The sequence below is a fragment of the Lissotriton vulgaris genome, chromosome 2_1 (genome assembly GCF_964263255.1).
Source record: "Lissotriton vulgaris chromosome 2_1, aLisVul1.2, whole genome shotgun sequence".
Lineage (NCBI taxonomy): Eukaryota > Metazoa > Chordata > Amphibia > Caudata > Salamandridae > Lissotriton > Lissotriton vulgaris.
In genome coordinates this window covers 660,914,025-660,986,113 of record NC_141687.1, presented here as the reverse complement: position 1 = coordinate 660,986,113, position 72,089 = coordinate 660,914,025, and positions in this window count along the sequence as shown.

Genomic DNA, 72,089 nt, shown 5'->3' with positions numbered 1-72,089 from the left:
AACCCGATAAAACATTGAATGTCCCTTACGGACTTGGGTATGGGCCAGTTCTTTACCGCTAGGACCTTTCTTTCAGACATTTCCTGACCATGAGGAGTGAGCACCACCCCTAGAAACTCCACCGATGTAGAATTAAATTCACACTTGCTGAGTTTGCAGTAGAGTTGGTGTTCCAGTAATGTTTTCAATACAGTCTTTATATGTTCCACATGTTGTTCTGTGCTGTTGGAATAAATCAGGATGTCGTCAATGTAAACAACAACGAAACGATCTAAATATCTTTTGAGTACATCATCTAGGAAAAATTGGAAGGCGGCTGGCGCATTACAGAGCCCGAAGGGCATCACCATGTACTCGTAAAGTCCAAAACGGGTCTTGATGGCTGTCTTCCATTCATCACCTGAACGCATCCGAACCAGGTGATATGCCCCCTTGAGATCCAGTCTCGTGAAAACAACGGCATCTTTAACTTGTTCTAATAACACATTGATGAGCGGAAGGGGATATTTATTCTTGACAGTAATGGCATTTAGAGCCCTATAGTCTGCACAAGCGCGGAGTTCTCAATTAGCTTTCGGGATGAAGAACAACGGGGAGGCTGCTGGGGATTTGGATTCTCGGATAAAACCGATCTTCAGGAGCTTGTCTAAGTAGTCACGGAGATGTAGGGTTTCCGGCTCAGTAAGTGCATACACTCGCCCCGCTGGGATCTTAGCACCTGGAATCAGATCTATTTGACAGTCGTACGACCGGTGTGGTGGTAATGTTTCCGCCTTCTTTTCGCTGAATACCTCCGCCAATTCGCAATACTCAAACGGTAGTTCTACATCTTGTTCAGCCGCGGTAGCGATGTGATGTATACCAGCTAGACCAGACGCAGGTCCTGATTTCACAGGGTAACAGTTTTGCTGACAGTACTCCGACGTGAAGTGTATGGTTTGGTTTTCCCAATCTATGGTGGGGTTGTGTCTACGCAACCATGGAAGACCCAAAATCATTCCATACTGAGGTGCATGAATGATATTAAAATACAATCTTTCCTGATGTTCAGCAACCATTGTCATACCAAGCTCCCGGGTTTGCAGTCGAATAGGACCTGAATCCAACTTTCTGCCATCCACTGCGTATACTGCTTCGGGAATCTCTTTTTCTACGAGAGCTAGACCTAACCCGATGGCCTTGGCATGATCCATGAAGCACCCGGTGGCTCCCGAATCCAACATTGCTTTTATCGTTAGTATTTTCTGTTGTACTTCCAGCCTCACATCCACGAAAAATTGCATACCTTCTTGTCTCTCAACTCCGTCCAATGAAGGGATAATGAATGTACTTGAAGGACTCCCTTCCTCCACCTTCAAGCTTTCTCGTTTCCCGACTCCTTTTCAGCTGCCACCACCGACACCTTTTTGTAAACTGTTCTTGTTTTGTTTCTATTAGGGCATTCCCGAATGAAGTGTCCCTTCCTACCGCAATACAGACATAAGCCTTTCTTCCTTCTATATTCCCTTTCTTCCGTAGTTAATGGAGACCTCACGGCTCCTATCTCCATGGGTTCAGGTGTAGATTGGCTTGCTCCCTCCGACCCCCTGGGATTCTCGTATCTTGGGGGTAACCGATCCTTTCTACGATTGTCACCCTTACGATCACTCGGACGATGATCTAATCTCAGGACTAGGCTGATCATGTCTTCAAAGGTACTGGGCTGAGGATCAATCTGGGCAAGTACATCCTTCATTTCCTCGGTGAGGCCATTATAGAAAATGGCATGTCTTTTTTCTTCCGGCCAATCCGTTTCCGCGATAAGCCTTCTAAAATCGTTGAGATAGGTTATCAAATCTCTATTACCCTGTTTCAGTCCTAGCAACTCCCTGTCTGCTGTTAATGTAGCTGACCTGCGATTGAAAGTTTTTTCAAAATCAGCCCTAAAAGCCTCCCAGTCCCTTAACAAAGGATCATCCCTTTTCACTAATGGTACTGCCCATTGTGCAGCATCCCCTGCTAAATACGAGATGAGATAAGCTACTCTGGCGTGATTGGTATTGAATACCTTGGGTTTGCAGGAAAAATGCAATAACACCTGTGTAAGAAACACCTGCACTTTGCCGCTGTCCCCATGGAAACGTTCTGGAGGGGCTAGGGGGATCGGGGTGGGAACTTCCACTACGACAGAGGAGGCCTGCTGAGTACCAGCACTGAAAGGGTTACGACTCAACCTATCCACTTGAGCCTGCAGTGCAGCAGTCTCTGTCCTAGATGCTTGCAACTCTGTTTGGACCAGCGCCAGGGCTGCTAAAATATCATCCATTGTGGACATTGTATCGTGAAATCGGGAGGACTGAAAGTCTTGGGCCGTTGATTCTGTCAGGTCCAATGGTCCTCAGGATCTCACGATGCTCTATAGGGTCCACCTCTCGACAGCCCCTGGGTCTGAATGAGAACAGACGCACAGGAATGATCGAGCGAGGGATAATCAGGAAGGTAAGGGAGGGAACAGCGGGGAAGGGAAGCTGAAACGAGAACAAGGCACCATGAGACTGGAGTTCTGGACTTTTTGGTTCCGTCCAGAGGTGTCAGGGAACAACACCCAAAGACCCCGGAGTTCCACCTGCCTTGGTGCACAAATGAACAGAAACACGGGCTTCTCGATGGTGGCGTCAAAGACCAAAGGTTTATTACTGCAGGGACACAGAAGTCACAGATACTACACACGGGCAGTAACTAGGAGCCTGTTCGATTTGTACAAAAAGGGTTGCTCCTTATATACTGAATTTTAAGCTGGGGGCAAATTCTTTACATGTAATACATTCCCAGAACCTTTGTGTCTAAAACAATAAATATTTGGCGTTACACAGGAACCGTCGATAATATCTGAGGCCAAACATTGCGAAAAGAGGGGTTCCCACTAGTTTGTCACAATTCTCTGTCAATATTGCATTCAGGACCCGGACCGCCTCATCGTAAAGTTCGTTACCTCCCCCTAATAAAGATTCAGAAAGAAAGAAACAGAGCCAGGTGTGGAAGATAGAAAAGTGGGATAAGGGATGTTTGTGGGTTGTAAATGGGCAAGGCTACCGGCTTCGGCCGCCTAATCATGATCAGGACAATGGACACGAAGACCAGTTTGGCAGGACTGGCCTCGGGCAGAGGAGGCAGCCTTTGTCGAGTCATGCAGCTACAGCGTGATCTGGTTTAAGGTGCACGTGTCATGAAAGAGGTGAATCTCCGGCTACGGTTACGTGTCCTTAATCGAAATAAAGTGATCAGAGGTTATTGCGTATGTGAGGGCAAGAAAACACAAAATGGTGGCCATGATCTAAGATGGATGCCGTGGGTAGATCAGAAATGTGTTTATAAAAGGAGTGCTCTTGCTCGTAGCGTAGCGAAAACACCAGGATATACTAAATGGATCATTTGCGGTTCGCTGATACCAATATTATGTATTTCCGACGATCTTGAAAACACGGGTTCAAATCGTCACGGAACCGTCACGGAACCTCAGACCCTCCTTTTGCCCTTACATAGGCAATTACTCAGTCTATGTCAGAATCTAGTTCTATGTTCATCAGGTCAGTGACATGCTGTTGTATCATCATCCTTTCTCGTGCCTTTTCTCCAAACGCAGGTGGTTTTCTGAGACAAGTTGCAGCACAAAGACTACACAGAGCAGGACCACACTGGATAATCAGACAACATGAGAAAAGGAATACTAAGATGACACCAATGACCATCAGAACCTTCCATCCCCACGCTGATATCAGAGTCCAAAACCACTCCATGAAGGACCAGTTTCCCTTGTCTACATGTATGGAGTCGGAAATCTTGTGTAGCTTAGAGATCGCCTCATAGACTGTTGGAGCATTATTAGGAATAAAGACACAGCAGCTCGATTGGATCATTCTGCATACCCCACCTCGATCTGCAAGTATAACGTCTAGAACCATACGGTTCTGCAACGTCATGAGCCTATCCGCCTGAAGCTCAGCTGTCAAGTTGCTAAGGGCACCAGCAGTTTCGGTAATAGTAGATTCAACTACCCGTGTTAGCTGACGTATGTTTCTACTATTGGCCATAGGCCCCCAGAACGGAAGGAAGCCTTTGAAGAAGTCTCCAGCTTCCTGACCAGCGGTATCTTCCTTGCTGAAGACACCTCTCGCTACTCTGGTTCTGTGGTAATCAGATGAAGCAGTGTATGTCGGAGGCAACAATCGAGCAATATAACATGATCCTGAAAAGTCGGCAGGCAACCATGTATAAGCTCTGTCTCGACAAATGAAGTAGGTGCCCCTAGCAGTGAGAAAGGCAGGGGAAGAGTTAGCCGGAAACACATAAGTCTCTACGCACTCACTCCTCCCTAGCTGAGCTCTCGGATTTCTCCCATTACCTTGCAAACAGACCTGACCTCGGTGAGGTACGACCCAGATTGGAGTTGAGCTTTTACGCTTGCTTTCTCCTAAACTAAGGCGATACTCTGAAGTATTCCAACTTAAATATACTCGCAATTCGTCTCTAGGGTAAGATGGAGTATTATTGACGTCCTTGACCATGTCAATAATTCCCTGGACTAAGGCTTTGTTGGCAGAGTTATATTTAGTGGAACGCGGTGGGCGTGGAGGATAGGTTTCAAGGGCATAAGCAAAGATGGTTTGGAGGGCCTGAAATGATCCATTGTAGCTGTAAGGCAAAACCAGATAAGGAATACCTTTATCCATAGTGTGGGGTATCAAGCCACACACCCAGCAGTCTGTAGTGTTAACTACCAGTTGGTGTTGGTGCAAGAGCTGTACAAAAGTGTTGTTGGTGAATTCTGAGCGTCGGGCTTGCTCATGTTCCGGAAACGAGTGAAAAGAGTGTATAGAAGAAACAGTAGAAATGGCAGGATCAAGGGGAGGTACTGTAGTAACTGGCACAAAAATCAAATTTATACTAAAGACGATTCCACCCACCAATGTTGCTAAAATAATCAAGAATGTAATGGCACATTGCATCAAAAAGCATTTGCTATGAAGAATTCTATTAAGTCTGTTTCTGCGAACATAAATCACGTTTTCTCGTTGCAGCGCAGGAAGCTCCATCTTCTACAATCCGCTCGCGACCACTGATGATGTGTACGTAGATGAAAATGCCTCTATCAGCCCTGGGAGTTCCCAGAACCAACAGAAAGATCGACCTTGTGTCAGACCCCTGCAGATTCAAACTAGGCACACAGCCACGACCCTACGGCTACCCAGACGGCAAGGCAATTTTAAAAACAATAAACAATAGCAAACTTCCTGGCTGAAGGCAAAAGTTCAATATATCAAAATCACAATATGCAGTTGCCTGCTTTATTTGTCCATTTTACGGCTTCTTAAGTTATATCTCTGTTTCGCTGGTACTGTCTGATCGGCAAATAGTGTATCACTAGCAGCTGTTGCAGTGTTTAAGTTCGCAGATGGCAAAGTTTCTTCTGATGCTGGAGACAAATGTTCAGTGTTCAAAGGAGTCTTTTCAGGAGGAGAGTCAGGTTTTGAAGCGTCAGTAATCAATTCGGCATCGCTGAAAGAGATGAACTTCGGTGTGCTTTCAGATTCGGAGGCACCAATTCCCTTCTTCACCCAGTCGTCGTAAGGGAGCGGCAAAGGGACACGCTTAACATGTGATGCGTGTACCCAGTGCTTGCGGCCAGCTACACGAACTGCTGTCCTCGTTGCCAGTAGGATTTGGTAGGGCCCCACAAATCTCGGCTGAAGGTTCTTCGTCCTCGCGAAGTTCTTGATGACAACGAAGTCTCCCGGTTTCAGCTGATGTCCTGGACTCTCCGGAGGTTTTGGCAAAGCATCGAAAACTTGTTGATGAATAAGACTCAATTTAGCAGTCAAGTCGTAAAGGTAGTCTATCAACATAGGGTATTCTATGGAGCAAAATTCTTTAGGCCTTGGCACACCCCAGATATTTGCCGGGCGACCAAAGACTATTTCATACGGACTAAGCCCTATTCTAGAATGTACCGTTGCTCTCGTTGATAACAAGGCCAAAGGAAGTGCGTCTGGCCAGGCTAAACCTGTGGATGCTTGTATTTTAGCTATTTTCAGCTTGAGGGTGCCATTGTAACCCTCCACTAAACCAGCAGACTGGGGATGGTTTGCACTGTGAAATTTCTGTTTCAGCCCTAGGCCGGCACACACACTCTGCATAACTTTCCCTATAAACTCACTTCCGTTATCTGACCATACAATCCGTGGCATTCCAAATCTAGGGAAATATTCTTTGAGAAGAATTTTGGCAGTCGATAGGGCAGTGTTGTCCTTTAGTGGATATGCTTCGATCCACCTGGAAAAAGCACAAACTACCACCAGGACATACTTCAAATTATTGCAGCGCTCCATGTGAATGAAGTCTAACTGAATCACTTCAAAGGGGCAGGAAGGAGGAGCGAAATGACCAGCTGGAGTTGGAGTTCCCTTGCCAGGATTATGCATCAAGCACACCATACAATTTTTCACCACTCTCTCTGCACACTTACTGATTCCCTCATTCCTCCAGACCGGAGCTAACATCTTACATATCCCTTTAGAACTTATATGCGCTACTCCATGCGCCATCGTCACTACTGCAAGCACATACGCATCGGGCAACATCCAACGCTGCTGTTCTGTCAAATCAATCCAACATCCATTCGAGTCCAACTTGCCCGTACTTTCTCTCCATACACGTTTCTCTTCCTCAGTTGCTTCTTTCTGAATCTCTTTCACACTTTCCATAGTATCCTCGCACATTCCAGACTCAGCAATCCATCTTGCAGACGTAGCAACATACATTCTGCTCATCGTATCTCTAGCTGTCTGTTTAGCAATTTCATCAGCAAAAGCATTCCCATGACCAACATCATCCGTGATTGCTTTATGAGCACTGCACTTCACAATCGCAACTTCAGTCAGCAAGGTTAGAGATTCCAACAAGTCATTAACTAGCTGACCATGTTGGATCTTAGTCCCATGGGACGTAATGAAACCTCTTTCTCTCCACAACCGGCCAAAACTATGGGCCACGCCAAATGCGTACTGACTATCTGTAAACACATTCACTCTCTTTCCCTCAGCTAAAGCACACGCTCTCGTTAGAGCTATTAATTCTGCAGCTTGGGCAGAATTCTGACTCACTCTTGCAGTCTCCACAATCGTCTTCAAAGTCGTTACTGCGTAAGCAGCAGTCACATCACCATTCTCCAATTTAAAACATGATCCGTCCACATACAGCGTACCATCCGGATCGGATAACGGAGTATCTTTCAAGTCAATGCGTCCTTTTGTCTCTTCCTCCGTTTTAAAACAGCAATCATGTGGCTCGGAATCACTCGACTCTTGATCAGTCGGCAACAGTGTTGCTGGATTCAATACATTACATCTTTTGATCTGAATATGACTCGCTAGTAATGTCAGCTCGTAACCAGATAATCTCGCACTAGTAAGGTGTTGTGTCTTCGTTCGGTTCATGAGCGTATCCACTGCATGAGGAACCATGACCACTAGCATGTTGTTCATCACCAAACCAGCAGATTGTCGAATGGAAGCTGCAGCTGCCGCTGTAGCTCTCAAACAACTAGGCAACGCTCTGGCTACCGGATCTAATGTTGATGAGAAATACGCACAAGGGCGTTGTTTATCACCAAATTTCTGTGTCAGAACACTCAACGCGCATCCTTCTCTCTCGTGAACGTAGAGCGTGAATGGTTTGCTGTAATCAGGTGTACCCAATACAGGAGCTGAACACAAAGCTTTTCGTAATTCAGTAAAACTCTCTTGACATTCATTAGACCATGGCACTGGACTCGGAACATTTTTCCCAGTCAAAGCTACCAATGGTTTCGCTAAAAGAGAAAAATTTGGGATCCACTGCCTACAGTAAGAGGTAATACCTAGAAAGGCACGTACTTCTCTCTGTGTGCGTGGAACACTCATCTGTGTAATTGCTTTTATTCTTTCTGGGGTCAACTTCCTTCCCTCCTTTGACAAGAGATGACCTAGGTAGGTCACTTCTTGGCAGCAGTATTGCATTTTGGAAGGAGACACCTTGTGATTCAAATTAGACAAATGATGCAATAGGGAAATTGTAGCTGCTTTGCAAGTTTCCTTGTCATCGGCAGCCACTAGAAGATCGTCTACATACTGTACTAGGGCAGAACCTGGAGGAAGGACAAAGGAATCTAACTGGCTTTTTAATGCTTGACTATAAATGGATGGGCTCTCACAATATCCTTGTGGAGCGCGTTTAAATCTGAAACTGCGACCTCCTAGACAGAAGCCGAAAATATCCCTGCTTTCTTCGGCAATCGGAATGCTGAAAAAGGCATTCTTTAAGTCAATAACTGAGAACCATGTGGCTGTAGCAGGAATCAATGTTAACAAGGCAGTAATATCTGGCACTACAGGAAACTGCGGGACTACAATCTTATTAACTTCTCTAAGGTCTATGACAAACCTATAAACTGGAGGTTTTGTAGGATCAGTTCGTTTCAGAATCGGCAATACAGGACTGTTACAGACATTTCCTCTAGTTTCTTCAACCACACCTTTCTTAATCAAATCTTGCACAATCAATAAAAGTGCACGCTCTCCTTCACTAGATATTTTATATTGGGGAATTCTTGGAAATTTCACATTTGCTTTCAAAGTTACCACATACGGTGGAATTTCTAAGAGACCTACATCATTAGGACCAGTCGCCCAAAGAGAATCAGGGAGTGAACGCAGCTCTGGCGGGAGTGCATCCATTGACAAGTACATCGGAGAAGTGATATTTTTACCCAATGTAAGCTGTACTCCTTCCGGAGAACAGTACAATGTCGCATATAGTCGTTTTAACAAATCTAAACCAAGCAGATTTTCATTACAACCTGTCGTCAAAATCAGGGGTGCTTTCAAGTGACATGGTCCAACAGAAATAGACAAAGGACCAGATATCGGGTTGTAAACAGGGGCGCCTGAAAAACCTACGGAAACATTTGTTGAGCCGGACAAAGGTGCGCCAGGGAGTTTCGCATGAATGATAGAACTTTTTGCGGCACCAGTATCCAACAGAAATGGTTCGACTACACCTGATGTTGCTACTGCGACATAAGGCCCACTCTGATCCACTGGAACTGATACTACTCCCTCTCTCTGTCCATGGCTGTCCTAGTACCCATTTTGTTGAAATCCCTCATCTATTTCATTATAGTCTTCAACAAGATATTGTTGAGATCTATTCTGCTGAGTAGATTGTCCATTTCGTTGATCAAAGTGGTTGGTGGGACGATCATTCGTTTGTGGAGACATAGCACCTCGTCCTCGACCTCTAGAATTCTGCACAAAACCACCGCGACCTCTCTGAGCTGCTGCCGCATTATTTTGCGCTAAGATCGGACATTCATTTTTATAGTGACCCTCTTTCTTACAGTACGCACACTGGTTCCACTGGTATTGAGGTCTTGATGAGTTATAATCTGTCCTTTGGTACGAACCTTGTTGCGTATTAGATTGATTCGTGCGAGGCGGATACGCCTGCTGCAAAAGAACTTTAGTTTTTAAATCTTTCGTTTTCTTTTCTGATTTTTCCTTTTCCTCTTTATCCCTATTTTCGTAGTACTGTGCAGTCGCAAGTATTTGCGCTGTTGTAGATACAGCCCACGCACTTTCTGAATCTTTTAATTTATTGCATAATTCAGGTAACAAATTATGCACAAATTTATCGACAAACAGTCTTTGTCCTCCTTCTGTACTCATGTCCTGACCACTATGATCTACAAAAGTCTCTTCAAACCTCGTGAAGAAGTCGGAGACACTTTCGTCTTTCTTCTGCCTGCATGCTGACAGCTTGTCCCAATTTACACGCAATGCTGGCATCAGAGTCTTCATTAGATCAATTATTCTACCTGGAAGATTAGCAATTAAGGGTTCAGGTTTTGCACCACCTATTTGCTGACCATCTGCTGCAGTGATAGCTGCCCAATCACCACCTAAGGCAGCTTGATGATCCTCACTACGAATTTTAGCCCACACTGGTTGCGGAACTACGTTACCAAACAACATATCGATGTCCGCTAAGTTCATTATACAAGCCTCAACTGTCTGTGTTAATTCCTTGTAATATCCAGCAGGATTCTTGCGTGGATCTGGCAAGGCCTGTTTCACCGCTAGCACTTCAGCTCGCTTCCATGGAATGTGTATCCACACTCGTTGGAACTGTGCTGGAGCAGCTGCAATACCAGCATTATCATCACGTTGTATTGCTTCGCGCCAGATTGGAGGAACCTCCCTCATAGGATATTGGCGACTTAGCTTCATTTTACCTTTTTCTAAATCTCTCGGCGAACGAAGAGATGGATCATTCCTAAAACTTAAAATAAGTTCCATCGCTTCTTTTATATTCTCACCCACTATCATTCCAGCAGCAAACTCTTTCTGAATTTTAATTAAATCTTCCAAATCTGATTCAACATCATCTTCTTCTATTTCTTCACGTAACAACGAGCACATCTCATCAAAGACATACCGTTGTGTTGGTTCCGCCCACTGCATAAATGTGTCTAGCACATCTCTCGTACTATATCTTCTACTCTTCGAAATCCATCTGAGAGCCGTGGAATCTAAAATTCCCCGTTCTTCAGTACTTGGAAGCTGACTACGTCTCTGAACTGAATCAGGAGTAGGAGTCTTAATTAAAGTTTTATATAAAGGAGACAGTATATTAGTAACAGAATCAGTGATTCTTCGACGAACAGAAAGTGGAGTTAGCACACTCGCAGACGTGGAGAATGCAGTAGAGGTAGGAATAGATAACGGAACAGTAGGAGTATCGAGAAAAATAGTTTGCGGAACAGTAGGTACAGAGGTAGGTATAGAAGCTGGCAGTGCAGGAAGAGGAGGAGCTGTAGGAACATTCACATTCATCACAGGAGGTACGGGAACTTGATTCTGAGGGACAGGAGCAGGAACACCAGGTTGTCCAGCAACCGGCAATTGAACATTCGGGACAAGTGGAGCCGTAGCACCTTGTGCGTACGGTGGAGGTGACCGTAACAGATAAGATAACAGAGGATCGTTTTCGGAATCCTCCAGTATCTTAACCATTTTCGATGGCAAGGCAGGATAACACTTGTCAATCGCTAAGTTATGCTCTCTAATGGCTACATCTATGGCCTTCTCACACTCGTTAGCCTGCAACTGTTTAGCTGCTTGCTCTAGAGTCAACTCTTCTTGTTCTTTCTGTTCTTTCTTCAACCTTTTCATTTCTCTCTGTTTGGATTCTTTTCGCCAGTAACGGAAAGAATCAAACATTGCCGGCCGGGCTTTCTTCCTAAACAATTTCGCTTCTAAGTTGTCGAGAATCTCGGGTTCAAAACTACCATGCAGTGGCTAAGGACACCATCCTTCTTACAGTAACGGACCCATACCTCATTATAAGATATAGGACCCACACCAAACTTACAATATAAATCATATAAGGGAGTCCCAATCGGAGGAACCAGACATGAGTCCTCCAATCGTGAGTCACTGTTGCAACCAAAACAAGACAACATTTTCCGACTTACCATTTTTCAGTCCGGAACACAAAACAAACAAAACACGAAACAAATATGTGCACTCGAACCAAGAACTTAGGCCTACCAAAACGAACTGTTGTATCGATACCCAAACTAAACCAAATAGATTATCTTAACCAGAACAACCAGTGATAATCTTACAAAACCAAACCAAACCAAGAACCGATCAAGGATTTTAACAATCCTCACAAAGTAACCAGCTAGCTATCACTAAATACTTAACTGAGTCACTGAAGACGTCACCAAGGAGAAACCCGTCACGTTTCGCCGTACTAAGGACTGCACCTCGGGTCCAAGACAGGGCGACGGTCAAGGCAACGGCCCACTGCAGCCGTCCTGAACGGGAAACCCTCGTGGAAGAGAACTTCGGGCCACTTTTGCGATATGCCGGGATCGATGAAGTGGGGCGCCTCCCTCAGGAATCTTCACACGAAGCTTCTCGAACTCTTCAGGCTTTTGGACCGGTACCGGATGACGTCGCCCCACGTTGGGCGCCAATTGGAGTTCTGGACTTTTTGGTTCCGTCCAGAGGTGTCAGGGAACAACACCCAAAGACCCCGGAGTTCCACCTGCCTTGGTGCACAAATGAACAGAAACACGGGCTTCTCGATGGTGGCGTCAAAGACCAAAGGTTTATTACTGCAGGGACACAGAAGTCACAGATACTACACACGGGCAGTAACTAGGAGCCTGTTCGATTTGTACAAAAAGGGTTGCTCCTTATATACTGAATTTTAAGCTGGGGGCAAATTCTTTACATGTAATACATTCCCAAAACCTTTGTGTCTAAAACAATAAATATTTGGCGTTACACAGGAACCGTCGATAATATCTGAGGCCAAACATTGCGAAAAGAGGGGTTCCCACTAGTTTGTCACAATTCTCTGTCAATATTGCATTCAGGACCCGGACCGCCTCATCGTAAAGTTCGTTACCTCCCCCTAATAAAGATTCAGAAAGAAAGAAACAGAGCCCGGTGTGGAAGATAGAAAAGTGGGATAAGGGATGTTTGTGGGTTGTAAATGGGCAAGGCTACCGGCTTCGGCCGCCTAATCATGATCAGGACAATGGACACGAAGACCAGTTTGGCAGGACTGGCCTCGGGCAGAGGAGGCAGCCTTTGTCGAGTCATGCAGCTACAGCGTGATCTGGTTTAAGGTGCACGTGTCATGAAAGAGGTGAATCTCCGGCTACGGTTACGTGTCCTTAATCGAAATAAAGTGATCAGAGGTTATTGCGTATGTGAGGGCAAGAAAACACAAAATGGTGGCCATGATCTAAGATGGATGCCGTGGGTAGATCAGAAATGTGTTTATAAAAGGAGTGCTCTTGCTCGTAGCGTAGCGAAAACACCAGGATATACTAAATGGATCATTTGCGGTTCGCTGATACCAATATTATGTATTTCCGACGATCTTGAAAACACGGGTTCAAATCGTCACGGAACCGTCACGGAACCTCAAGACAAGCACAGACTATATATGCAATGCACTTAGTAGAAACCTGTAGCCCCACCCTCGTGTGAAATGAATGAGTTATACCTGGTAGGAATAAGTGGAAGGCTTTGCCTGGCAATCAAAAAGGTTGAACTGGATGATAATTCTAGAATACAAGAACCCTATGGTCAGTTTCTTCAATAAGCAAGGTTCCTAGTACATTACACACAACCATATAACTACATACCAACGTAAATGTAAAATGGGCTTCAACAGGGGTCAGTATGGAAGTTAGCCTGCCAGGCGAAGCTCATAAGCCCCTGTTGTCAGAAATGAAGAAAAGGAGACAACAGTTATTGTCTTAACTCCCGAATTTGCATTGTCCGGTTACTTCACCTGACAACACACAATGCTGTACACAATGAGTACCATAAAAGTCCTGGATCCTGAAGCGATAGAGACACAGAAGCCAAGCAAAACAAACAATGTCTTCCGTTTGTCTGTTGAAACCACAGATAATTGGCACCTTTGGGAATACAAGGTCTCTATGCAGGTAAGTCCGTTATTCCCCCAATGAACAAGGCATATGCACGGAGGATGGAAGAAAGAACAATAGCCCTGGACGTCTGGAAGCTGGTTGACCCCAGAGCAAGAATGGCAGTTCACTGAAACAGTGTTAACTCGAATCCACACAACAACAAACACTGTACAAGCTGCCAGGAAACCGGCGTCTCACTTGCTAGTGAAACGCTAGAGCCTCAGCCGAGAACTCCACAGATATGGGAAGCGCCAGCCGACGCCACCCCTAGACAGAAGCGGAACGCTTCTAATGCACTCACCAGCCGGCTCAGAGTACACTCTCAAAAAGGATACGCTGGAAACTCTCGATCTTACCGCAATCAGCATCGGAACCAGAATCAACGGCGGGCGCTTCTGTTTCCATGCCGGTAATGTTCTCTGCGCGTGTGACGTCATCACACGGGCGTCGCGCGCGCAGACCCTGGAAACATGGGAAATGTAGTTTTTTAGATTAGATCGCGTCTCAAGGCAGGGTTCGCGCCTAGCCTCCGCCGTGAGATTTAACACCGGCAGTGTCCTCTTCGCTAATTACGCCTCTCACAACTCTAGTCTTATGATAGTCTGCGTCTACAGTGAACGTCGGAGGCAACAGGTTTGCGATAAAACATGAGCCCACAAAGTCGGAGGGCAACCATGCATACGCACGATCATGGCAGACGAAGTATGTACCCTTGGCAGCCAGAAACACAGGGGACGAGACCATCGGCAGAATGTAATTCTCGGTGCAAGCACTCTCTCCAAGTCGAGCTTTCGATCTTCGGCCACGACCCATTAGACAAAAATTACCAATGTGGGGTACGACCCATATCGGAGGCAAGCTTTTAAGCTGTTTTTCACTCGTGAGCGCACTATACTCAACCTTACTCAGGACCCTATAGGCTTGTACCTCTTCCTCTGGGATGAGCGACGGCTCATAGATATCTCTATCTAAATCTTCTATCGCTATAGACAAAGGCTTATGGTACGAGCCAGGGCCAAAGTAGGGAGAACGTGGCTCTCGACTGGGGTAAGAATCTAGTGCGCTTCGAAACATTGTTTGAAATGCTCGAGCTGAACCCTGGGAACTATACGGTAAGACCAAATATGGGATTCCCTTATCCGTGGTATGTGGCATCAGCCCACATACCCAACAATTAGTAGTATTAACCACTAACTGGTGCTGATGAAGGAGCTGAATAAAGGAATTATTTCGGAATTCTGCACGTCTAGCCTGCTCGTGTTCGGGTAGGATATGGAAAGAATGAGGGGATGCAGTGGAGGTAAGTTTAGGGTCAGAAGTAGGAGTAGGTATGGCAGAAGGTAAGAAGTACGACATCATGTAATACAAACCACCCGCCAATAGTGCAGAAACAGTCAAAGACAATACGAACATTCGAAACATAAAACATTTGGTACGAATAAGTTGTTGCAGTTTGAATCTTTGCGCCTGAGCTTCTTCCAAGTCCATCAGCTTTGAAAACGCCATCCCCTATGACCGTCCGCAACGTTTCTTGACGCACTTCGTTCTGTGTAGCAGTGGTCAATCCCTAGGAGTTCCCAGGAACCGACGGTCTTTAACCTAGCGTCAAGACCTACTAACCAGAAGGAAGTACATGCGCGGCCCTACGGCCTTTATTCACAATGTATATGCAAAATGTCTCTCAGCTGTGGAAGCAAAAATACATATGGAACGAAACTCAATATATACAAAAATAATTACAATGATACGGGTGTTCAGACTGATCGTGGAAAACGGGAAATGCAATTGTCAAGGGGCAAAACGAAATCTTTTTATTTGTCCTTAGCGCTAGATCGCAAAAAGTATCGAGTTTTCCCAGGACGTGCATGTTCATCAAACAAAGGATCCGATGAGGGAACAGAGTCCTGCTGATCAGTCGAATGTTCCGGTCTTGAGTCTTTTGGTGGCAAATGTTCAACAATGTCTTTCTGCTGCACTGAGGATTCTCCGACAGGTTGTGCGTCGCTAAAAGGTACAAAAGCCGGCAATCCTTCGGATTCAGCTGAAGCAATGCCCCTCCTCACCCACGAGTCTGCCGGTAAAGGTATAGGAACTTTCTTCGTATGGGTGGCATGCACCCAATTTTTTCGGCCCTCTAAACGGACAGCAGTTCTCGTGGCAAGGAGGATCTGGTAGGGTCCAGTGAAGCGGGGTTCCAAATTCTTCTTACGGGCAAAGTTGCGGGTTACCACCCAGTCTCCGGGCTGGAGCTGGTGGCCTGGACCCTCCGTCTGCGTCGGCAATGCTTCGTAAACCTGTTGGTGAATTAACCTCAGTTTAGCAGGCAGATCATGAAGATAGTCAATCAACATTGGATACTCAAGACTAGAGAACACACCCGGTCTAGGGCACCCCAGACATTCGCAGGACGACCGAACACTATTTCATAGGGACTAAGCCCTACTCAGGAGTGTACGGTTGCCCTAGTTGACAGTAGAGCTAAGGGTAAAGCGTCAGGCCACGAAAGACCAGTCGTAGCCTGAATCTTTGCTAGCTTTAGTTTAAGGGTGCCGTTATACCCTTCAACCAAACCAGCTGACTGGGGATGATTGGCGCTATGGAATTTTTGATTAATTCCAAGGCCCTTACACACACTCTTCATCACACTCCCCACAAACTCACTTCCGTTATCAGACCATACAATCCGAGGCATTCCATACCGAGGAAAGTATTCCTTCAGTAGGATTTTCGCAGTCGACAGGGCAGTATTGTCTTTAAGAGGGTAGGCTTCAATCCATCGGGAGAACGCGCAAACCACAACTAAAACATATTTCAGGTTGTTGCATCTCTCCATATGGATGAAGTCTAATTGAATCACCTCAAAAGGACATGAAGGGGGAGCAAAATGGCCGGGAGGTGTTGGGGTTCCCTTACCAGGATTGTACAACATACATACCATACAATTCTTAACCAATCGTTCAGCACATTTCTTGATACCATCATTCTTCCACACATGGGACAGCAACTTACAAATACCTTTCACACTAATATGTGCTAACCCATGTGCCATTGTCACAACAGCGAGCACATACGCATCCGGCAACATCCATCTCTTATGTTCCGACAAATCAACCCAACAACCATTCGCATCCAACTTTCCCGTACTTTCTTTCCACTTCGTCTTTTCAGTCTCGGTGGCCTCATCTTGAATCGCTTTCACACTCTCGATAGTGTCCTCACACATACTAGTCTCTGTAGGCCACCTAACCGAACTCGTCACATACATTCTAGTGCTAAGGTTCCGGGCAGTCTCCTTAGCAATCTCATCCACAAATGCATTACCACGACCAACATCATCCGTCACCTTACGATGTGCACTACATTTAACAATCGCTACCTGCTTAGGCAACGTAAGTGCATCCAAAAGATCATTCACAAGTTGTCCATGCTGAATCTTCGTACCATGCGACGTCATAAAAACTCTCTCTCTCTCCACAACCGTCCAAAGCTATGGGCGACGCCAAATGCATATTGGCTGTCGGTAAACACGTTCACACGTTTCCCTTTCGCTAACACACACGCTCTAGTGAGAGCAATCAGTTCTGCAGCCTGGGCAGAGTTCTGATTCAATCTTGCAGCTTCCACAACAGTATTCAAAGTTACAACAGCATACGCAGTAGTCACATCACCATTCGGCAATTTAAAACACGAACCATCCACATACAAGGTCCCATCGGGATCTTCCAAAGGGGTGTTTTTAAGGTCCACTCGACCTTTTGTTTCCTCTTCAGTCCTCAAATAGCAGTCATGGGCTGCTACTTCATCTGACTCTGTACTAATTGGTAACAAAGTCGCCGGATTCAGAACATTGCAACGTTTTATCTGAATATGACTTGCCAACAGCGTCAACTCGTACCCAGACAACCTCGCACTCGTCAAGTGCTGAGTTTTCGTACGATTCAAAAGAGTGTCGACCGCATGCGGAACCATCACCGTAAGCATATTATCCATGACCAATCCTGCTGATTGTCGGATGGACACCGCAGCTGCCGCTGTTGCTCTCAAGCAACTCGGCAATGCTCTAGCTACCGGGTCCAAGGTCGAGGAAAAATATGCACATGGACGTTGCTTACCACCAAAAGGTTGCACTCAAAGCACAACCTTCCCTCTCGTGAACATATAATGTAAACGGCTTACTGTAGTCAGGGGTACCTAACACAGGAGCCGAACACAATGAGTCACGCAATTCAGAAAAACTCTTCTGACATTCTTCCGTCCATGGTAAAGGAGTTGAAACATCCTTGCACGTAAGAGCCACCAATGGTTTCACTAGCAATGAAAAATTTGGAATCCATTGCCTGCAATCCGACGTAATACCTAGAAAGGCACGCACATTTCTTTGGGTTGTTGGCACAGTCATTCGCGCAATTGCCGCAATTCTCTCTGGGGTCAAACGCCTTCCATCCTTTGACAATAAGTGACCTAGATAGGTTACTTCTTGACAACAATATTGGAGTTTAGAAGGTGACACCTTGTGATGTAAGTCACAGAGATGTTGCAGCAACGACACCGTAGCAATTTTGCAAATGTCCTGAGTATCTGCAGCCACCAATAAGTCATCGACATATTGGATTAAGGCCGCACCAGCCGGCAACGAAAACGCATCCAGTTGACCCTTCAAGGCTTGACTGTAAATCGATGGACTCTCACAGTAGCCCTGTGGAGCACGTTTAAACCGGAAGCTGCGACCACCAAGAGAGAAACCGAAAAGGTCTCTGCTTTCTTCGGCAATCGGAATGCTAAAGAAAGCATTCTTCAGATCGATCACCGAAAACCAAGATGCAGAAGCTGGAATCAGAGTCAGTAGCGCCGTGATGTCAGGCACAACAGGAAACTGAGGAATCACAATTTTATTTACCTCCCGTAAATCAATAACAAAACGATAAACAGGCGGTTTTGAAGGATCAGTACGTTTTAGAATGGGCAGTACAGGGCTGTTGCACACGTTTCCCCGCGTTTCTTCAATAACATCTTTCTCGATCAGATCATAAATGATCGCTAACAGTGCTCGTTCACCATCAAGAGAGATTCGATACTGGGGAATACGTGGCAACCGTACATTAGATTTCAGCTGAACAATATAAGGGGAGATGTCAAGCAGGCCCACATCATTGGGACCTGTAGCCCACAAAGATGCAGGAAGAGAACTCAATTCCGGTGGAAGCTTATCGAGAGACAAGTACATAGGAGAGACAACCCTCTCTCCTAACGTAAGCTTTACACCCGCAGGAGAACAATACAAAGTTGCATACAAACGTTTTAGCAAATCCAGGCCCAAAAGATTTTCACCACAACCAGTAGTTAAAATCAACGGAGCTTGAAGCTCACGAGGCCCAATGGTAAGGGGCAAAGGGCACAAAACTGGATTGCTAACGGGGGCGCCAGAGAATCCAACGGAAACATTTGTTAAGCCAGACAAAGGTGCGCCAGGGAGTTTCGAATGCATTATGGAACTTTTCGCTGCACCAGTGTCCATCAGAAAAGGCTCAACGACGCCCGATGTAGCAACTGCGGCGTAAGGCCCTCTCTGATCAACTGGAACTGATACCACTCCCTCTCCTTGTCTATGGCTGTCCTAGTAATTACTGTTGTCAGTTCCCTGATCTACGTAATAATCATCCACATTGTACTGCGCAGATCGTCCTTGCGATGATCCACGTTGGTCAAAACAATTATCGGAATGTGATGAGTTATCTGAACGATCATTTTGTACACCACGACTCCTACCACGTGAAGTCTGCTGAGAACCACCACGACCTCCTCTAGATGAGTTACCACTATTACGATCGTTTAGAACAGGACAGTTGAATTTTAAATGACCCTCCTGTCTACAATAGGCACACTGATTGTACCCTAACGAAGATCTTTGGGAAGAGGAGTCATTTCGAGGTTGCGACCTATTCGATTGCGACTGTGATCTATTTTGTTGAGGAGCATTCTGATTTGAACGCGGAGGATAGGCCTGCTGCAACAACACTTTGGTTTTAAGTTCTTTCGTCTTTTTATCGGCGCGGTCGTTCTCTTCTTTTTCTCTGTTTTCGTAATACTGTGCCGTAGCCAATATTTGAGCAGATGTAGAGACGGCCCACGCACTCTCAGAATTAATTTATTGCTCAAGTCGGGCGATAAGTTAGAGACAAATTTATCCACAAACAACTGTTGACCACCCTCAGTGCCCATATCCTGACCGCTATGGTCGATGAATGCCTCCTCAAATCTCGTAAAGAAATCAGAAACACTCTCGTCCTTCTTCTGTTTACAGGCTGACAATTTGTCCCAGTTCACCCTCATGGCTGGCATAAGTGTTTTCATTAATGTAATGATTCTTTGAGGGAGAGCAGTAATGAGCTGTTCAGGCTTAGCCCCGCCAACTTGTCGTGTATCGGCCGCAGTAAGAGCAGCCCAATCGCCACCTAATTCGTTTGCATGATCTTCGTGCCGAATCTTAGCCCATACCAGTTGAGGTACGACATTGCCGAACAGCATGTCGATATCGGCAAGATTCATTATCGTAGCATCTACAAGCTGCGACAATTCTTTATAATACCCTGCAGGATTTTTGCGAGGATCGGGCAAAGATTGCTTCACCTGTAAAACTTCAGAGCGTTTCCATGGGAGATGTATCCATACTCTTTGAAAATGTGGCAGGATCGGCGGATTAACATTTGCGTCACCTGGCATCCAAACTGGTGGAACTTCACGCATGGGAAACTGACCAGACGGATCTAACTGTCTCTCAACATCCTCAACAAACAATGCTTGAGGTATCGGAGAGGGACGAAAAGATAACAACCGCTCAACAGCACGTCGAACGTTGGTATCCACTATCATTCCGCTCGAGAACTGAAGCTGCAGATCAGACAAAGCGGTCAACACATCGTCAGGTGCATCGGCCGATATCTGGTCGCGCAGAACCTTGCACATTTCTTCGAACACGTACCTCTGTGTCGGTACATTAAATTGACAGAACGTTTCAAGTACAGCACGTGGAGGATTTCTAAGAGGGTACGTCATCCAACCCATCGCCATGTTATATAATGCAGCACGTTCCCTGTTACCGGGAAGCTGACTACGTCTTTGAGGACCGTCCGAACCAGCGGACCCAAGAACAGGGCCAAGAGAACTGAAGAAGCTAGCCGCAACCGGAGGGGTACGGCATCGAGTAGAGGGAGAAGTATAACATAAGGGATTAACAAGAGAAGAGGTAGAAGCAGAAGAAGCAACAGGAGTAAGTAAAACAGGAGCAGTAGCGGGAGAAGGAGTATGTGGAAGTACAGGCGGAGGAGCAGTAGGAACAACAGTAGGCAAGGGAGCAGGAACAATCGGAAGAACGGGTACGGGAACAGGTTGAGGAACAGGTACAGGGGGAACCACAGGAGGCGCGGTACCCTGTACATACGGAGGTGGCGACTTCATAAGATAGGACATTAAAGGATCCTCAACTAATTCTTCCTTATTATCCGACTCCGTTGGCAAAGCAGGATAGCATTTATCTATGGACATACGCTGTAGCCTATCAAAAACTTCCTTTTCCTTATCCTCCTTATCACGCTGAAACTGCTCTGCTTTCTTTACAATAGTAGCAACACCATCTCTCTGATTGCGTTTAGTCTGTCTGATCTCTTTCTGTCGGGCTTCCTTACGCCACAACCGAAAGGCATCAAACATGGCCGGCCTTGACTTTTTCTCGAACAATTTAGCCTCAAGATTATCTAAGATCGTGGTCTCAAAACTACCATGAGGTGGCCAACTAAGGGCACCATCTTTTTTAGTATAACGAATCCAGTATTCATTAAAAGTAATCGGGCCTAGCCCGTGCTTACTGTAGAGCTCATAAGTTGGAGTTCCAACCGGAGGTATCGGACAAGAGTACTCCAGTCGGGAATCCGTACCACAACGTCTGAAACAACTAAACAAAGTACTACGACCAGGCATCTTGCACACTAGCCGAGTTTCACAAGGGTTACGGGATTTACCAAGTCCCTGCAAAGAGCAAAAACCCTCGGTTTTTGGCCACTGCAGACGTCAAACAACACAACAAAGTACCAAGAACCACAAAAGCAATGGAACCATGCAACAACTAAGCAACCACAACCAAGGACTCTGGGAGCGACCCACAAATACTTAACTCAAAGATCGGTGGCGTCACCAGGAAGGCCCGTCAGTCGTCTCGCTATACCAAGGTCTACGCCAGGCGCCAAAACAGGTCTACAGTCAGGGCAGCAGTCCGTCGCAGCCGTCAGGAGGCGGGAATCTTCGCGGGAAAAGTCTTCGGGCCACTTATTTCGACAACAGGATCGATGAAGCGGAGTGCACCTTCCCTCGGAGATTTCACACGAAGTTCCTCACGATCGTCGGGCTTGGACCGGTACTACTGATGCAGCCCCACGTTGGGCGCCAACTGAAGGACTGGGTTATTTAAGACCCAGCGGTGCCACGGGACAACACCTGAAAACTTCGTGGGTAACCTGCTCCGGCGTACGAATGACAGAGACACGGGACACTTCCTTCGGCGTCAAAGATTCGAGGTTTATTTACTGCAGGGAACACAGAAGTCACAGGAAGTACAACGAGTGTAAGTTCGAGGAGACTGCTTCAAATTGTTACTGTGGATCGCTCCTTTTATACAGATTTCTCCCATAGGGTTACATGGTACACAAAGGTTTACAACTTGGTTCCCATAATTATCCCCGAGAGGGGTCACTTTGGTCACTTTGATACATTCAAGATCCGGGGCATAAGTGCGGAAACATTTGGCGGTTCCCAACTGTAAAAACCCATCTTCCCACCATTAGTACATTCCAATCAGCAGTAAAACAGATCGAAGAAGGAACAAGGACAGGTGCAGAGGAAGATGGAAACAGTGGGGAGATCGAAAAGGGTGTAAAAGGGGAGGTATCGGGAAACACGAGCTACAGGCATCAAAGGAACGTGCCTAATGAGATGCACGGCTGAGACAATAGACCGGCACGGCAAGATGAGCCTCGAGCGGGGCCATCTGCCTTACAGTATCATCCCCCTCGTCATAAAGACACTTTCAAGGGACATGTGTCTTCCGCGGATGTCTTGGGAATCCCAGGGTCGCAAAACGGACAACGTCCGTTCGCTGGCTACTTGAGGGCAAGAAACAAAATGGATGCCGTATCTAAAATGGAACCCGTGGGTACAGATGAAAAACCCACGTAACAAACGAACGGTTTAGGTTAGCACAGCGAAACTGCGCACACCCACTAAACTCGCCATTTGCGGTTCATAGATACCAGACTCGACCATATTCGTGCGAGTCGAAAACACCACTTACAATTGTCACGGAACCTCAATCTGAAGAATGCCTTCTTTAGTATTCCTATTGCTGAAGAAAGTAGAGATATTTTTGGCTTCTCTCTTGGAGGCCGAAGTTTCCGGTTCAAGCGTGCGCCTCAAGGTTATTGTGAAAGTGCCTCTATCTACAGTCAGGCTTTAAAATGTCAGCTTGACGCGTTCATTTTGCCTCCAGGTGCTACTTTGATCCAATATGTTGACAATTTGCTGATTGCTGCTGATTCGAAGGATGTTTGTAAAGATGTGATGGTTTCTTTGTTGGGTCATTTGTCTGATCTACATCATAAAGTGTCCCCTTCTAAGTTGCATTATTGCCGCCAAGAAGTTACCTATTTAGGTCATCTCTTGTCGAAGGAGGGAAGACGATTGACCCCAGAACGAATTCAAGCGATTGCACAAATGTCTGAGCCAACTACACAGAGAGAGGTATGTGCCTTTTTGGGCATTACCTCATATTGTAGACAATGGATTCTGAATTTTTCTCTGTTAGCTAAGCCTTTGCTGGCGCTTACGTTGAAAGATACGCCTCAACCTCTCTCTTGGACCGATGAATGCCAAATGAGTTTTTCTGATTTACGTAACGCTTTGTGTTCTGCACCTGTGTTAGGCACTCCAGATTACAGTAAGCCTTTTACACTCTATGTGCATGAAAGAGAAGGTTGTGCATTGTCAGTTTTAACACAACAATTTGGAGACAAACAACGGCCATGTGCCTATTTTTCGGCTACGTTGGATCCAGTAGCCAAGGCTTTGCCTAGTTGTCTCAGAGCTACAGCAGCAGCAGCAATTTCTATTCGTCAGTATGCTGGATTGGTATTGGACAACATCCTTGTTGTTATGGTACCACATACAGTAGATACTCTTTTGAATAGGACTAAGACACAGCACCTCACGAGTGCTTGCTTGTCTGGATATGAGCTAACGCTTTTGGCTAGCCATATACATATCAAGCGGTGTAATACTCTGAACCCAGCAACATTGTTGCCTATACTGAATGAGAAAGGCATTCAGGAACAGCATGATTGTTTTCTTCGAACAGAGGAGGAAACGAAAGGCAGAATAGATATAAAAGATACACCACTTGTGGATCCGGACGGGATCCTATGGGTACATGGATCTTGTTTTAAGCTTCCTAATGGAGAGACAACTGCAGCTTATGCTGTTACTACCTTGCATACTGTAGTTGAAGGACTGGGTTCTTTAAGACCCAGCGGTGCCAGGGCACAACACCTGAAACCTTCGTGGGTAACCTGCTCCGGCGTACGAATGACAGAGACACGGGACACTTCCTTCGGCGTCAAAGATTCAAGGTTTATTTGCTGCAGGGAACACAGATATCACGACAAGTACAACTCGTGCAACTTGGGGAGACTGCTTCAAATTGGTTCTGTGGATCGCTCCTTTTATACAGTTTTTACCCATAGGACAACATGGTACACAAAGGTTTACAACCCGGTTCCCACCATTATCCCCCAGAGGGGTCGCTTTGGTCACTTTGATACACATAAGGTCCGGAACATAAGTGCGGAAACATTTGGCGGTTCCCAACTGTAAAAACCCATCTTCCCAACATTAGTGCATTCCAATCGGCAGTAAAACAGATCGAAATAGGAACAAAGACAGGTGCAGAGGAAGACGGAGACAGTGGGGAGATCGGAAAGGGTGTAAAAGGGGAGGTATCGGGAAACACGAGATACAGGCATCAAAGGGACGTGCCTAATGAGATGCACGGCTGAGACAATAAACCGGCACGGCGAGATGAGCCTCGAGCGGGGCCATCTGCCTTACAGTATCATCCCCCTCGTCATAAAGACACTTACAAAGGACATGTGTCTTCCGCAAATATCTTGGGAGTCCCAGGGTCGCGAAGCGGACAGCGTCCGTTTGCTGGCTACTTGAGGGCAAGAGACAAAATGGATGCCGTATCTAAGATGGAACCCGTGGGTACAGATGAAAAACCCACATAACAAACGAACGGTTTAAGTTAGCACAGCGAAACTGCGCACACTTACTAAACTCGTCATTTGCGGTTCATAGATACCAGGCTCGACCATATTCGTGCGAGTCGAAAACACCACTTACAATTGTCACGGAACCTCAGACGCTCCTTTTGCCCTCATGTAGGCAAGCACTAGTCGGAATCATATTCAATATTCATCAGACCATCGAGATGCTGCTGTAGCATAGCTCTGTCCAACCGAGTCCCCTTGGTAACAGGTGGCTGTCTCATACACGTTGTAGCACAGAGGCCACATAAGGCAGGACCACACTGCACACAAAGGCAACACGTGAACAGGAACACTACAACGACTCCGATGATCATCAGAATCTTCCAACCCCAAGTCGACATCAGGCCCCAAAACCATCCAAGTAGCGTCCAATCCCCTACATCCACGTGTATGGATTCGGAGATCTTATGCAACCTCGAGATGGCTTGATAGACAGTTGGAGCGTTATCTGGAATGAAAATGCAGCAGCTCGAATGGATCACCTTACATACCCCACCTCGATCTGCTAAGATGACATCTAAAACCATACGGTTTTGTAACGTCATAAGTCTATCCGCCTGAAGTTCAGTGGTGATATTACCAAGGGCACTGGCAGTAATATTAGCTGTCGATTCTACCACTCGAGTCAACTGTCTCAGGTTCCTACTATTAACCATAGGTCCCCAAAACGGGAGGAAACCCTTGAAAAAGTCTCCTGCCTCTTGACCGGCAGTATCCTCTTCGCTGATTACGCCTCGCTCAACTCTAATCTTATGATAATCGGCATCTGCAGTGAACGTCGGAGGCAACAAATTTGCAATGAAGCATGAGCCCATGAAGTCAGCGGGCAACCATGCGTATGCACGATCATGACAGATAAAGTATGTACCCTTGGCAGCCAGAAACACAGGGGACGAGAACATCGGCAGGATGTAATTTTCAGTGCAAGCACTTGCTCCAAGTCGGGCTTGCGATCTTCGACCACGACCCATGAGACAAAAATTACCAATGTGGGGTACGACCCATATCGGAGGCGAGCTTTTAAGCTGCTTTTCACTGGTGAACACACTATATTCGCCTCTACTTAGGACCCTATAGGCTTGTACCTCTTCTTCAGGAATAAGCGAGGGATCATAGATATCGCTATCTAAATCCTCTATTGCTATTGACAAAGGTTTTTGATACGAGGTAGGACCAGAGTAGGGAGAACGTGGTTCTCGAATGGGGTGGAAACCCAGTGCGCTTCGAAACATTGTCTGAAATGCTCGAGCAGACCCTTGGGAACTATACGGTAACACCAGATATGGAATTCCCTTATCCGTAGTATGTGGCATCAACCCACACACCCAACAATTAGTAGTGTTAACCACTTACTGATGCTGATGAAGGAGCTGAATAAAGGAATTATTGCGGAATTCTACACGTCTAGCCTGTTCGTGTTCGGGTAACATATGAAAGGAATGAGGAGAAACAGTGGAGGTAAGTTTAGGATCAGGAGTAGGAGTAGGTGTAGCAGAAGGTAAGAAGTAAGACATCGTGTAATACACCCCACCCGCCAATAATGCAGAAGCAGTCAAAAACAATACAAATAGTTGGAATATAAAGCATTTGGTGCGACTGAGTTGCTGCAGCTTGAATCTATGAGCCTGAGCTCCTTCCAAATTATTCAGCTTCGAGAATGCCATTCCCTACGACCGTCCGCAACGTTTCTTGACGCACTTCGTTCTGTGTAGCAATAGTCAATCCCTAGGAGTTCCCAGGAACTGACGGCCTTTAACCTAGCGTCAAGACCTACTATCCAGAAGGAAGTACGCGCGCGGCCCTACGGCCTTCAATGCACAATATATATGTATGCAAAAACAATATCTCTCAGCTGTGGAAGCAAAAAGTGTAAGGAACGAAACTCAATGGATATGTACAAAATAATTACAGTGGTACGAATGTTCAAACTGATCGTGGAAAACGGGATAATGCAGTTGTCAATACAGCAAAGCAGGATCTTTTATTAGTCTTTAGTGCTAGATCGCAAAAAGTATCGGGTTTTCCCAGGACGTGTCTGTTCGTCGAACAAAGGATCCGTTGAAGGGACAGCGTCCTGTTGGTCAGCTGAATGTTTTGGTCTTGAGTCCTTCTCTGACAATCGTTCAACAGTGTCTCTCTGCTGCACTGAGGATTCTCCGACAGGTTGTGCGTCGCTAAAAGGTTCAAACGCCGGCAATCCTTCGGTTTCAGTTGATGCAATGCCTTTCCTCACCCACGAGTCTGCTGGCAACGGGATGGGGACTTTCTTTGTGTGGGTGGCATGCACCCAATTCTTCCGCCCCTCAAGACGAACTGCAGTTCTCGTGGCAAGGAGGACCTGATAGGGTCCGGTAAACCTCGGGTCCAAGTTGTTCTTGCGCGAAAAGTTCCGCGTCACCACCCAATCTCCGGGCTGGAGCTGGTGGCCTGGACCCTCCGTCTGCGTCGGCAATGCTTCGTGAACCTGTTGGTGAATTAACCTCAGTTTAGCAGTCAAGTCATGAAGATAATCGATCAACATTGGGTACTCAAGATCACGAAAAATACCTGGCCTAGGAACCCCCCACACATTCGCAGGACGACCGAACACTATTTCATAGGGACTAAGCCCTACTCGGGAGTGTACAGTCGCCCTAGTTGACAGTAATGCTAAGGGTAAAGCGTCAGGCCACGAAAGACCAGTCGTGGCCTGAATCTTCGCTAGCTTTAGTTTAAGGGTGCCGTTATACCCTTCAACCAAACCAGCTGACTGGGGATGATTGGCGCTGTGGAATTTCTGATTAATTCCAAGGCCCTTACACACACTCTTCATCACACTACCCACAAACTCACTTCCGTTATCTGACCACACGACTCTAGGCATTCCATACCGAGGAAAATATTCCTTCAGTAAGATTTTCGCAGTAGACAGAGCAGTATTGTCTTTGAGAGGATAAGCCTCGATCCATCGGGAGAATGCGCAAACCACAACTAAAACGTATTTCAGGTTATTGCATCTCTCCATATGGATGAAGTCCAATTGAATCACCTCAAAGGGGCATGAAGGGGGAGCAAAACTGCCAGGAGGAGTTGGGGTTCCTTTGCCAGGATTGTACATCATGCACACCATACAATTCTTCACCAGACGTTCAGCACATTTCGTGATACCATCATTCTTCCATACAGGAGACAACAATTTGCAAATACCTTTCGCGCTAATATGTGCTAACCCATGCGCCATTGTCACAACGGCCAGCACATACGCATCCGGTAACATCCATCTTTTCTGATCAGACAAATCAATCCAACAACCATTCGCATCCAACTTTCCCGTACTTTCTTTCCACTTCGTCTTTTCAGTGTCGGTGGCCTCATTCTGAATTGCTTTCACACTCTCGATAGTATCCTCACACATGCTCGATTCTGTAGGCCACCTAACCGAACTCGTCACATACATTCGAGTGCTAAGGTTCCGGGCAGTCTCCTTAGCAGTCTCATCCGCAAACGCATTACCACGACCAACATCATCCGTCACCTTACGATGCGCACTACATTTAACAATCGCTACTTGCTTAGGCAGCGTCAGTGCATCCAAAAGATCATTCACAAGCTGTCCATGCTGAATCTTCGTACCATGCGACGTCAAGAAACCTCTCTCTCTCCACAATCGTCCAAAACTATGTGCGACGCCAAATGCATATTGGCTGTCGGTAAACACATTCACACATTTCCCTTTTGCTAACACACACGCTCTAGTAAGAGCAATCAGCTCTGCAGCTTGGGCAGAATTCTGATTTAATCTTGCAGTCTCAACAACAGTATTCAACGTTACAACAGCATAAGCAGTAGTCACATCGCCATTCGGCAACTTAAAACATGACCCATCCACATACAATGTACCATCCGGATCTTCCAATGGGGTGTTTTTAAGGTCCACTCGACCTTTTGTTTCTTCTTCGGTCCTCAAGTAACAATCATGTTCTGCTACTTCATCTGACTCTGTGCTAATTGGTAACAAAGTTGCCGGGTTCAGAACATTACAACGTTTTATTTGAATGTGGCTTGCCAACAGCGTCAACTCGTAACCAGACAACCTCGCACTCGTCAAGTGCTGAGTTTTCGTCCGATTCAAAAGAGTATCGACTGCATGCGGAACCATCACCGTAAGCATATTATCCATGACCAGTCCTGCTGATTGTCGGATGGAGACCGCGGCTGCCGCTGTTGCTCGTAAACAACTCGGCAATGCTCTAGCTACCGGGTCCAAAGTCGAGGAAAAATATGCACATGGACGTTGCTTACCACCAAAAGGTTGCGTTAAGACACTCAAAGCACAACCTTCTCTCTCGTGAACATATAATGTAAACGGTTTGCTGTAGTCGGGAGTACCCAACACAGGAGCCGAACATAATGAATCACGCAGTTCAGAAAAACTTTTCTGACATTCTTCCGTCCATGGTAAAGGAGTCGAAACATCCTTGCACGTAAGAGCCACTAATGGTTTCGCTAGCAATGAAAAATTTGGAATCCATTGCCTGCAGTACGACGTGATACCTAGAAAGGCACGCACATCTCTTTGGGTTGTTGGCACAGCCATACGTGCAATTGCTGCAATTCTCTCCGGGGTCAATCTCCTTCCCTCCTTTGACAATAAGTGACCTAGATAGGTTACTTCTTGACAACAATATTGGAGTTTAGAAGGGGACACCTTATGATTCAACTCACAGAGATGTTGCAGCAACGACACCGTAGCAATTTTGCAAATGTCCTGAGTATCAGCAGCCACCAATAAGTCATCGACGTATTGGATTAAGGCCGCACCGACCGGCAACCTAAACGCATCCAGTTGACCCTTCAAGGCTTGGCTGTAAATCGATGGACTCTCACAGTAGCCCTGAGGAGCGCGTTTGAACCGGAAGCTGCGTCCACCAAGAGAGAAACCGAAAAGGTCTCTGCTCTCCTCGGCAATCGGGATGCTGAAAAACGCATTTTTCAAGTCAATCACCGAAAACCACGATGCAGAAGCTGGAATCAGAGTCAGTAGCGCCGTGATGTCAGGCACAACAGGGAATTGAGGAACCACAATTTTATTCACCTCCCGTAGATCGATAACAAAACGATAAACAGGCGGTTTCGAAGGATCAGAACGTTTTAAAATGGGCAGTACAGGGCTGTTGCACACGTTTCCCCTAGTCTCTTCAATGACATCCTTCTCGATCAGATCATAAATGATCGCTAACAGTGCTCGTTCACCATCAAGGGAGATACGATATTGGGGGATACGTGGCAATCGCACATTAGATTTCAACTGAACAACATATGGGGAGATATCGAGCAGGCCCACATCATTGGGACCTGTTGCCCACAAAGACGCAGGAAGAGAACTCAATTCCGGCGGGAGCTTATCGAGAGACAAGTACATGGGAGAGACAACCCTCTCTCCTAACGTAAGCTTTACACCCGCAGGAGAACAATACAAAGTCGCATACAAACGTTTAAGCAAATCCAGGCCCAAAAGATTTTCACCACAACCCGTAGTCAAAATCAACGGAGCTTCGAGCTCACGAGGCCCAATTGTAAGGGGCAAAGGGCGCGAAACTGGATTGCTAACAGGGGCGCCAGAGAATCCAACGGAAACATTTGTTAAGCCAGACAAAGGTGCGCCAGGGAGTTTCGAATGCTTAATAGAACTTTTCGCTGCACCAGTGTCCAACAGAAAAGGCTCAACGACGCCCGATGTAGCAACTGCGACGTAAGGCCCTCTCTGATCAACCGGAACTGATACCACTCCCTCTCCTTGTCTTTGGCTGTCCTAGTAATTACCGTCGTCAGTTCCCTGATCGACGTAATAATCGTCTACATTGTACTGCGCAGATCGTCCTTGCGACGATCCACGTTGATCAAAACAATTATCGGAATTCGATGAGTTATCTGAGCGATCGTTCTGAGCACCACGACCTCTACCACGTGGTGCCTGCTGCGAACCACCACGACCTCCTCTCGATGAGTTACCACTATTACGTTCGTTTAGAACAGGACAATTGAATTTAATGTGACCCTCTTGTCTACAATAAGCACATTGGTTGTATCCTAACGAGGACCTTTGGGAAGAGGAGTCAGTACGAGTTTGGGATCGGTTCGATTGCGGCTGCGATCTATTTTGTTGCGAATTATTCTGATTCGAACGTGGAGGATACGCTTGCTGAAGCAGCACTTTAGTTTTTAGCTCTTTCGTCTTTTTATCAGCGCGGTCGCTCTCTTCTTTCTCTCTGTTCTCATAATATTGTGCCGTAGCCAATATCTGAGCTGAAGTAGAAACGGCCCATGCACTTTCTGAATTCCTCAATTTATTGCTCAAATCGGGCAGTAAGTTTGAAACAAATTTATCCACGAACAACCTTTGACCACCCTCAGTGCTCATATCCTGGCCACTATGGTCGATGAATGCCTCCTCGAATCTCGTAAAGAAGTCGGAAACACTCTCGTCCTTCTTTTGCTTACAAGCTGACAATTTGTCCCAATTCACCCTCATAGCTGGCATAAGAGTTTTCATTAATGTTATTATTCTTTGGGGAAGATCAGTAATCAGCTGATCGGGCTTAGCACCACCAACTTGTCCGGCATCTGCCGCTACAATGGCAGCCCAAGCACCACCTAATTCATTCGGATGGTTTTCATGGCGAATCTTAGCCCACACCGGTTGCGGTACGACATTGCCGAACAACATGTCGATATCGGCAAGATTCATTATCGTAGCATCTACGAGCTGCGATAATTCTTTGTAATACCCCGCAGGATTTTTGCGAGGGTCAGGCAAAGATTGCTTCACCTGTAACACCTCTGATCGCTTCCACGGGAGATGTATCCATACTCTCTGGAAGAACGGCAAGATCGGAGGAGCAGCTGCGGGGTTACCTGGCATCCAAACTGGCGGAACTTCCCGCATAGGATACTGACCAGACTCATCTGGCTGTCTTTCGACATCCTCAACAAACAAGGCTTGAGGTATGGGCGTGGGACGAAAAGATAGCAATCGTTCAACAGCACGTCGAACATTAGTATCCACTATCAGTCCAGTCGAGAACTGAAGCTGTAAATCAGACAACGCGGTTAGCACCTCGTCAGGTGCGTCGGCCGATATCTGATCACGAAGAACCTTACACATTTCCTCGAACACAAATCTTTGGGTTGGTATATTGAACTGACAAAACGTGTCGAGCACAACGCGTGGTGGATTTCTAAGGGGGTGCGTCATCCAACCCATCGCCATATTATATAGCGAAGCACGTTCCCTATTACCAGGAAGCTGACTACGTCTCTGAGGACCATCTGAACCAGCGGACCCAAGAACAGGTCCGAGCGAATGAAAGAAGCTAGCCGCAAGGGGAGAATTACGACTACGAGTAGAGGGAGAAGTATAGGACACAGGACTAACAAGTGAAGGAGTAGAAACAGAAACAACAGCAGGAGTTAACAGAGCAGGAGCAGTAGCGTGAGCAGGAGTATGTGGAAGCGGAGGAGCAGTAGGAATAGCAACAGACGAAGGAGCAGGAACAGTCGGAAGAACGGGTGCAGGTTGAGGAACAGGCGGAGGAAGAATAGGTGCAGGAACAGGTACAGGGGGAATCACAGGGGCTGTGGTACCCTGTACGTACGGAGGTGGCGATTTCATAAGATAAGACATCAAAGGATCGTCAACTGCCTCATCCTTCTTTTCCGACTCCGTAGGCAAAGCAGGATAGCATTTATCTATAGTCATACGCTGTAATCTGTCAAACACTTCCTTTTCCCTAACCTCCTTATCATGCTGAAACTGCTCTGCTTTCTTTACAATGGTACCAGCACTATCTCTCTGATTACGTTTAGTCTGTCTGATTTCTTTCTGTCGGGCTTCTTTACGCCACAACCGAAAGGCATCAAACATGGCCGGCCTTGACTTCTTCGCGAACAACTTAACCTCTAAATTATCTAAGATCGGGGCCTCGAAGCTACCATGTGGTGGCCAGCGAAGGTCACCATCTTTCTTCGTATATTTGATCCAGTATTCATTAAAAGTAATCGGGCCTAGCCCATGTTTGCTATACAGTTCATACGTGGGAGTTCCAACCGGAGGTATCGGACACGAGTCCTCCAGTCGGGAATCCGTACCACAAGGTCTGAAACAACTAAACAAAGTACTGCGACCAGGCATCTTGCACACTAGCCGAGTTTCACAAACTTCAAGGGTTACGGGATGTACCAAGTCCCAGCAAACCCTCGGTTTTTGGCGGCTGCAGTCGTCAAACAACACAACAAAGTACGCTAGCAAAGTGTCACCGACAAAAACACTCACACAGCGTTAACAACAAAAACACTCGCTAAAGTGTCAACAACCAAGAACTCTGGGAGCGACCCACAAATACTTAACTCAAAGATCGATGGCGTCTCCAGGAAGGCCCGTCAATCGTCTCGCTATACCAAGGTCTACGCCAGGCGCCAAAACAGGTCTACAGTCAGGGCAGCAGTCCGTCGCAGCCGTCAGGAGGCGGGAATCTTCGCGGGAAAAGTCTTCGGGCCACTTGTTTCGACAACAGGATCGATGAAGCGGAGTGCACCTTCCCTCGGAGATTTCACACGAAGTTCCTCACGATCGTCGGGCTTGGACCGGTACCACTGATGCAGCCCCACGTGGGGCGCCAACTGAAGGACTGGGTTCTTTAAGACCCAGCGGTGCCAGGGCACAACACCTGAAACCTTCGTGGGTAACCTGCTCCGGCGTACGAATGACAGAGACACGGGACACTTCCTTCGGCGTCAAAGATTCAAGGTTTATTTGCTGCAGGGAACACAGATATCACGACAAGTACAACTCGTGCAACTTGGGGAGACTGCTTCAAATTGGTTCTGTGGATCGCTCCTTTTATACAGTTTTTACCCATAGGACAACATGGTACACAAAGGTTTACAACCCGGTTCCCACCATTATCCCCCAGAGGGGTCGCTTTGGTCACTTTGATACACATAAGGTCCGGAACATAAGTGCGGAAACATTTGGCGGTTCCCAACTGTAAAAACCCATCTTCCCAACATTAGTGCATTCCAATCGGCAGTAAAACAGATCGAAATAGGAACAAAGACAGGTGCAGAGGAAGACGGAGACAGTGGGGAGATCGGAAAGGGTGTAAAAGGGGAGGTATCGGGAAACACGAGATACAGGCATCAAAGGGACGTGCCTAATGAGATGCACGGCTGAGACAATAAACCGGCACGGCGAGATGAGCCTCGAGCGGGGCCATCTGCCTTACAGTATCATCCCCCTCGTCATAAAGACACTTACAAAGGACATGTGTCTTCCGCAAATATCTTGGGAGTCCCAGGGTCGCGAAGCGGACAGCGTCCGTTTGCTGGCTACTTGAGGGCAAGAGACAAAATGGATGCCGTATCTAAGATGGAACCCGTGGGTACAGATGAAAAACCCACATAACAAACGAACGGTTTAAGTTAGCACAGCGAAACTGCGCACACTTACTAAACTCGTCATTTGCAGTTCATAGATACCAGGCTCGACCATATTCGTGCGAGTCGAAAACACCACTTACAATTGTCACGGAACCTCATAGTGGAGACAGCACGTATTGCACAGAATTCAGCTCAAGCAGCTGAGTTAATTGCTTTAACCAGAGCGTGTGTTTTGGCGAAAGGAAGGAGAGTAAACGTCTACACTGATAGCCAATATTTCGGTGTGGCTCATAGTTTCCCATTGCTGAGGAAGGAAAGAGGATTCTTTACTTCCCATGGAACTAAAATACAGCATGGCCAGTTGGTGACTGATCTTCTCGACTCACTTGCCTTGCCTACACAAATAGCAATAATCAAGTGTAGCGCTCACAAAAAGATTATGGAGGATGTGGGTCGTGGGAATGCTTTTGCAGACGAGGTAGCAAAAGAAACAGCGAGAGATGTTACGAGTCGCATGTACGTTGCGGGCCCTGCAAGATGGATCAGAGAAGGAGGAATGTGTGAGGACACGATAGAAAGTGTGAGAATGATTCAAGAAGAGGCTACTGAGAAAGAGCTGAGTAAGTGGAGAGAAAGTACGGGAATGTTGGACGTGACTGGGTGTTGGACGGAATTGTCAGAGCATCAAGATGGCTGTTACCAGACGCTTATGTACTACCTGTAGTCACTATGGTGCATGGTCCAGCCCATATTAGTGCAAAGGGCATTTGTAAAATCTTGGCTCCAGTATGGCAGAATGAAGGAATTCCTAAATGTGCAGAAAATGTAGTGAAGCATTGCATTATTTGTCTAATGCATAATCCAGGAAAGAAAACCCCAACTCCAGCAGGTCATTTCGCTCCCCCTACTTATCCTTTTGAGGTATTACAAATTGATTACATTCATATGGGTCGTTGCAATAAGCTCAAGTATGTTCTGGTGGTGGTTTGTGCCTTTTCCAGATGGATAGAGGCCTACCCCCTAAAGGACAATACTGCCTTATCTACTGCAAAAGTTCTTTTGAAGGAGTTTTTCCCGAGGTTATGTTTGCTGCGCATTGTCTGGTCTGACAATGGGAGTGAATTTGTAGGCCAGATCATGCAGAAAGTATGTGCAGGTCTTGGTATCAAACAGAAATTTCATGCGGCAAACCACCCTTAGTCAGCAGGATTGGTAGAGTGTTATAATGGTACTCTCAAGCACAAATTGGCAAAGATTCAGGCGAGCATTAGCACTCCCGTCTACAAGAACTAGTGTCCATTCCCGTTTAGGTTTGAGTCCATATGAGGTCATTTTTGGGCGACCAGCAAATGTCTGGGGAGTTCCTCGTCCTACAAAGTATTCTGATATTCCATACCTAATGCTGATTGACTACTTGCATGACCTCACCACTAAATTAAGTGTTCTTCATCAAAAGGTTCAAAACGCTTTGCCAGAGGCCTCCGCAGACCCAGGTCATTCCATCAAACCTGGCGACTGGGTCTGCGTCAAGAACTTTCAGCGGAAGCGGAAGCGGAATCTGGAACCTCGTTGGGGCCCACCGCATCAAGTGTTATTGACTACACGGATGGCAGTAAAGGTTGTTGGGAAAAAGAACTGGGTCCATGGCGTGCACTGTAAAAAGATACCTCTGTCCTTGCCTTTTGATCAGTGGGTTCGTGAGGGTATAGCTGACAACGAAAGTGAAACAGTGCCTAGATTTGTACCGTTAAGTAGTGCACGCCTGGACCACATGAACTCTGAGAAAGAAGATGATGACGTGTTACAGGAGGCCGTCCCAACACATCTGCGTTTGAACACTGTGAATCCAGAAGCCTTGTTTAAGGGCCAGACGATCCCCAATAAGACTCGATATAACTTGCGACCGAGAACGGTAAAAAACAATTGACTTTTTCGTTTTTACGATTTCTCTGATTATACCTTTTTGTTTTGAAAATACATTTTTATGTGTTTTTTTCCACTATCCATCAAGTTGCAGGGTACCAGTAGGAGTATTAAGCTGTGACCTGAGTAGTGACCTAGGGTCTGCAGGACTTGCAGTGTCATAGGACGGCTAACAATCACAGCTAAGTGATCTAGGAAGATTATCGTGAGCAACGCCTTTAGAGTAATGGATGCTAAAGTGGAAATTAATGATCAGACTGTAAATATGAAACAACGATTTAAGAAATCGATGGTTAGTCCATGTGGGATAACCTTATGTATTTTGATATGTTTATGTACTTTATTAGCGTGTGGAAGTTGGATTGTTTATGTTCTACAGCCATTACCTGTCCCTACCTCTGTCTCCGTATCTTTTTCTGCTACTGCCCCCCCACATCCGTTCTATACACTTTCAGGACATGAACAGATTAGGAGGACCGAATACTTCAACAATTCGTTTATTCAGCTATTACATTAACACCAATTAGTAATGAATACTACTGATTGTTGGGTTTGTGGGCTTATGCCTCATAATACAGAGAGGGGCATGCCATATTTGGTTTTTCCATTCTCCTATGAAGGTTCTGCCTGGGCATATTTGGCTATGTTTTCCAACATTTATCAAAATCAGCTGCGATATCCTCCTGGCATGCACTTTCTTTGCAGCACTGTAATCAATCCAGTTACTAGTCACGTACTCATGCAATGGCCCAGATACTAACATAAGCACTGTTAATCCGTGCACTATCCATACTGACTTTTAACCAGCTACATACTATTAATTCACTCCCCTAATTAACCAGATAGTACCCAAGCACTCTAGGAATCCCCCTGTCACTTCCCATGCACTTTTCCCATCAACCATCCAGTACTATCTACTTATCCAACCACTCCGCCAATACCCAAACACTAATAAAATCACCATACACTGTCTTTGCAGTACTGTAATCATTCCAGTTGCTAGTCACATACTCATGCAATGGCCCAGACACTAACACAAGCACTGTTTCAATTCTCTGTGCACTATCCATACTGACCGTTAACCAGCTACATACTATTAATTCACTTCTCTAGCTAACCAAATAGTACCCAAGCACTCTAGGAATCCCCCTGTCAGTCCCCATGCACTTTTACAATCATCCATACAGCACTATCAACTTACCCAACCACTCCGTCAATACCCAAAAACGTATAAATTCACCGTGCACTGTCTTTGCAGCACTGTAATAATTCTAGCTACTAGTCACATCCTCATGCAATGTCCCAGACATTAACACAAGCACGGTTGCAATACTCCGAACACTCTCCAAGCAAACCTCTAACCAGGTACATACTATTGATTCACTCCTCTAATTAACCAGATAGTACCCAAGCACTCTAGGAATCCCACTTTCAGTCCCCATGCACTTCTCCAATCACCCAACCAGCACTATCTACTTAGTCAATCACTCCGTCATTACCTAAGCACTTATAAATTCAACATGCACCCTCTTTGCAGCACTGTAATCATTCCAGTTGCTAGTCATGTAGATATGCAATGGCTTAGGTACTAACATAAGCACAGCTACAATAATCTGTGCACTATCCATGCACCCTCTAACCAGCTACATACTACTGATTCACTCCTCTAATTACCCAGGTAGAACCCATGCAGTCTAGGAATCCCCCTGTCACTCCCCATGCACTTTTACAATCATCCATACAGCACTATCAACTTACCCAACCACTCCGTCAATACCCAAAAACGTATAAATTCACCGTGCACTGTCTTTGCAGCACTGTAATAATTCTAGCTACTAGTCACGTCCTCATGCAATGGCCCAGACATTAACACAAGCACGGTTGCAATACTCCGAACACTCTCCAAGCAGACCTCTAACCAGCTACATACTATTGATTCACTCCTCTAATTAACCAGATAGTACCCAAGCACTCTAGGAATCCCCCTGTCAGTCCCCATGCACTTCTCCAATCACCCATCCAGCACTATCTACTTAATCAATCACTCCGTCAATACCTAAGCACTTATAAATTCAACATGCACCCTCTTTGCAGCACTGTAATCATTCCAGTTGCTAGTCATGTAGATATGCAATGGCTTAGGTACTAACATAAGCACAGCTACAATAATCTGTGCACTATCCATGCACCCTCTAACCAGCTACATACTACTGATTCACTCCTCTAATTACCCAGGTAGAACCCATGCAGTCTAGGAATCCCCCTGTCACTCCCCATGCACTTTTACAATCATCCATACAGCACTATCAACTTACCCAACCACTCCGTCAATACCCAAAAACGTATAAATTCACCGTGCACTGTCTTTGCAGCACTGTAATAATTCTAGCTACTAGTCACGTCCTCATGCAATGGCCCAGACATTAACACAAGCACGGTTGCAATACTCCGAACACTCTCCAAGCAGACCTCTAACCAGCTACATACTATTGATTCACTCCTCTAATTAACCAGATAGTACCCAAGCACTCTAGGAATCCCCCTGTCAGTCCCCATGCACTTCTCCAATCACCCATCCAGCACTATCTACTTAATCAATCACTCCGTCAATACCTAAGCACTTATAAATTCAACATGCACCCTCTTTGCAGCACTGTAATCATTCCAGTTGCTAGTCATGTAGATATGCAATGGCTTAGGTACTAACATAAGCACAGCTACAATAATCTGTGCACTATCCATGCACCCTCTAACCAGCTACATACTACTGATTCACTCCTCTAATTACCCAGGTAGTACCCATGCAGTCTAGGAATCCCCCTGTCACTCCCCATGCACTTTTTCAATCAACCATAGAGCACTATCTACTTATCCAACCACTCTCCAAATACCAAAACAGTTATAAATTCATCATGCACTGTCTTTGCAGCACTGTAACTATTCCACGTACTCATAGTCACGTACTCATGCAATAGCCCTGACACTAACACAAGCACTGTTAAAATACTATGTGCACTATCCATGAGGTTCTGCAATTTCAGATTTCGTCCGGTATCTAGCCGCCATTTTGTGTCCTGTCGCCATTTTGTGTTGCCCTCACTCAGGCAGCACGGCGAACAGTGTGCTTTTGCTTTTTCCAGCTGCTACGTGTCCTTTCAGTTAAAAAGTAACTCCATTGTCCTTGTTCATGAAACCTGATGTCAGGGTTTGGCTGAGTTCGCTAATCCATGTCTGGTTCGATTGATCCCTGCCTCGGCTGACTATTTGCCCTCTCCTATTCTTCCCTTATAGTATCTTATCCGGCTGGCCTTCACTATTCTCTTCTTGTATGCTCCTATTACACAACTATCCTTTGTGACACACAAGCATGTCCTGCCACCTGCGAGAGGGGAATGTGAACACCATCACTGATTAATTTGTCGGGAGGGGTGTGTTCTGACCGGCTTTTCTGCCCCTTTTTGAGTGAAGGTGACTTTAGCCTGCTATCATTCTAATAGGAGGATTAGAACCTCAGACCTGGCTGGTTTACCAGGTGTTTGACGTAATTCTCTACCCTTTCTGCATCTTAGGGTCTATAAACGTATGTTAATGAATAGATTCCTTAGTATTAGTATTAATTCGTCCTTTTGTACGGTTGCTAGTATATTTCTAATGGAGTTATGCTTATTTCGGGCCCTGTAGGCCTCGAACGGGAGAGACTCCATCTTTCTTTCTGCCTCGGCTGCTTGAGATGCTTTTAGGTCAAATGTAATGTTTTAGTTATAAGGTGTTGTTCGCTTGGAGAGAACCGGGTCAGGCTGGCCCTTATCGAAGGATTGTATTTTTCCTCGTGTCGAAGACATAACATCAGGCCGGCCGGCTGAGAACGTGTCCTTGGCACGGGGTGTTACAAGAATTTGGTGGGCGGCAGGTTACTGGCCGTAAATTTCCATGCATGAACACGGTTCTATATTAGCGAAAGCACGGAGAGTTCAGGGTTCAGTCCGTGAGTCAGTTAGTAGACGGCAGATAGTTGTTAGCATTATTGCAGTTAATCAACTCAAGGCAGACAGTCGCCATTTTGAAGTCCGAGAAAGACCGTAGGCTGGTACTCTCTCACAAAGATTGAAGTTATTTTAGTTGGAGCAGCTGGCGAGCTTTGATACTAAGATCAGAGCATGGAGAATGAAGCAGTTATCAGAGCGAACGAATACCAGAGTGGCAGAAACTGATTTATAAGATCGAAGTTAGAAGGTGAAGATAGTCCGTGATTGAGAGGAGAGAGGAGTAGTGCAGAACAGCGAGAGTGCAGCAGACGAAACAGAGGATAAGAGGAAGGTTTCAGTGACTTGGAGGGGAGCAGAGGAGACAGAGCATAGCGGTGCAGACGTGTATCCGTGACTGCAGGGGTGATCCTAAGATGAGCCAAGGCACAGACGAGAAGGGAACCCAGATGACAACTGAGCCCAGACTTCATACTCATAAGGTGACGTCGACCCTTTCTTATTAGCGCGCACACACATTCTAATTCTTTCTTTTGCTTTTCAGGCTATGTGTTATATTGCAGTATTATATTGTCGTTATTGTTTAAATAAAGGGACCCCAGTTCTTAGTGAACAGCTGTGCAAGTGTTGTTGTTCATAATAAAGTTAACCTTTCTTCTAGTCAGATGCTGTTATGTGAACGGATGCATCTCCCGTCCAGGTAAATGGTAACTGAGCAAGGGAGTGGAGGAGCACTTATATTGGACAATAACCTTTGCATATTGTGATTTGGCCATTCTTGTGTGAAAGGATTGACCTGTCTATCTATCACATAACCTATAATAGTAAATTCCAGGAGATATTAGATATATATAAAGAAACTTCCCAACAGAGAGAGAAAGAGCTGAAGGTATTCATAGGATAGTGATCGTCGTTGTGTAGCGGCGTTAATGAGAGCATTGATTGTGATCAATGTGTATACCCACAAGATTGTGGCTTGAGAGAGCACTGATTGTGCTCAGTGTGTAATGAGATTGCCGTTAGGGAAAGTGGCGTTAGTGAGAGCATTGACTGTGGTCAATGTGTATACCCACAGGATTGTGGCTTGCGTGTACACTGATTGTGATCAGTGTGTAATGGTAAGTAATCGGAACTGCCTCAGGGTAGTCTAGTCTAGACCTATGTTGCCGCGAGACTGTAAGGTATGAGTGCGGTGTGGAATAATCAGTGAGTATTTCTAGCAATCCCTATAGAATTAGTGGTGTTTTTAATGATGTAAGCTTGTATATGGCTAATTCCCCATCCTCAGGTAGGTACCCAGGTGCCTTTTGTAAGTAGGTCCTGTGGAGGGAGGTGATTACGTTTTGGCTGGGTTTGGTGGTGTTTTGTAAGCTGATTCTACCTGGTCCGAAAATCCGGTCGTTACATCTGGCGTCACGAACCGTTTACGAAAGCCTGTTAGCGCGGTATTGTTTCTATCTTGTTGGTTTGCGCTTGGCACGTACGGAGTACATTTTTGTATATTATTTGTTTATAGTTGTATATATCTTTTTCTTTTGGCACGATGTTTTTGAGGAGGTCTAAATCTACTTTTAAGTTGCCTGTTGAATTTTCCGGCATGGAATAATGCCTTACGAGGCATTGGCCCGTGAGTGGGGTGATTCCACTGGTTTGAGTGAGAATTGGAGTTCTTGTTTGGAACTGGCGGATCCGACTAATGTGATTGCTTGTTTGCAGAAAGCGCCAGTTGTGAAGGGTGATGAGCTTCCTATTTTGGGACGCAGAGGTTGGATTGTTTTATCTGCGTACAGGATTGTACATGAGAAATTTTTGAAATTAAGAGAAGTTTGTTGAAGTGCAAAATGCTCATACTCTTTTGAGATGTCAAAATAAATTACTTGCTGACAAACTAGATACTTATCAGACTATTGCAGAAAGAGCTGCTGTTCGTATTGCTAAATACAAATATAAGAATCGTCGTAGTCGTGTTTGCAAACGAAAAGTGCGTCTAGTCGTGGCAATAGACGTACTGGATTGGAATCCTGATGAGTGGGATGGTAATATCTGGGACTCGAATGATTCTGGCTCCTCGGCTGAGGAGTCTGACAGACGCGAGTGTTATCGCTCCGGACGTGACTGTAAATCTAATACTTTTGACAAATTTGATGATTCAGGCGACCATGGTCGGTGTTCTAAATCTGACGACAAGTCTCGATCTGAATGTCCCTCTACATCTGATGATCGGGCTCCTTGTGCTGCTGGTACTGAAATTTCTGCGCATCCGGTTTTTCGACGTAAGTTGCAGCAGGCTCCTGGTAATCCGAATTCCTTTGGATAGTTTAGAAGACTTAACTCAACAGGAAGTTAGTGATATTTTGCAACGATTTCGACAACGGCCCGGTGAGGCCTTGCTTACATGGATGGTGTGTCTCTATGAACTGGGTGCTACTGGCATCATGTTAGATGGGGGAGATGCTTTGAAATTTTGTTCTTTGAGTTCTGATTCTACTGTACAAGATCATTTTCGAAATTATAATGGTGCTGATCAAATTAGTCTGCTCCAGTTAGCGACTGATGGTTGTAATCACAAATACCCTACTGAATCCGATTGGCCTCTGAATGACAAGCCACTGGTACACATTGCGTGATGCGGCACAAAGACTGAAAGAGGAGGTGATGAAAACCGCAATTTTTCTGAGTACATCTGACAGATTGTTGGATGGTTTATTGACATCTTCTGTGCAGAATCGCATTATCCGTTCTTCCCCTGTTGCGTATAAACAAGTTATGATGACTTTGTTAATCAATCAGACTGGAAAGGGGAGACCACTTGGTCACCCCGAACGTATGGCTGGGTGCCCCGATCCCCCGGGAAACCGTTGGGGGCGGGGGGAGTGTCCCCGCCGGTATGCCCATAGCGGCGTGGTTGGAGCACGCCCCCGCTGCCTAAAAGGGTTATCCTAAACACCCACCCGGAAGTCTGTGCACCTCTGCGCGGGATGGGGTCGCGGCCCCGCCTTCTCGCTGCTGGATAAAAGGCACGGGAATCTGGGGAAGCGTCCTCTTGTTCCTGCGCTCTGAAGGCTGCACCACTCGTCGCTCGTGAGCCCTCAAGGGAACAAGCTGCAGTTTTATTAACGTGTAATCGTTGTTTTTTCTGTTTCAGTCATCAAGACGTAGCTGGAGTCCGGGCCGCTACTGGAGAATGGGCAGAGACAAAGCTGAACGCAGAGATGCCTGGTAAGAAAAGCGGAAAGAGCTCTGAGATGGAACGAATGCTGCACACACTGGTGAACCAAGTGTCGGCGATGGACCGAAAATTCGGTAAAGTAGACCAGCTAGGTCGTGGCCTAGCGGCCCTCCGGAAACAGGTAGAGGCCCAAGCTGGGCCCTCAGGGCAACCTAAGAGAATCGTGGGGCCTGCCTTGCTGAACATTACCCCAGGGGGGGATAAGGGGAAAAAGTGGAAGGGGAAGGCAGGTCCTAGCGAGGTCCCAGTCCCGATGGAGGTCCCACTGGTCCCAGTAGCACCAGCGTCCAACCCGGTACCTACACCGAATGGGGGTTTGCCAATCCCGGTGGTTATCACGCCGCTGGATAATGACCAAATGCCCCTCGAACTAGCGCATCAGTTGGCGGCTGTGTTACCCTGGTTGAAGAAGGGAGCGGGGGGGTCCGCAGCTGTGGAAGACCCGGCCGAAGAAGCTAGGCAGATTATCGAGCAACTAAGGCAGACAAGGGGTGCTGGGACAGCGAACGTGCCTTCTATTTCCCCACAGGTGGCGCATCAGGTCGCGGTCGAAAACCAGAATAAGTCGACGGACATGACTGGAGGTGCGACGGAAACCGATAAGAGAGCACTCCCAATGATGGGGGAGGGCGCGGTACCCTCAAGGCGGGAAAGCTTGGCGCAGCACATTCCTATTGCAACGAAGGAATTGGTGTGGGCGAATAAATATATAAACATGTTTTCATTGTTGACTGATCACCGAGAGTTAGAATATGCCAAGACTCAGAAGGATTTGTGGCACCCCAGTGTATGACGGGCAAAAATGGCAGAATTCAGGGTGGTAGAGTCCATGATGAACTGGATCAGGGCCTTTTCTATTTTTGTAGCAATTATCGCTGAACGAACGCCAGAACTGTTGAGTGACCTGGCTTGCTACCAGAGCAGGATCACGGGCTTCCATGAGAAGTATGGTGGAGAGGAATGGAAAGGGTATGACATGGCCTTTAGAAAAGCGAAAGAGTTTAATGAAACACTGACTTGGGATTGTTTGAATACTGTATCATGGCATGGGCAGTTCTTGACGGGGTCAGAGGGTGGATCAGGGTCGAGCGCAAACGGCTCCAGGACCTTTCAACAGAAACATCCTCAGCCCTTTTGCCCAACCTACGGGGGGGAGTCTCAGCCTAGATCGGGCGGGAGCGGAAATAAGCGGGGAGTATGTTGGGGTTTCAATAAAGGAACGTGTAGCAGGCCGCAAGGAACGTGTAGGTTCAGGCACGCATGCTCTAGTTGTTGTAACCCTTCCCACCCCGAAACTAGTTGCCGATCCAAAGCCAATGGTGGTGGAGGAAAAGGGGGTACCAAGCAGGATTGATACGGTGCTTCGGAAGGCCAAACAATCACCCGTATATATTCTGGCTTTGACCCCGTGGCTGAACAAATACCCTGATCATGTGTCCGCTGGGCTCCTGCGAGATGGCTTCTCTTATGGCTTCAGGATCCTGGCGGGTGATTTTCGGGGGGCCCCCTCATGTAAGAATCAACTATCAGTTCAGCACAACCCGGCAGTTGCCGCCACAAATATCGCCAAAGAAGTTGGCTTGGGGCGGGTTGCAGGGCCGTTTAGTGACCCACCAACAGCCGATTTTGTGTGTTCCCCACTAGGGGTAGTAGCTAAAAAGGACCGGGGGAATACAGGCTCATTCATAATTTGTCAGCACCAAGGGGGGCTTCCGTCAATGAGGCGATCGATCCAGACATTTGCAGTGTGAGGTATGCATCTTTCAATGACGCGGTGGTAATGTTGAATCCCTTAGGCCCTGGTGCATTGTTAGCAAAATCGGATATTGAATCTGCATTTAGGTTGCTTCTGGTGCATCCCCAGGATCAGCATTTGTTGGGTTTTACATTTCAGGGGAAATACTACATGTATATGTGCATGCCGATGGGTTGTTCAATTTCATGTGCTTATTTTGAAATGTTTAGCTCCTTTCTGGAGTGGGTGTTCTCGAAGGCCACAGGGCACCAACATGTGATGCATTATCTTGATGATTTTCTGTTCCTCTGCCCAGCGGGCTCTCGGGACTGTGCGCGGGCATTGCAGGATTTCTGCGTGCTCATGCGGGGTTTCGGGGTACCGTTGGCGCAGGGTAAAACAGTGGGTCCAACTATCTCTCTGGAGTTTCTAGGTATTAAGCTAGACTCCGTGGAGGGTTGCTTCCACCTGCCGACGGAGAAGATCGCCAAATTCAGGGCCTCCTTGTTGCAATGTCTCCGGAACGACAAAGTCACTCTGCACCAATTACAGCAAACAGTGGGTCAGCTTAACTTTGCCTTGAGGGTGATGCCGATGGCTCGCCCTTTCTCACGGTCCATTGCCCAGGCCATGGTTGGTCTCAAGGAAGAGCACCATCGCACGAGACTGTCGGCAGAGGTTCGCCAGGATATGCTTATGTGGCTGACATTCCTGGCGGACTTCAACGGCCGAGTAGTCTGGAGCAAACCCCCGGCCTCGTCAGCAGAATTAGGTTTATGGACCGACTCTGCGGGCAGTGTCGGGTTTGGCGCGATCCTTGGTAACCGGTGGTCGGCCCAGAAATGGCCAGCATGGTGGGAAACAAGCGGCTTGACGAGCAACATTGGTTTTCTAAAGCTGTTCCCCATCTGGGTAGCACTATCGGCATGGCCAGAAGAGTTCTGAAACCGCTCGTTGGTATTTTGGTCTGATAACATGACTGTGGTCGAGTGCATTAACCAGCAGGCAGCACGCTCCAAGTGGATATTGCGATTGGAGAAAGAAATTGTGTTGAAATGCTTGAGACTAAATGTACAATTCAGGGCAAAACATGTGCCTGGAGTACTGAATAATGCAGCTGATGCACTCTCTTGTTTCAAAATGCAGGCTTTCAGGGATTGCTTACCCTCAGGGGAGCTAGTGGCAGCGCCATTTCCCGAAGCACTATGGCAAATCGGCGCCCCGGACTACAAAACCTCGTGGCAGCCAGTTTAGTGCCCAGGACAAGGAAAGCTTATGAAGGGGCGTTCCGCTCGTACTGCGCCTTTTTGGGCCCTGCATGGGAGCATAGATGGGGTTAGGAGGGGTCCTTTACCCAATTTTTAGTGGCACTTCATGAGGAGGGCCGGTCGCCGGCAACCGCCAGTCGGTATAAGGCCGCCATATCATTTATCGCTCAGCTCCATGGGCTCAGGGACCCGACGGACTCCTTCGTAGTCAGGAAGGCGCTGCGCGGCTGGCGGCGCTTAGAGGGGTGCAAAAAGGATACCAGGCACCCAATAGGGTTTGACAGGTTGACCTCCTTGTTGGCTAAACTGGAAGAAACATGCTCTTCACCTAGCGAGGTCGTACTATTCCGGGCAGCGTTCGCGTTGGCTTTCTAAGGGGCCCTGCGGGTGAGCGAACTAGTGGCTGCCAACAAAAAGATACAGAGGGGGGTCTCCGCAGAGATCACACGCAAGTGAGTGGGGATTCTCTGCTGATCACGATAGCCAGGTCAAAGACGGATCAGGAGGCCCAGGGGGATAGCATTGTAGTGCAGCGCGCTCCATGTAGTCCCTGTTGTCCAGTGAGGCATGTTGAGGCCTATCTAAAACAGAGGTTGACAACGTGGGGGGGCCTTGCTGCGACATGCAGACGGCACCCCGTTAACAAAGTTTCAGTTTCAGAGGGTGCTGGCAATCACGATTGCAGCTGCGGGCTTGAACCAGAGTGATTTTGGGACCCATTCATTCAGGATAGGGGCCGCAACAGAAGCAACGGCTGGGGGTCTGCGGGCAGACAATGTTAAACAATTAGGCCGCTGGTCCTCAAATTGTTTCAAACGGTACGTGCGGCTGCACATGTTGTAAGTTACTGAAGAAGTGCACTCACGCTTGTTGTCTTTTGTTTGGATTACAGTTTCACGAGCCTGTGACGCAGGGCGGAAATTGGGACCGGCCCAGTGTCAGCTAACCACCGCTTCAAGAACAACGAATGGAAGACGAGTGGTCTGGGTCGTGGGCCACTCATACGTGAGGCGTGCCGGGGACATATTCAAGACAGGTGATGCGATCCACACATCTGAGGAATATCGTTTCAGGGTGTCCTTCCATGGGAAGGGCGGCCTGTGTATTGACCGACTGCAAAGTTTTGTGGAAGAATTATTAGGGCGGCACAGGTCACCACCATCTGTAGTCATAGTGCACATTGGGGGCAATGACTTGGTGAGGTTGGGCAGACAAGCTTTAATTGAGCACATACTTTCTGCAGTTAGTTGGTTAGCGAAGACACTCCCGGGATGTACAATAGCATGGTCTCACATGATTCCGAAGAGGGTATGGCGGGGTGGTTTGTCCACAACAGCGTTGAACCATTCGGTAAAGAGAGTCAACAATAAAATGGAGAAATTGTTTTGCTCTGCTCATCTTCAAAGCATATCTCATGGGTGCATCTGGGGCGATCACTGTTATTCAGATGATGGGGTTAAGCATGAGCGAATTTTGCGGATCTCGCGTTCGCGAATTTTGCGGATTTGCGGATTCGCAATCCGCAAAATCCGCGAATTTCCGCGAATTTGTGGATTTTTTTTTTTTTTGTGTTTGCGCGGGTTTCTGCCAGTTCGCGAGGGTTTTGTACAATGTCGCAAATTGCGAACTTACCTGTCGGGTCGCAAGTTTCGCGAACTTGTTGTTTCTACGTGTCCAGCCTGTTTGGGACACTCTTCTTCATCACTGCCACTCTCTGTCACCACTGCCACTCTCTGACTACTCATGCCACCCTCTGGCCCACCCATGCCACCCTCTGTTTCATCACAGCACCCTCTGGTTGTCCAGTCAGTGTACATTATTGTGGCAACAAGCACACCTTCCCTGCCTCAAGTGACCTGAATTAATTTGGGGCTGATTAATGTGTCACAGAATATTTTTTTAGCTGGCACCTGCTTCCTTAGTGCTTCCTGATTAGTGATCTTTTGAACTTGCTAAGTGCTTTCATTGTTGCAAAATTAGTTACAACACCTGCCCTGCCCCAACTGACAATAATGAATTAGGGGCTGAATAATGGATTTGAACCTCCAGCCTGGCTCCTGCTTGTCTCCCTTAGCTGTAATTCAGGACCTTTGTGGCATATATGTAACTATTCTGAGGTTCAGAGCAGGGTCACATAATAGTTGCAACCTGCAACTGAACTCTGGAGGGGGCCCTCAGGAAGCACTACAGAAAATGGCTACTAATGATGAGCCTGAACTTTTGAACCTGGTAAGTAGTTACTTTCAGTTTTGCTAAGAGCGTATTTCTGCAATTTTGCACTTATTCGCACTTATTCGCGGGGCGCGAACTCACGCGAACAGTGCGAGCAGTGCGAGCCAAATCCGCTGCTCGCGGATTTGCGGATTTTGCGGGAGATTCGCAAATCTCGCGGATTGCGGATTTCCCGAAAATCCGCAAAATCCGCGAGCGGAACGGATTTTCCGCCCACCCCTAGATGGGGTACACCTGTCCAGGGTGGGGAATGACTTATTGATAGGAGACATGATAGCTTGGCTAGTGGGATTGAGGAGACATGACCTATAGGAGGTGTGGGGGGGCCAGATAGTCGGTCAACTATCTGGCCTGTGGCGGTAAGGTCATGATCAGTGAGCAGTTATTTCAAGGTCCCTAGGGGTGCGCCACCCATTATGGTTGGGAGCGCCCCGGGGGAGGCGGCCATTGGCCCCTCCCATGGGGGGGCGGCACCCATTACGGAAGGGTCACCCAGGGGGAGACGGCCATAGGCCCCTCCCAGGGGGAGACGGCTATATACCCCTCCCCAGAATTTCCCGGGGGCCGGATATCCACTCCGGCGGAAGAGAGTGCGGGGAAAGGGGGGGATTCCACGCTGTCCTTCTTATGGATACCCCACACGGGAACTCGGGCGACCTTAAGATGGCGTCGAGTGAAAGGGGGCCCCCACGACAAGGGAAGTTACAGTTGGCTACGAGGGTAAAGTCCTCTGCGCATGCGCCACTCACACATGAGGGCGGGAATTTGGTGATAGGGACCTGACACCGGTTAAGACCTTGACGTTGGCCCCTAACGTTAGGATGTACAAATTCATATGCAATGCATTATGTCGTGATGTTAGACTCGGCTAGGAAATCTTTGTATTAGAGATTTGTTAAGGTTAGCCTGAATACCTGTCTGCATCAAATGTAATGGAAGTTGAATTTGTACATGAAACATGAAACATTTTAATTTAAAGTTTTACATTTTGTTTCATATTTTAATAAATACGGCCGGGGGGGGTCGTAAGGCCCCCCTGCTTTCCAAAAGTTCAAACTGTGTCTGTCTCCTCCCATTAGTATTTGTGGTGGAAGGGGTGACGGGCATCCCGGCCCATATGGCAATGCGTTGTCCTTAGTGCTTGAATCTGTCCGTCAACTTGGTGAATTGGGTGAATGGCTTAAACCTGAAAGACAATCCAGACCTGAGGGTCGTACTGCTGGAAATTATACGTTTTCTAGACGTGATATGTTTCTCGCTTTGCTGGCTGATGGTATGAAGAAGGAAGACATTGATGGTGAACCTAATAATCGCTTGTGGGATTTATTTTGCAAGCGTGGTTTGGTTCGGAAGGAGGGTGCGAAAGAATGAATGTGATCGTGAATATTCTGATGACAATGGGGATGATCGACGTCCTGATGATTCGGATCGGCGTGATAGACGACGGAATGAGCAAGATGTGTCCCCTTGGCGTGAAATAGAGAGGAGGAGAGAGGGGGAAAGAGAAAGGGGGAGAGATGACTATGTTGAAAGCAGATACAGAGATGAAAGGGATCAGTCCCCTGAGATGAGGAGGAGAGATGATCGACACAGATTTTCCGAACGAAATTCACAAAACTATGCAGATGACAAAAATCCATTTCGTAATGGGGATGGATATGAACAGGACATTATACCGTCCAAGAAATTTGAGAGCATTTACCCTGATCTGTCTTGGTTGTCAGAACGTAATAAAAATGATTAGGAAATAGGTCAAGCTCCAGTACGCAGTTGGGCTCACAAAGATAAAAGACCCTATGTAGATATTGAAATTTTTTGGCGACATCGTAATATACAAAGGGCCCGAGCATTGGTAGATACAGGACGGAGGCCACTCTAATTCATGGAAAATCAAAGAAATTTAAAGGACAATTTTTCACAATTACTGCTTTAGGTGGAAAGGAAACCCCCGCAGTACAAACAAATGTTGAAATGAAAATAGGTAGAATTCCTGAAAAGAATATTTTGTTTTAGTTGTGCCACTTATGGAATATATAATTGGAATTGATATTTTGAAAGGTATGACATTACATTTAGATGTTGGTTGCTATCAATTTGGAAGTAGAGGTTATATTTCATCTAGACCTGTATGAGTTGGTCGTTTGAGAATGCCTCCTATAAAGATTCCCCAGGCTACAAAAGTTGTTTCCCAAAAACAGTACTGTATTCCAGGTGGTCACGAGGAGATTAGTTCTACGATTCAGGACCTAGTGAATGCAGGAGTTATAATTCCGGTTACTTCTGCTTGGAATAATCCCGTTTGGCCTGTGCGCAAGAGTGATAATTCTTGGGGTATGACTGTTGATTACCGCGAATTAAATAAACATACACCCCCTTTCACTGTTGCAGTACCAGACATGATTACTTTAATTGAAAGAATTCAGAAGCATCCAGGAAAATGGTATGCATCTATTGATATTGCTAATGCTTTCTTTTCAATTCCAATTGCCCCTGAGTGTCAGGAACAATTCAGTTTTACGTGGAATGGACGTCAAATGACGTTTAGAAGTCTTCCCCAAGGCTATGTACATAGTCCTACGATCTGTCACCGGCTGGTGGCGGAACATTTATCTGAAATACCCATAAACCCACAAATACAAATTTGTCATTATATTGACGACATTCTGATACAAGGTGAGACACAGGATCAAGTTCAGACTCAGTTAGATCAGGTTATTAATCATTTACGTGAAAAAGGTTGGGAATCAATCCCGACAAGTTGCAAGGTCCGTCACAAAGTGTGAAATTTTTAGGCATTAATTGGCATACAGGTAACAGAGAAGTGATTCCACAAGTGAAGCAGAAAATTCTTGACTTTGCGGTCCCTCGGAAACGAAGAAAAGCCCAAAGATTTATTGGTTTATTTGGTTTTTGGCGTCAACACATCCCACATTTGAGTCAGATATTAGCCCCTTTATACAGAGTCACTCGTAAAAAGAATGCGTTTGAATGGAATAAACCGCAGCAAGATGCGTTTTATTTGGCGAAAGAAGCAATTCAGTATGCTTTAGATCTATGGCCCGTGCGTGATGGTGATGTGGATCTGAATGTGTCTATGCAAGGTCCTTATGCAAATTGGAGTTAGTGGCAAAAACAAGGCAAACATAAGGTACCGTTAGGCTTTTGGACTAAAAAGTTACCTGATGCTGGTGAGCGTTATACACCTTTTGAGAAACAGTTACTTGCATGTTATTTGGGCTCTGGTGGATACCGAGCAATTGACTTTGGGACATGATGTGATGTTGAGACCTGAAATTCCTATTATGCAATGGGTTTTGAGTTCGCCGAAAACTCATCGAATTGGACATGCTCGAGAGGCGAGTGTGATTAAATGGAAATGGTACATACAGGACAGGGCACGCGTGGGACCGAAAGGTGTTGTGACGTTACATGAGCAAGTGGCGCAGACGCCATCGAATGAGACTGGGAGTGATTGCTCCGTACCTATAGTGCAGGAATCCCCTGTTAAGTGGGGTTAGCCATTTGATGATCTGTCCGCGGAGGACAGAAACCATGTGTGGTTTACGGATGGTTCAGCGAGGTACATAGGAGAGAAGAGGCATTGGAAGGCAGTGTCCTATAATCCTGTCACACAAAAATTGCTGAGTACAACTGGTGAAGGAAAAAGTAGTAAATTTGCTGAATTGTATGCCAAGCCTTGTTTACCAAGTTTTAAAGCAGGAACTACCTGGTACGTGTCACATTTTTACTGATTCCTGGTCCACTGCTAATCGACTGGCTGTTTGGTTACCAACATGGCATGCTCGTAATTGGGAATTGCATTCTAAGGAACTTTGGGGTAAAGAGTTATGGAAAGAAATTTGGGAACTGCTTCCGCAAAGTACTGTTACAATCTTTAATGTGGATGCTCATACACCAATAGACTCCCTTGACAAATTCTTTCACAACATTGCAGATGAGAAATCTAAAATTGCTGAGCCAGTGGTGGACATGCAGGACTCTGATTTGGCGGGATTGGCGAAATGGGCCCACCAGAAAGCAGGACATTTTGGAGAGAGAGCCACTAGCAGGTAGGCTGCTGATCGAGGAATTTCTATTCCTTTAAATTTGATTAAAGATACTATACTGCATTGTCCTATCTGTCAACATTCTAGACAACGAAAAGTACCCCAAATTGTTAGAGGACATTTACACCGAGGAAAATTGCCCACTCAAATTTGGCAGATTGATTATATTGGTCCACTCCCTATGAGTAAAAATTGCCAATATATTTGTACCATCGTTGACACATACAGTGGTCTTTTGGTGGCCTTTCCCTGTAAACGAGCTACCCAAGTAAACACTATTAAAACATTGGAATTGATTATGCTTTATTACTGTGTCCCATTTCAAATTCAATCTGATAATGCATCCCACTTTAAGGGAAGATTGGTGCAGGAATTTTGTGTGGAGAACAACATTGAATGGGTGTTTCATATACCGTACTACCCACAGGCAGCAGGCCTTATAGAGAGAATGAATGGTTTGCTAAAAGATCAATTGCGTAAATTAACTGATAATAAATATAAGAATTGGAGAGAATATTTGTTTCAGGCACTGTTGATTTTGAATAATCGTCCCTTTTTAAATGCTGAATCTCCATTAATGCGTTTATTTCCTCCAGCTGTTGATGTTAAATCAAACACAATTCAAAATACTGTAATGTATTGGGAGATTTCCCCTGGAGCCCTGGCTCCATGCAGAGCAAGCCCAGGTTTTGCAGGCTTGGACCTGCATGCCATAAATGACATTACTGTAAAAAGCAGGGATTGAGTTATCATTGAGACTGGCATTGGTGTCTGTATACCAACTGGAAATTTTGGCCTGCTAGCTCCTAGATGGGCCTGGTCTTAAAAGGCATTCAAGTGCTTGGAGGGATCATTGACAGTGATTATCAGGGAGAGATTAAGGTTCTCCTGCTAAATAGCAGTGAGGTTGATTTACCAATTCAAAAGACTGACCGAATTGCTCAATTGCTAATCATGCCTGTTTTCAGTGGTGAGATTTAGAAAGGCACTGCCCCAACTTTGTTAACTGTTCGAGGACAAAAATGTTTTGGCTCCACTGATAATCCAGGAGCGAGAGTATGGGTGCAATCGCCTAAAAATCCCCCTGAACAAGCTGAAATTATTGCAACCGGTCATGATAATACAGTACTTGTCATGAGACCAGGGAAAGATAGCTGGGAAGCTGTCCCGGCTGACAAATGTTACTTACGAGAATGAATAATGCCTGTATTTGATTTTGTTTCAGATCATTCTTTGGACTGCTGTTGCAGGATGTGCCGGCTTTGGACTCCTTTTGGCTTGCTACGTCGGCGAGAGGAAGGAACCCCCAGACTTTGGTTTATTCGATAATCAGAGTACAGCGTTCCTTTGCTGCGTGGGATTCATCATCTAACTTTTGGACTACCCTGGCACGAAGGGTGACAAATTCCCCACATTTCTGTTTAACACCGATGCGTTCGGTGACTGACATATTAGCGACCTGTTTGGTTGCCGTCCCGGCTTCTCTGGAGACATTTGCCCATATTTTCAATATATCAAATGCCCGTCCTAATATCATTCTTGGTGATTTTGCGACTCACGAGTACTGTCCTTTATGTACTGTGCTATTAGATCCAGTACCACCGATTCATTCTCAAACAACTACATATAATATCACGCAGGATGATTTATGTTTCTTCCTTACCTGTGATCCAAGCGCCATAACTGAATGTGTTCGTTTAAAATTAAGAGGTACTACTTCATTCACAGATCATGAAAAAACTTTATGTTATCGGAGGTCATCGAAGTCCTGTGTTTCTGTCAAGAATAATATGACCTGTAAAAGTCTTGTAGTTACCCCTAGCCCTTATCGTACAATGCTGTTACCTTCTGGATGGCTTTTCTCTTCTGGCAATACGTCTTGGCCTTACATTCCTGCAAATATTACCGGAGGACCATGTGCTATCACTAGATTGAGCTTGCTAATGTTTTCTTCACATCCTAATGCAAATTCCCGTATTGTTCGTAATGCAGTTATGTTAAAAGACGATTGTGATTCTACACTACATTTATATTCTAAGTCTGAATATCTTAGTTTGGCTTTCTCTATTCTGGGAGTCCCTGCCTTAGCAGTCTACAATGCCAAATCTATTGGAAAAATGGCGTGTTGGATGGTTAAATCCATTAATCACACTTCTACAATTCTATCTGACATGCTACTGGACGCCCAGGGTGAACGCAGAGCTATTTTGCAGAACAGGGCCGGAATAGATTATCTTTTACTTAACACCTTGGCTGCTAGGGATATTTTTCTCCTGTGCTGACCTTTGATGTTTACCCATTGTTCATGACGAGCTCAGCTCGTCATCAGCACAGCTCCACTGTGCCTCATGACGAGCTGAGCTCGTCATGAGCATCGAAGGGGTTAAACATGGACAGGACTGTTCTGACTTTGAGGGTCTTTGTTGTTTCAATTTATCAGATCATACTAGATCTATTCAGGCACACATTGACAAACTTCACGACTTGACCAAAGAAGTTAGAGAACACATTGACCAGGGCTGATTTGACTGGCTATTTAATTGGTTACCAGATTTACATTCTTTACGTCAGATATTAGGGGGTATCCTGCTTACTATTTGTTTCTTAGTTGCTATTTGCTGTTTTATTCAGTGTATTCCTTCTTTACTTCAAATTTTTAGATGTAATACTAGAAATAGATCAGTTAGTTTTGTTTCATGTTATTCCTCAACAGATGTTAGTTCCATTTAGCGAATGATTAGTAGTCTAAAGTCAAGGCTGAAGTGTTCTGACCGGCTTTTCTGCCCTTTTTTGAGTGAAGGTGACTTTAGCCTGCTATCATTCTAATAGGAGGATTAGAACCTCAGACCTGGTCGATTTACCAGGTGTTTGACGTAATTCCCTACCCTTTCTGCATCTTAGGGTCTATAAACTTATGTTAATGAATAGATTCCTTAGTATTAGTATTAATCCGTCCTTTTGTAAGGTTGCTAGTATATTTCTAATGGAGTTGTGCTTATTTCGGGCCCTGTAGGCCTCGAACGGGAGAGACTCCATCATTCTTTCTGCCTCGGCTGCTTGAGATGCTTTTAGGTCAAATGTCATGTTTTAGTTATAAGGTGTTGTTTGCTTGGAGATAACCGGCTCAGGCTGGCCCTTATTGAAGGATTGTATTTTTCTTTGTGTCGAAGACATAACATCAGGCCGGCCGGCTGAGAACGTGTCCTTGGCACGGGGTGGTACAAGAATTTGGTGGGCGGCAGGTTACTGGCCGTAAATTTCCATGCATGAACACGGTTCTATATTAGCGAAAGCACGGCGAGTTCAGGGTTCAGTCCGTGAGTCAGTTAGTAGACGGCAGCTAGTCGTTAGCATTACTGCAGTTAATCAACTCAAGGCAGACAGTCGCCATTTTGAAGTACGAGAAAGACCGAAGGCTGGTACTCTCTCAGAAAGATTGAAGTTATTTTAGTTGGAGCAGCTGGCGAGCTTTGATACTAAGATCAGAGCATGCAGAATGAAGCAGTTATTGGAGCGAACGAATTCCAGAGTGGCAGAAACTGATTTATAAGATTGAAGTTAGAAGGTGAAGATAGTCCGTGATTGAGAGGAGAGAGGAGTAGTGCAGAACAGCGAAAGTGCAGCAGACGAAACAGAGGATAAGAGGAAGGTTCCAGTGACTTGGAGGGGAGCAGAGGAGACAGAGCATAGCGGTGCAGACGTGTATTTGTGACTGCAGGGGTGATCCTAAGATGAGCTAAGGCACAGACGAGAAGGGAACCCAGATGACAACTGAGCCCAGACTTCATACTCATAAGGTGACATCGACCCTTTCTTATTAGCGCGCACACACATTCTAATTCTTTCTTTTGCTTTTCAGGCTATGTGTTATATTGCAGTATTATATTGTCGTTATTGTTTAAATAAAGGGACCCCAGTTTTTAGTGAACAGCTGTGCAAGTGTTGTTGTTCACAATAAAGTTAACCTTTCTTCTAGTCCGATGCTGTTATGTGAACGGATGCATCTCCCGTCCAGGTAAATGGTAACTGAGCAAGGGAGTAGAGGAGCACTTATATTGGACAATAACCTTTGCATATTGTGATTTGGCCATTCTTGTGTGAAAGGATTGACCTGTCTATCTATCACATAACCTATAATAATATATTCCCAGTAGATATTATATATATATAAAGAAACTTCCCAACAGAGAGAGAAAGAGCTGATGGTATTCATAGGATAGTGATCGTCGTTGTGTAGCGGCGTTAATGAGAGCATTGATTGTGATCAATGTGTATACCCACAAGATTGTGGCTTGAGAGAGCACTGATTGTGATCAGTGTGTAATGAGATCGCCGCTAGGGAAAGTGGCGTTAGTGAGAGCATTGACTGTGGTTAATGTGTATACCCACAGGATTGTGGCTTGCCTGAGCACTGATTGTGATCAGTGTGTAATGGTAAGTAATCGGAACTGCCTCAGGGTAGTCTAGTCTGGGCCTATGTTGCCGCGAGACTGTAAGGCATGAGTGTGGTGTGGAATAATCAGTGAGTATTTCTAGTAATCCCTATAGATTTAGTGGTGTTTTTGATGATGTAAGCTTGTATATGGCTAATTCCCCATCCTCAGGTAGGTACCCAGGTGCCTTTTGTAAGTAGGTCCTGAGGAGGGAGGTGATTACGTTTCGGCTGGGTTTGACGGTGTTTTGTAAGCTGATTCTACCTGGTCCGAAAATCCGGTCATTACAGGGTGTCACACGGAGTCCGAGAAAGGTGCGCATTTTGAGACACCTGATAGCTTGTTTTCCAACTTTTCTCATTGGTTCGTTTTGTATGTGTAGGGACTAGGATATTGTAAATGTGTTTACTATAAAAGACTGTACGCCATGGATTGAAGTGGCAGTCTCCTTAGAACCCACCTCGAGGGTAACTTCTCGGATAACTGTTCTTAGCTGCAGCTAATAAACCTGGCTTCCACGCTCAACGGAGTGTCTTGTGTCTCTGTTAGTTACAAGGCAGGGGAATCCGGGGATTTAGGCATGCCCGGCGCCGCCCGGCCCATAAGGCCCGGTTCTCCATCCATGTAGACCTCTAACCAGCTACATACTAGTGATTCACTCCTCTAAATACCCAGGGAGTACCCATGCATTCTAGGAATCCGCCTGTTAATCCCCACTCCGCCAGTAACCAAACACTTATAATTTCACCATGCACTGTCTTTGCAGCACTGTAATCATTCCAGCTACTAGTCACATACTCATGCAATGGCTCTGACACTAACACAAGCACTGTTACAATACTCTGTGCACTATCCATGTAGACCTCTAACCAGCTACATACTATTGATTCATTCCTCTAATTACCCAGGCAGTACCCATGCAATCTAGAAATCCCCCTGTCAGTCCCCATGCACTTCTTCAATCACCCATCTAGCACTATCTACTTATGCAATGCACTCAGGCACTCTGCTTGCAGTATTGTAATCTTTTAGTCCCTAGCCATGTACTCATGCATTTTATACAGGTACTAACTATGCAGTTCCACAATCACATTTGCACTACTAATGCTGTGCTCTAATATCTTACACAGTACTCATACACTCCTCCAATTATGCAGGTAGCACTGTACCACTGCTCTAATCATTGATGTAGTCTCTTTGTATGTATTTTATAGTTATACATGTGGATATTTTTATATAATCATTTTAATTATATTAAATTGTTTTCAAAACTTTCTTTTTTCACAGTTTGCAAGAAAATAGTAAAATAGCAATTACATCAAGTACAACATGGATCCTTAAAAAAACCTTCTAGTAAGAGAAGTAAAGATTGTTTTTTCAATTTGAAGAGTGTTTCAAATTCAGAAAATAAAGAAGAGAGAGTTAGAACAAGTACAGTGAAACGAAAGGAAAAGAAAAATGCACAAAAAGTGCAAAATTGGATTATCAGAACAAGAATTATGTTGGAAACAGGAAGAATTTTTTTTTAGAAATTCGAAAAAGATTGTATAAAGTAGAGTACTCCAAAGTTTACTAAAAAAATATAAAAAATATAAAAGGAGATCAGCATTTTAAAAACAAATACAGAGATTCTAAGTGTCATTGAAAAATCATTTGAATCTAAAAGAAAATTGTTTATCTTAATTATTAAAAGATTGAAAACTTTAAATACAATAATGAGGTCTATGAAGGACAAATATAAAAGAAAAAGAATTGTAAATAGAACTACTTTTTGTAAAATATTGTCCAGGGAATAAAAGAATACTTCTAGTACGGAACCGTTTTTTAATGAAAAAAGCTTTCAACAAAATCATTAGTGCATGCAGTTGATACCTGTGGTCGTTGTTACGAATTGAAAAATGGTTGTCCAATTGAAAAAGAAAAGATAGTTCCTAGAAATGTGGAAGAAGTAAAAGCTGAGGAAGTTCAAGGGAGACGGACCCAGCTCCAGTGTTTACATGGGATTGCAGTAGTATTTGTAGTATACGTCAGGAATCTATTGATATTTTACTAAATGTCGATATTACAAGGACTGGATCCTTGCAAAGTGAGAAGAAATACAGGGCTGCAAGGTCATTCTTTGGCTTGTCTTTCTAAGAAAGTGTGTCATAATCATTTTCATCATTTAAGAATGTTAGAAGTACATTATTCTGAGATGCGGAAGTTAGTACGAAGATAATACTATGTACAAAGTTCTTCATTATGTCTAAATGAAATTAATACAGCTCTTTTGCATAGTTTAGTGTTTGATGTAAAAAAAGTTTGTGATGGTATAGAGTTATGTCTCTTTGCTGGTGAAGAGGAGTGTAGAGGAAGTGAGAGTTTGATAAGTGCAGTGCAAGTGAAGCGACCTCTGACCCTGCCCTCAGGCTAGGTAGCCCCCACGCTGCTACTGCCTGCTGCTGCCTGCTGCTGCCCACTGCCTGCCTCAGTGCTGATCCAGCGCTCGCTCTCTCCCCCTGCCGCTCCTCCCGCCCTCCCGCACTTTCTCGCCGCTGCCTCCCTGCGGCCCACCCCTCCAAGCCCATTCGCCGCCCCACTCCGCCACCCAGCTGCTCCTCCATCCCGGTTTCCCTCTTAAGGGGAACGCGCGGCGACGCAGGGAGCGACCTCTGACCCTGCCCTCAGGCTAGGTCGCCCTCACGCTGCTGCTGCCTGTTGCTGCCCACTGCCTGCCTTAGCGTTGTTCCAGTGCTTGCTCTCTCCCCTGCTGCTCCTCCCGCCCTCCCGCACTTTCCCGCCGCTGCCTCCCTGCCGCCCGCCACCTCCAAGCCCATTCGCCGCCCGCTCCAGCCACCCAGCTGCTCCTCCCTCCCAGTTTCACTCTTATGGAGACCGTGAAGCGGCCGTGCAGCGGCCGCGCCACTGGCGTGCCGAAGGCGCGCCAACGGCAAGCCCGTCTGTGCCCGTCCGCGCCTGGACCACGCCCAGCGCCAAGACCCCTGGCTCCCGACGACCCCAGCCCTCCCGACGGACTTACGACGCTTTCACCCTCCACGCACTCAACGCCGGCCGGAACCCAGCCTACCACTGAGCCACCCCGATACGCACCCACTGACCCTTCACCTGCCAAGCCTGCAAATTTACCTGCTTCTGAACCTACACCGCACCCGCCAAGCCAAGCGCCAGCAACGATCCCCTCAAGTGCATCCTGCTCAACACTCGTTCCATCCACAGGCACGCCGTCGAGCTCTGGAACCTCCTCGACACAACATCACCAGATGTCGCCTTCCTCACAGAAACCTGGATGAACGCTCCTCAGCCCCTGACATCACCATAGCCATCCCGGATGGCTACAAGATCACCCGGAGGGACCGCGTCAACCAAACCGGAGGAGGCATCGCCATCGTCCACAGAAACACCATCCGCATCACGACCAACTCAGACGACACCCTCACCGCCACTGAGCACCTTCACTTCCAGATACACAGCGACCCTAAAACTACCCTCAGAGGCACTCTCATCTACACACCCCCGGGACCACGCACACAATTCAGCGAAGCCATCGCAGACTTCGTCAGCCCGCACGCCCTCACCTCCCCTGACTACATCCTCCTGGGGGATCTCAACTTCCACCTAGAGAACAACAATGACAGCAATACCGCTGCCCTGCTGGACAACCTCGCCAACCTCGGACTCAAGCAACAGGTGAACACCCCCACCCACTACGCCGGCCACACGCTTGACCCCATCTTCTCCTCCAGCAAGCACATCTCCTTCAGCCACTCCACCGGACTACACTGGACAGATCACAGCTGCGTCCACTTCAACTTAAGGAGAACCACGACCCTCCACCACCTGCAACAGGTTCCCCGCAGAAGCTGGAGCAAGATCACCGCCAACCAGCTCACCACCTCCCTCAGCCAGAACCCTGCCACCAACACGACGGACCCCAACGAATGTTAAATGTCGTTAAATGTCGCATACTTGTAAAGCAGCCCGCAACCTCACACAGTGGCTCACCAACTGCGCTAATGACCTTGCACCACTGAAGAACCCTCCCAGCAGACCAGACAGCAGAAAACATGACAGCCCTCAAGTACGCCACCCGCCAACAGCACAGGCTGATCCGCACCACCAAAAGGACAACATTCAAAGAACGACTGGACAACAACACCCACCACAGCAAGGAACTCTTCAGCATTGTTAAAGAGCTCTCCAACCCCAGCGCCTGCAACAACGACATCACACCCTCGCAAGACCGCTGCGACTCACTCGCCTCGTTCTTTCACCGCAAGATCGCCGACATACACAACAGCTTTGGCGAACAGACCACACACCCTACCACTGAACCAGCGCTCCCAATACCACCCTCTGCACCTGGACCCCGATCAGCATCGCAGACACCACCCACATGGTGAACACCATCCACTCCGGCTCCCCAACCGACCCCTGTCCACACCACATCTTCAACGAAGCCGACTCCATCATCGTACCCCAACTCCGGGACATCATCAACAGCTCCTTCGCATCTGCCACCTTCCTGGAGAGCTGGAAACATGCCGAGCTCAGCGCCCTCCTGAAGAAACCCACTGTGGACCCCACAGACCTCAAAAACTTCCACCCCATCTCGCTCCTCCCTTTTCCTGCCAAAGTCATTGAGAAGACCGTCAACAAACAACTCTCCACCTTTCTCGAGACTCACGGGTCCCTTGACCCCTCGCAGTCCGGCTTCCAAGCAAACCACAGCACCGAAACCGCCCTCATCACAGCTACCGACGACATCAGGTCCCTGCTCGACAACGGGGATACAGCTGCCCTCATCCTCCTGGACCTCTCAGCAGGCTTCGACACCGTGTGCCACCGCGCCCTGATACGGCGCCTCAGCAACACTGGAATCCAAGGAACAGCCTTGGAATGGATCATCTCGTTCCTCGCCGGAAGAACCCAGAGAGTCCGCCTTCCCCACTCCGATCCGCAGCCACCGAAATCATCTGCGGCGTTCCTCAAGGATCCTCACTCAGTCCCACCCTCTTCAACGTCTACATGAGCCCTCCCACAGCCATCGCACACCAACACAACCTTAACATCATCTCCTACGCTGACGACACCCAGCTGATCCTCTCCCTCACCAACGACCCCGCCACTGCCAGAGCCAGCCTCCATGAAGGGATAAAAGATGTCGCGGAATGGATGAAGCTCAGCCATCTGAAACTGAACTCAGACAAGACAGAAGTCCTCATCCTGGGACCATCCCCCTCTGCCTGTGATGACTTCTGGTGGCCCTCTGCGCTGGGCACCGCCCCCAAGTCCACAGACCATGCACTCAACCTGGGATTCATCCTGGACTCATCCCTCACGATGACCAAGCATGTCAACGCCGTCTCGTCATCCTGTTTCAACACCCTGCGCATGCTCCGAAAGATCTTCCGATGGATCCCCACCGACACTAGGAAGACGGTCACCCAGGCCCTCGTCACCAGCTGCCTGGACTACGGGAACACCCTCTACGCTGGAACCACAGCCAAACTCCAGAAAAGACTCCAGCGCATACAGAACACCTCTGCACAACTCATCCTGGACATCCCCCATCACAGCCACATCTCTGCCCATCTGAAAGACCTGCACTGGCTCCCCGTCAGCAAGAGGATCACGTTCAGACTCCTCACCCACGCACACAAGGCTCTCCACGACATGGGCCCCAAATACCTCAACAGCTGCCTCACATTCTACACACCCACCCGCCAGCTCCAATCCGCCAGCCTCACTCTTGCCGCCGTCCCACGAATTTGCAAAGCCACCGCCGGAGGAAGATCCTTCCCCTACCTGGGGACCAAGCATTGGAACTCCCTCCCCACCCCCCTACGGCTGACCCAGGACCATCTCTTCTTCAGGAAACAACTCATGACCTGGCTGTTCAAGCAGTAGCGACTCCCCTCCCTCCCAGCACCTTGAGACCCTAATGGGCGAGTAGCGCGCTCTACAAATTACTTGATTGATTGATTGGTTGATTGAGGTGCTGAAGAAGAGATGGAAGAAAATACAAATGTGAAGCTGAAAAAGAAATCACAAAGTTTAAAGTAGTTTCTGGTGAAAATTCCAGCTATATTTGTATTTGTTGTCGAAGTACTCACTATAACCTCTTCGACGCTCATGACGAGCCCAGCTAGTCATGAGTCACAGTGGAGCGGCTGTGTACCGCCCATGTGTGATTAATTCCCCGTGGGGAATTAAACAGTGGGCGGGGTTGTGACGAGCCCAACTCGTCATGAACAGAGCTCCACTGTGACTCATGACAAGCTGGGCTCATCACGAGCCCTGCGGCGCTGTGCTCAACCCCCCACACCGTGGGGGAATTACCCCCGCAGCAAAGTGGATAAAATTCAAACTAGGAAAGTAGATGTGTTTATAAAAAGTGAAAAGGAAAACAATGATAAATGGAGAGAATTTGCTGCTGCTTATCTGTTTGTGGAAGGTCGATTTAAGTTATGTACTGTACAATGTACTTGTAAATATTGTTACAATGAATTAGAAGAGAACAAAATGCCAGCTAGAGCTGTCCATAATGACTTAGAATTAGTAGCTATACCTCCAGAGCTTAAAGAATTAAATACATATGAGGCCATCCTTATTCAATCTGTGCACCCGTTTCAGGCTATAATTCGTATGGAGCCTAAAACAGGTAAGCTGCCTCCAACAGATCTACAAAGAGGTTTAAAAGGAAGAGTTGTGTATTTAACTTTAGAATTTAAGAAAAATGTTGAAACTGTAGGTGTAGAAGGGAAACGACCTTAACAACGGGGTCAAAACACCACAATACATTTACATAGTTGCTTTTATAACGCAGGTCGTTACCACGACTTGCACTGGAGGGTGCTCTGGACTAAGGAATAGTGTGATTTACTATTTCAACACCTTCCCTACTGTATGTAGGCTGGAGTTGGAATAGTAAATCATACTATTCCTAAGTCAAGCGCCCTACAGCGCAAGTCGTGTTAACGACTTGCGTTGTAAAAACAGCAATGCACTGTACCTCGATCTAAATGATCGCGTTGTCCATTATACATCCAAGAGTTAGTAGATGTCACAAAAGTCCAAAAGGCTACATTATATCTGGTGCAAAACAATATTTACTATAAAAATGTAAATGTAGAAGAAGAAGAAATGAGTTTAGAAGATAAAACACATATTTCAAGGGGACAAATAGAAAAAGTAGAGAACTTAAGAAAAGAAATGTATGAACATTATACTGTACACCTTCTACATTCAAAAGAACTGATAAGAGATACTGCATTGTCCCAGATGAAAAAAAACAAAAGGAACTCCCATGAGCGTATGGGAAAAAAGTTTGGAAGTTCGTTGTTTTCCACAGCTGTTCCCTACTGGTAAAGTTGGACGATATGATGAACGACCAGTTCAGATTCCAGCTTGAGAATATCGTACTTTACGGCTATACTCAGAAGAACCAAGATTTCGATTCCATATTTGTTTCATCTTTTATTTGAAAGTGGCCTGTCTGCACTTTCATATGCAGTCAACCATATATTACAAACAGGAACTCATCTTTAACATTTTTCTGCAAAGGAATTTATGGACAAATTTGAATAAAGAGATGAACATTTAGAATCAAAGTTAATTAATTTGATGCAATGTCATCGTGGCACTAATGAACATTGGTATAAACGTCATGGGGAACTAAAATGTATGTTAAGGAACTTAGGAACCCCTACGTGGTTTGTTACACTTTAGCTTTACTGAGTACGCATCGGATGATTTATTGGATTTTCTACAAGAAGCAAATTCAAATATAGAAAATATTGAATTGAAGACAGCTGGAGAACTGTGTTCCCTGGATCCTGTAAATGTTTGCAGATATGTTAAGCCTAGGTTTGAAGCTGTGATGTCTTTCATCTTGTAATAAAAAGAATCCACCTATTGGCGGAGTTATTGATTTCTTTTGGAGAAAGGAATATCAAGCTAGAAGTGCTCCTCACATACATATGCTTTTATGGATCAAGGATGCACCCAAATTTGGAACTGATGTGGATGAGACTGTTTTATCTTTTATTGCAGACTATTTTACCTGTGTGATTCCTAAAACAGGAGGAGAAAATAACTTAAGACAGCAAGTTTCACGGTCTCAAAGTCAAAGGAAATGTTTTACACAAAATGTTGAACTGGTTTTCCACGTCCAGTAATTTCCAAAGAAAGGTTGAACGGTTTTATATCAGAAGTGAGGCATACTATCACTCGAAAATCACCAAAAAATACTTATAATATAAAAAGAACAGAAGAATCAAAGTACATTAATGATTACAATCCAGTGTTTTTGAAGATGTGGAATGCAAATATGGACATACAATATGTTGGAGATAACTCAATTGCTGTTGCTCGCTATGTCACGTCATATATTACCAAATCTGAGAAGACAGAATTAAAAGAAATTTGGGAGGAAATTTCACAGGATAAGACACTTAGCAAAGAATTGTGCAGCTTCAGCTTGAAGATGCTTTCACATCAAGAAATTGGACCGTATGAATGTTCAGATCGATTGACATCTGCAAGTTTATATTCAAAGTCAAGAGGAATCCTCTGGATAAGTCTAGGTCTTGCTGCAACACAAAATTGTGTTTTGAAATCTGTATAAGAAATTGAACACTTGGCCCTGAATGAACCGGAAAGTACAGATATTCTTAAAATAAATAACTTGGATACGTACTATCCAAATAGAAGTCCACACCTGGAAAAGATATCTGTATATGAAATACTGCAACATTATAGCTTTTACATTTTTTAATGGAAAAAATAAATGAAAATATGCTGTTATTGGATCTGAAGAATGTTTGGTAAAGCATGCCAAAGGAAATCTGATTACTCACAGGAAACTTAGTTGCGATACTCCAGATAAAAGGGAGTTTTTCTATTTAGCTTCTGCAGCTCTTCAAACCTTGGCGGACTGAAATGAATTTACTTGGAGATTTTGACTGCTATGAACATTCTTTCAAGGCATATAAAGATAGCATTGAATGTACAATTTTTCCAAATTATCTCCAAATGTTGAACAAAGAGATTAATCAAGAAAGTACTATTGCAGCTGAGATAGCTAGAGATACTTCTCAAAATAGTCAGAGTTCTGCTCGGCAAAGTCAAGATCCACTAGGAGAAGCCATACTTGAAAATGAAGCGGCAATAGCAATGAGTGAAATGGAAACAGTGATGCAACAAGTACAACAGGAGAATATTGATTTGAAAAACTTAGAGGAACATCTGAATACTGAACAGAAAGAAATGTATCACCATGTTACACAACAGATAGAACATGGATTACTGCATGAAAAGAATGATTGCCAAAGTACATCATTTAGACCTATTCTAATGTACATCAGTGGACAAGCTAGAATGGGGAAAAGTTTCTTGATTAAATGTTTGTCAAGATATCTACAGAAAACAATGGATTCACATTTTTCTTCTGTGGTATCTGCTCCAACTGGGTTAGCAGGACACAATATTAAAGGGATTACATTACATTGTCTACTTATGTTACCAGTGTAACATGAAAATAAGTTGGAATATCACAAGCTATCTGGAGTAGCTTGTTTCAAAGTTTCATGAGTACTGAAGAAAATGGAACTTATGGTAATTGATGAGGTAAGCATGGTCTCAAACGTAATGCTTGCGTTTGTACATTTGAGGAAGCAGCAGATTTTAAAAACAAATGACAATGTTTTATTTGGAGGAAAACATGTAATTGTATTTGGCAATCTACTACAACTCACATCTGTGTAAGTCCAACCACTTTTTAAGACCCTTCTTCATGAAGACACTAAAAAATCATTGGGAAGTATTGAAAATGTGAACATTTGGACTTATTTTGAATATAAAGAATGTATTAAGAACATTCAACAAGCAAATTACAAAGATTATAGAAACATTCTTCAAAATATTAGAATTGGAGTCTTAGCAAAGGATGGAAAAATGATTTAGAAACTCGGCTACTAAGAAACTTGTTTCCAAAAGAAAATATTGCACCTGAAACAATCTACTGAAAAATTGCAGAAAAGAAATCTATAATTTGCCTGATGCCAACACTGAAATAATGCTTTACATTCAATGAAGAACTCTTGAAACTGGAGAAAGAACCGATATTGAAAATGGTAGCCACTGATAAAATAGAACATGAAGAAGTAACTATTCTTCTGTCAGAGAAATTACAGTTAAAATTTGACTCTTTGGAAAAATCAATATCTAAGACTGCTGGTTTGGAAAAGACCTTACATGTATCTGTAAACTGCCCGGAAATATTGCGGCATAATTTAGATGTTGAGAAAGGTTTAGTAAATGGAGCAATGTGGAAAATTGTTGACTTTGTTAGTGATGCAAATAGAGATGGAATTTAATTTTTGAAGATTAAATTTGATCAGATTGAAGAGGTGAAATAGATTGCACGTTGTTCTGTTTGTTTCTTGCTTGTAAAAGATCTGTATGTTCGTAGAAAACAGTTTCCTATTTTTTTAGCATATGGAGTGACCATTCATAAATCTCAAGGTTTAAGAGTATACATTGCTTTGGTAAATATTGGAAGTACTGTGTTTAAAGAGGGTATGGCATATGTTGCATTGTCGCAAGTAAGAACATTATCCAGATTGTATTTGATTGATTTTGATGAGCAAAATGTTAATGCAGATGTAAATTGTGTAAAAGAGTACAATAGGTTAAGAAGACTCTATGCTCCTAGCAGAGGTGAATATCCTATTTATGAAAAATGTATGATAAGTCCAAAATAAAGATATGATAAACATTTTAGTGAGGATGCAACGAAGAAAATAATTTAAAAGAATGATGAGTCTGAAAAGAAAATGGAAGTGGACACAGTTGCTAATATTGTAGGATATCAGTTAGAAAATAGTTAATGTATCAACTGCTATGCTAATGTAATTGTGAGAGTTGTGGTTTTTTTTAGAAAATCTACAGCATGCAATTATGGAAAATCGAGACAAAATATGTTGTTCTTTGTCAAGTACATTTTTGAAAAGTTGAAAACTGATAAAAACGAAAATCCATACTACTTCTGGTGTGTGGCATCTTTTAGCTATATGTACTGGTTCTTCACAATTTACACTTAATGCACAGCAAGATGCTCAATATTTTCTTATGTTTATGCTTGCAGTATGGGAAGATGAAGAAATACAAATTTGAAAATCTGTTTAGACTACGTTACAAATGGGATCATACATGTGACAGCTGTTCATTAACATCTAACACTAAAATAGACACTGAACGATTCATATATTTAACAATACCATATTGCAAAACACTGTCTTTTAACGAATTAGTGAAATCAGCTAATCAAAACATGGAGTGTAGCCAATGCTCAGTGCAATTCGGAAATGTTGTCAACATTATTTGTAGAAAGATTTGGACAACATATCATTTTAATGCTGCAACGTTGTAGAGCAGATCGATCAAAATTGGAAACCAAAATTAAAAATGTTGTGGCAGGTCAAGTGTCAATTTCAGGAAGAACTTTTAAAACATTGGCTATTGTTTTCCATGATGGACCTACTTCAACATTTGGACACTATACTGTGAATTTAAAATGCAATAAAGGATGGACACTATATAATGATGCGCATTTAGAGTTCAAATACCGGTTGCCTAATGTATTACCAAATTCATATCTAATATTTTTGATGCCAAAAATCAGAGATGATGTCAACATGAATTAATGAGTATATTGTGGATATTTTCACTACAAGTGATTTAAGAAATATAATTTGCCCTATTGGAAACCTGTGAATATGAATTTAGAAGTGTATCTTGGATATTCTCATTGCAAATGTTTTCAGAAACATCATTTGGCATATTGGGAAGGTGTGAATATGAATTCAAAAGTTTTTGGGGGATATCCTCAATGGAAATCTTTTCAGAAACATAATTCGGCCAATTGGGAATATTATGTTAATTACGGTTTGAATTATTGATTCAGTTGTTTGATATTGCATTTGGAAAATTGTATTTGGTAGAAGGTGGTCATATATTTGATCGTTGTGTTATATATAATGTTACTAAGGATGTTCATTTGTGAAAATTGCAAATACAGAGTTAAGTGAGTTGTAGATATTTTGAAGACAAATATGTTTCTTTTTAACAATCTTATTGATTGTATTTTATTGCCCGCTGTCACCTGATGATCAACATTGAAATCACTGTGTATGGTGAGATTCAATAGAATCTGAAGACAGCAAAAAAGGAGAAATAGAATGTGTGATGTAATTGTATAATTATGTTGTGTTCTTAAAACTATAAACTTATATGTAATAACCAAAATGTGTTCTTCTCTTTTACAGACCCTAGAACGAAAGTTTAAAATATTACATTACAAAAAAAGAAGTGAAAATATTTTTCAATTCATTTTATATCTTCTTGAAAACAGTTAGGATTAACTCAACCAAGCACTACCCTAACACTGGTACAATAACCTGTACACTATCTGTACAATACTCTAACCACCTAAACACTACTTATTTTTTACACCTTCAATTACTCAAGTAGTACCCATACAGTCCAGTAAAAAAACTGTCACTCCCAATGTACTCTTGCTATCACCCATCCAGCACAATGTACGTATCCAATCAATCCGCCAAAACCCAAGAACTTATACATTCACCATGCACTCTCCTGGCAGTACTCTAATTATCCAGTCAGTACCCATGTATTCATGAAATGACCCAGACACTAACATATGCAGTGCTACAATCACATGTGCACTATCCATGTAGTCCTCTAACCACCTACATGTTACTCATTCACATCTTCATTTCCCAGGTAATACCCATGCAGTGCAGAAAAGACACTGTCACTTCCCATGCACACCTCCAATCAGCCAGCCAGTACCATATACTAATCCAATCTCTCCACCACTACCCAGGCACTTATAAATTCACCATACACTCTCCTTGCTGTAGTCTAATCATGCAGCCACTACCCATGTATTCATGAAATGACCTAGGCACTAACACATGCAGTGCTACAATTACATGTGCACTATCCATGTAGTCCACTAACCCCCTACAGACTACTCATTCACACCTTCATTTTCCCAGGTACTACCCATGCACTCTAGCAATCACCATGTCACTACCCATGCACACCTCCAATCAGCCAGCCAGTACCATATACTAATCCAAACTCTCCACCAATACCAAAGCACTTATAAATTCACCATACACTCTCCTTGCAGTACTCTAATCATCCACGCACTACCCATGTATTCATGAAATGACCCAAACACTAACGCATGCAGTGCTACAAATACATGTGCACTATCCATGTAGTCCACTAACCACCTACACGCTACTCATTCACACCTTCATTTTCCCAGGTACTACCCATGCACTCCAGCAATCCCCATGTCACTACCCATGCACACCTCCAATCAGCCAGCCAGTACCATATACTAATCCAATCTCTCCACCAATACCCAAGCACTTATAAATTCACCATACACTCTCCTTGCTGTAGTCTAATCATGCAGTCACTACCCATGTATTCATGAAATGACCCAGGCACTAACACATGCAGTCCTACAATTACATGTGCACTATCCATGTAGTCCTCCAACAACCTACACGCTACTCATTCACACCTTTATATTCCCAGGTACTACCCATGCAGTCCAGCAATCACCCTGTCACTCCCCATGCACTCCTTCAATCACCCAGTCAGTACCATATACTAATCCAACCTCTCTGCCAATACACAAGCACTTATAAATTCACCATACACTCTCCGTGCAGTACTCTAATCATCCAGTCACTACCCATATATTCATGAAATGACCCAGACACTCACACATGCAGTACTACAATCAGATGTGCACTATCCATATAGTCCTCTAACCACCTACAGGCTACTCATTCACACCTTTATTTTCCCAAGTAGTACCCATGCAAACACACTGTCATTCCCCATGCACATCTCCAATCACCCAGCCAGTACCATATACTAATCTAACCTCTCTGCCAATACCCAAGCACTTATAAATTTACCATATACTCTCCTTGCAGTAGTCTAATCATGCAGTCACTACACATGTATTCTTGAAATGACCCAGACACTAAAACATGCAGTGCTACAATTACATGTGCACTATCCATGTAGTCCTCTAACCACCTACACAGTACTGAAACACATCTCCCATTACCCAGGTAGTACCCAAGCAGTCCAGCAAACACACTGTCATTCCCCATGCACATCTGCAATCACCCAGCCAGTACCATATACTAATCCAACCTCTCCGCCAATACCCAAGCACTTATTAATTCACCATACACTCTCGTTGCAGTACTCTAATCATCCAGTCACTACCCATGTATTCATGAAAGGACCCAGACACTAACACATGCAGTGCTACAATTACATGTGCACTATCCATGTAGTCTACAAACCACCTACACGCTACTCATTCACACCTTCATTTTCCCAGGTACTACCCATGCACTTCAGCAATCACCCAATCACTACCCATGCACACCTCCAATCAGCCAGCCAGTACCATATACTAGTCCAACTTCTCCACCAATACCCACACACTTATAAATTCACCATACACTCCCTTTGCAGAACTTTAATCATCCAGTCACCACCCATGTATTCATGAAATTACCTAGACACTAACACATACAGTACTACAATCACATGTGCACTATCCATGTAGTCTTCTAACCACCTACATGCTACTCATTCTCACTTTTATTTTTCCAGGTAGTACCCATGCAGTCCAGCAAAAACACTGTCAATCCCCATGCACATCTCCAATCACCCATCCAGTACCTTATACTAATCCAACCTCTCTGCCAAAACCCAAGCACTTATAAATTTACCATGCACTCTCCCGTGGGACTCGACGTGGTGAAAGTGA